Below are 72,089 nucleotides of genomic sequence, written 5' to 3'. Positions count from 1 at the left end.
TGTTTTATTTCCTGTTAATAAAAGAAGTAAAAAATATATGAATGACTTACTGTATACATCAAGATCCTGCTGGGTCCATGTAAGGCTGGATTCACACTTCAGTTATTTGGACAGTCATTTCAATCAGTTATGCCTCGTCAGTGTTTCACGCAAGTGTACGTGTACGTGTTCTCCGCGGACAGCACACATCCCCATTCATTTGAATGTATGTATTCACACTTCAGTGCACGGTCTGTGGGTCTGGGTTTTCAGCACGGATGCATGTCCTATCTTGGTCTGTGTTCCCGGATCCCTCACACCCATTATAGTCAATGGGTCCGTGGAAACCACGGATGCAACACTGATGCCATCCGTATTGCATCCATGTTTCACGGATCATTAAGTAAAGATGCTTTGAAAATTATTTTTCAGCTGCTCAATGTCAGTGGAACACGGATGGCACACGGACAGCAAAAAATTGATCCATGGACTGAACACAGATCTGTCACGGGAGGAAACACGGATTGAACACTGTCCGTGTTACCACTGATCCAAAACTGACACGGACGTCTGCATGAGGCTTAATTGTGAGCCAAACCCAGGTGCGGGTCAAAAACACAGAATAGGTTCAAATCAAATAATTACACCTAATCTCTCAGTAGGCTTCACTACTGGTTTTGGCTCACAATAACTGATGGAAATAACTGACCAAATAACTGAAGTGTGAGCTCAGCCTAAGCCTATAAGGAATGTCATAATTTGTTGGGAAAATTACACATTTCAATTTTTTTTCTCTTCACAGAGAATCACAATAAGAATTCTGAGGAAGATTTGATGTTATCACTAAATCATAAAGTAAAAGAAGATATCATCCAACGCTCTTCAGGGGAAAACCTTAATATACATTTGGGACTTCACAGTACAGAGCTGTCATATAATGCACTTAATTATGAGGAAACTTTTCCTGACCAATCACAGATTGTTACCAGAAGTACAGGTCAGAAAGGGGGTGAAAGGTTTCAAAGTGGTAAAGAGTTCCCAAAAGAAACACAACTTTCTACACACAGAACAATTCAAACAGGAAAAAAGTCATACTCATGTTCAGAATGTGGAAAATGCTTTAAATATAAATCAACTCTTGTTACGCATGAGAGAATTCACATAGGAGAGAAGCCATATTCATGTTTGGAATGTGGGAAATGTTTTACACAGAAAGCAGATGTTTTTACACATCAGAGAATTCACACTGGAGAGAAACCATATTCATGTTCAGAATGTGGGAAGTGTTTTACACAGAAATCAAATCTTCTTACACATAAGAGAATTCACACAGGAGAAAAACCGTATTCATGTTCAGAATGTGGAAAATGTTATACACATAAATCAACTCTTGTTACACATGAGAGAAGTCACACAGGAGAAAAGCCATATCATTGTTCAGAATGTGGGAAATGTTTTTCAGTTAAGTCAGCACTTGTTAAACATGAAAGATTTCACACAGGAGAGAAACCATATTCATGTTTGAAATGTGGGAAATATTTTACCAAAAAATCATATCTTGTTACACATGAGAGAATTCACACAGGAGAGAAGCCATATTCATGTTCAGAATGTGGGAAATGTTTTACACACAAATCAAGTCTTGTTACTCATGAGAAAATTCACACAGGAGAGAAACCATATTCATGTTCACATTGTGGGAGATGTTTTACAGATAAAACCCATCTTCTTAGACATGAGAAAAGTCACACAGGAGAGAAGTCATTTTGATGTTTTATATGTGGAATTTTTTTTCTAAGGAAACCAAATTCTAAAACTCCAACAGATCGCACAATGGTCGGAGGTACTATCTAAGGGTCCAGTGCTATCATTGTGTGAGACACACAGAATATGAGTTACATCTGCTGCATAGTGTGTACAGGACACCAGTGTTCCTTCATAGGTTGGGTATACGAAACACATTTAATTGCCCTAATTGTGATATACCAGAAGCACATATACTCCATATGTTTTGGGAATGTTCTGCCTTGGGCCCTTTCTGGCGAGCAATATTAAATATTATTTTTGAGGTCTATAAAATTAGACTTCTAGCTGAACCGTTAACATGTGTATTGGGCTTATTACAAGATGATTCCACAGAGGCTATTAGTATTGGTATAGGTAGATCATTATATCAGGCTAGGAAGCTGATAGCAAAATATTGGATAAGTACTAATGTCCCAACCAAAGAGGAATTCATTGCTAGTATGAACGAGATAATTGGTTTAGAGAGGGGATTCTATTATAAAAGAGGTACTATTAAAAAGTTTGAGTCTATCTGGGGACCATGGCTGGGGATGCCAGGATTGTCCTCTAGACGCCTGCTAACCATGCAAATGGGATGATATTGCCAGGTAATATAAAAACGGAAATGATATAGGTCTGTTAGGATGTGAGATACATCAGGAATGAGGATTATAACATCACAAACCGAAAAGGAAGAGAGAAATAAAGTTAATTCAGCATGGCACGGTTCAGGGTAGGGAGGGGGGATGGGGTTATACAATTGTATATGTTTAGTCTTTGACTACTGTTATACCCAAATTGGGTTTATTTATGTTTATACATGTGTTTATGCTACTTTCATATATGTACAAAAATGAGCAAATTAATAAAAATTGATTTGATAAAAAAAAAAAAACTCCAACAGATTAGAACAAACGCATTTTTTGGGGATATGGGAAATGCTATAAGAGCAAAAAAGAATTTTAAAATCAGTTATTCGCAGACATTAAGGTTGGGGCTAAATGGTAACTTGTTGCGTAGCAGCAAGTCTCAGGATTGGCGTGCATCTTCTCTACAATTTGCTGTCGTGCAGCAATTTTATAGATGAACTATGGCTGCAGAAAAGTCACAGTCAAGTTGTGATCATGCAAAAAAAAGTATTGTGCATAAAAGGAAGAGAAGAAGAACCTTGTTTACTCCCAGAGCAGTGAAGATGAATTGTCCCCATGAACCGTTCTTCTTATCACTGTATTCACACCTCCAGTCCAGAGTGACATGGGGAAAATTATTATTGAAGAAGTTATTCTGATTGCCTGATTGGAGTCGGGAAGGATTTTTTTTTCCCCTTAAGTGGGGAAAATTGGCTTCTACCTCACAGTTGTGTTTTTTTTTTTTTTTTTTTGCCTTCTTCTGGATCAACTTGCAGGATAACAGGCTGGACTGGGTGGACAAATGTCTTTTTTCGGCCTTATATACTATGTTACTATGTAAGATGGGTCAGCACTGCGGTTTGCACGTGGTGCAGGCGACCCACTAGTGCAGGGATGGCCAACCTGAGGCTCTCCAGCTGTTGCAAAACTACAACTCCCAGCATGCCCAGACTGCCTACAGGTATCACCCTACAGCAAAGCATGGTGGGAGTTGTAGTTTTACAACAGCTGGAGAGCCACAGGTTGGCCAGCCCTGCACTAGTGTATAGCGAAGAAGGACTGCAGTTTGAAAAAGGCTCAGGCTTGAGCCGAAACTAGTCACTGATGATGCTATTATACCTTGAATAAATGTCTCTTCATATCATCAAGAAAGTGAGTGCCGATCCTTCTTCGCTATATAGGGAAAATAGTGACGCTCCATGTAATAGTTTTATAACGTAGGTGGACATATTAATGTTTCATCTTCAATTAAACTGGATTTAGAGATAAAATAAACTCTTCTATTTGCTCCACGACAGCGTCACCATTGTCACTGACAGACATTGTCCTTTTGGCTCTTATTATACTTTCTACTAGCGCTGTGACAGTCATTGCTCCTAAGGCAATCATTTACTCGCTAGCAGAGGAGACCGTTGCCATTCCATGCAGTGATTTCCTCCGCAGTATAGGGAGGAGTGATCGCTGTGCCATCGCTCGTCCCCATGTTGTATGTGTCGGCAGCAGATCATGGTGTCTGCCGCCTGCAAAAGACTTGGACTGCTCAATGAACAAGCATTTGCTTGTTCAACAGGCAATCAGTAGTATTATTATACTTCAAGATGATTGCCAATGAGAGTTCATACAAATGCTGGTTAGTGATCATCTGCTGAAAAATCGGCCAGTGTAATACAGGCTTTAGGGCAAACTGCCATAAAATTGCCAAAAAATCAGTTTTTACTTACTGTATGAAAGGGGGGGGGGTGTGCTTACATAACAGATGGGGGCGTTTCCATGAAAAGAGGGGTGTAGATAGTTCTAGGGGATAAATGACACAAGGACTGGGCAATAGGGTTGGAACCTGGAGAGACCGAGGAGGATACTGGGAAGGAGGGTTCTGGATCGATCAAAAGGGACCAGAGGAAAGGAATGATAGATAGACGTAAGTGTGTACAGTGTGTACATGTTAGGTAACTATGTATCATTCTTAGGGGTCATGCACACGAACGTATTTTCTTTCTGTGTCCGTTCCATTTTTTTTGCGGACAATATGCGGAACCATTCATTTCAATTAGTCCGCAAAAAAATAGAACATGTCCTATAATTGTCCGCATTACGAACAAGGATAGTACTGTTCTATTAGGGGCCAGCTGTTCCATTCCACAAAATTAGGAATACACATGGACGTCATCCGTATTATTTGCGGATCTGTTTTTTGCGGACCGCAAAATACATACGGTCGTGTGCATGAGGCCTTACTGTAATGTTTAATGAATTGTGTGAGTTAATTTATAGCGGAATCTTTGTTGTTCATTTACAAAGTTGTCTCTCTGTAAGTAAATGTGTTTCTTTCTGGTTCCACATTTCATATTTATATATTACATACACTAACCTTCTAATCAGACCCAATAAAAGAGTGGATTATATATATTATATTTAGATAAAATAGTTTCTTAAGTAGCATGACGACTGTATTACTGATTTCTATGACAGTTCGATCTTTCTTTGGTGGGTGAACTGAATGATAATTTGAACCAAATTGGCTCCAATTTCCCTGGAAACTATTAAATAATCCCCTCTAGACTCCTAGGACTCAGAATTTGTAGAAAAACATGTTCTCTCTTTTTGTTCATTTTAATGAACTTTTGCTGACCACCCTTCCCCTAATCTATTGAATGCAATGACAGCAATAGTAAATCATGTCTAAGTGACACTGACATACATAGCTATGGGTAAACTCATGTGCAGTGTATACACGTGTGTGCAGTGACATGTAATGGAGGAGCACCAGCCTCTTATATCACAAGGTAAGAGCCGTCATGTGCAGTGTATACACGTGTGTGCAGTGACATGTAATGGAGGAGCACCAGCCTCTTATATCACAGGGTAAGAGCCGTCATGTGCAGTGTATACACGTGTGTGCAGTGACATGTAATGGAGGAGCACCAGCCTCTTATATCACAGGGTAAGAGCCGTCATGTGCAGTGTATACACGTGTGTGCAGTGACATGTAATGGAGGAGCTCCAGCCTCTTATATTACAAGGTAAGAGCCGTCATGTGCAGTGTATACACGTGTGTGCAGTGACATGTAATGGAGGAGCACCAGCCTCTTATATCACAAGGTAAGAGCCGTCATGTGCAGTGTATACACGTGTGTGCAGTGACATGTAATGGAGGAGCACCAGCCTCTTATATCACAAGGTAAGAGTCGTCATGTGCAGTGTATACACGTGTGTGCAGTGACATGTAATGGAGGAGCACCAGCCTTTCATATCACAAGGTAGGACACATCATGTGCAGTGTGTACACGTGTGTGCAGTGACCTGTAATGGAGGAGCACCAGCCTCTTATATCACAAGGTAAGAGTCGTCATGTGCAGTGTATACACGTGTGTGCAGTGACATGTAATGGAGGAGCACCAGCCTTTCATATCACAAGGTAGGACACATCATGTGCAGTGTGTACACGTGTGTGCAGTGACATGTAATGGAGGTGGAGTGCTGTCCACATGTTTTGGGGCCGCCTAGAAGTGAATGGGTCCAGAACTAAGCCGCAAAATTGTAGATCAGATGCAGAAAGCAATATACGGCCATCTGAATGAGCCTTAATGGAGAGGAGACTGGGAGTAGTTGTTTTATCCGATCTATAGGAGGCCATGTATTCAGTCACTGTGTGCTTGTGTCTCCACAGATGGATCCAGGAGGAGAAGTCCACCTGAGAGATGTCCCCGTTCTCTGCATTCCCGGGACTGTCCAGAGGGGAAGGTCCCAGAGAATCCTCAGGTAGATGGAGCTGAGCGCTATACACATCTATATAGGGGGTCCTGCAGTCATAGAGGGGTCATAGATTGTGGGTCTCTCTTATGTGGATCTGTTAGATTTCCCACCTGTCTGCTGTATTGTACTGACTTGTTACAGATGACAAATAAGGGGGAAGAAATAAATATCGCTTTTCTATAACTGTCCTAGTAAGACAATGGCTAAATTCTCTCCTCTATCACTTTGGGCTGCGACTCTTCTTTCACCTTTTTATGACAAAACCCCAAAGATCAATCCCCCATATGCATACATCAACAGAAAAATAAAAAAAAGTTATGGGTCTTTGAATGCAAAAGCACAAGATGACTGGTTTTCTCAAATATATATTTTTTAGCTGGCGGAGCCTGGCTGCTGGCGTGGATGGCTGTGTGAGAGAACTGCTCCTCCACGTCCTAACATCTACAGCTCATTAAGTAGCGGTGACCGGACCAAAAATGGTCAAGTATGGCAGAGATAAGGGACTAGACCCCCCTGACACGCCTCGATCTCACAAAGGACAACAAGACATGCAGAAATTCTTGAAAAAGAGAAGTGCTCACTCGCCGGGACCTGGTGCCAAGATGGCGTCGGCGCGCATGAAGGAGGCGGAAGTAGAAGACTCCGGAGAAGAGAGTGAACGTGGCGGCACAGCAGAGGAACAAGACCCGACACCTGTGTCCAAATCTTGCCTCGCCAAAGTGCTCAGCCAAGCGCTGGATAAAGCGTTAAGGCCGGTCCTAACGGAACTGGCCGATATTAAAACTGAAATTTCCCAAGTTGGATACAGGGTAGAGGCTCTGGAGCAAGCGACACAGGAGATCAGATCGCACGCTAATGGAGTGGCAGAGTGCCTGAATGGTCACGCCGAGGAACTCAACAGAGCCTTCTTGCTGCTTGAAGACCAAGAAAACAGAAGCAGACGGCGAAATATTCGCATAAAAGGTCTTCCCGAAACGTGGGCGACTGAATCTTTGCGCACAGTGGCTATGGAGATATTCGCGAGCATCCTAGATTCCGACTCTGCTGCATCAGTAGTCATTGAGCGCATCCACAGGGCGCTGAGACCTCAACCGAGACCCAACGAAAGACCAAGGGATGTGGTCTGTGGCCTGCTGTCCTTTGTGGACACGGCGCGCATCATGGAAGCAGCTCGCGCTAAAGGACAGATCACATATGGGGACTCAGACATCGCTCTATATCAAGATATTGCGCCCTCGACACTTGCAAAAAGGCGCATACTTAAACCATTACTGGATTCGCTCCGAAAGAAAAAGATCCCATATAGCTGGATGTACCCGTTTGGACTTTGCATAAACAAGAATGGTAAACGCATCGTAGTCCACACACCCGAAGACTTGGACACAGTATGGGAACAGATTGGAATACAGCCCATGGACATACCAACATGGCTGCCGGTGAACTATCCGACGTCATTGCAGAAGCTGCCGCAACTGGAGTTTGGGAGGAAAGTCCACCGTCCCAAGCTAGGGAAACTGGCCAAGCATCTATCGGGATCCGCTGACCCCCTAACCTGAGGACTCCCGTGCTGATCGCGGGTTCAGTATGTTTTTTTTCTCTTTTCGGGACACAAGATGACTCTTGATTATCCCGAGCGTGTTCAGCTCTGTTCTGATGCGCATTTACCATAGTTGCATAATATGTTTAGTTGAAAACTCCTCTTCTCTGCGGAAAGGAGATAGGAGATTTAGCTGCATTACTTATCATGGACTCATGATAACCATTCTTTTATTTCAATGTTCCGGTACCCTCGTACCATGTTTAACTATAACTTTCAGTTTAGAGTATTGATGCGAATGCCTGTTCATTCTATCCATACTGTGTGTTGTCCTTAAAAGTCGCGGATATGTAGCCAGGGACGCGTTTGCGAATTGATAACCCTTTTGCTGACCGCAGGAGAACTGGGTCGGGTTGTGTGGCGTGCCTGGGCTTCATGTCTCCGACTCACTTTTAGTAATTGCAGACTTCATTATATTAGCTTGTTTCAGGAGGTCTGTATAAAGGAAATAGGGCGCAAAATCAACTTGCAGGATAGGTCGTTAATAGATCTTCATGCCAATTTTCTGCCCTCACTTGCGAAAAAAAAAAAAAAAAAAAAAAAAAAGATCTAGGTTGTTGGCAATGCGCGTCTATCTAGTACCTTTCCGATGGGAATATAGTGCGGCCCTGAGCATTGAAGATAGCAGCGTGCACGTAAGATACTTAGTATGCGTTCTACTGTTATTGACGAGACTAGCTGTTGTTTAACACTCTTACTCAGAATAGGAACTAGTCCCCCCCCCCCTTCCCCCCCCCCCCCTCCACTGTACGCGATTGCTCAGTTTAAATGCCCGCATATGCGAATATACTTACCTCCTGAGCAGTAGTTCCTATATATGGCTGATCCCCCCCCCTCCCTTCTCCCCTCCCTTCTCCCCGATCGTTATCACTCTGCTTACCTGATCTAGTAGTTAGGTAAAAGATATATGTCACCAATTGTAGAGTTATCTTCTCTGGTTGTGATGTTTAGGTAACTCATCCAGGCTAGAAATATATTTGTGTTCTACCACCCCCTGCTGTTCATATATACAACTGTTACTGTTAGTGTGATATCCTACTTACTGGATTTAATTCAGTGACTGCTTAACTCACTGATTGTTGTTTTTTTTTTTCTCTTCTCTTACATTTCTTTTTTGTTCTCTGTTTCTCATTCTTTTTCCTTTTACTCTCTTTTCTCTTCCTCTTTTTCTTTGTGCTCTCCTCCCCCTCCTCTCTCTTCTCCCCCCCGCCCTCCTGATACCCCCCTAGATTTATTGGAGCTTGACCAGTCAAGAACCTAGGCCCTAATCCTTCCTGAGCGGTAAACTACCCAATTGAGATGGCTGACATGAAGGTTTCGACATTCAATGTAAAGGGGTTAAATACTCCACAGAAGCGAGGACAGGTTATGATAGCACTTAGGAAACTGGGATCCCAGATAGTGTTCCTGCAGGAAACCCATCTACGTCAGAGGAAAATGCCGAGGCTACCGAAGCGTCCTTTTGCCCACTGGTTTCATAGTGTGCAGCCTACATCAGCTTCCAAGGGTGTAGCCATAGCAGTTCATCAATCCATCCCATTCACTCTGCTGCAGCAGCACTCAGATGCGGAGGGTCGCCTCTTGCTAGTTAAAGGTTTAATAGCAACTCACAAATTCACTTTAGCAAATTTGTATGTACCGAATAAATCTCCTGTACACTGGCTTTTGAAAGCTTTAGACACACTAAAAGTCTTTGCTGAAGGGCAGATAATCTTAGGGGCTGATTTGAACCTGGTAATGGACCCTGTCGCTGATTCATCTTCGGCCAAATCCCGTGTATCACAAAAACTTCTTAGCAAGTTACACAAAAAACTGCACGAGTTGCATTTGGTAGATGTCTGGCGTAGCCTTCACCCCACGACCAAAGACTTCTCTTTTTATTCAATCCCGCACGGATCGTACCAGCGACTTGATCATATATTGACATCTGCATCTCTCCTTCCCTCTTTTAGGTCTGCGGAGATGGGAACAATTACTTTATCTGACCACGCTCCTTGCTCGGCGACTTTCACCCTAGCCTCCCTGCCAAAAAGGAACTGGAGTTGGAAGCTGAATGAATCCCTCTTGAATAATCAACTACATCTGAATCAGGTCAGGACTCAGTTGACGGAGTACTTCGCGCTCAATTCACCCACACACAGCTCTCAACCTATTGTATGGGAAGCCCACAAGGCCTTTATTAGGGGCTGTTTCATTTCCCTAGGCACTAGAGTCAAAAGAGAGCAGCAGCGAGCAGTAGATACACTGTTAGCTGACATAGCGACAATTGAGAGAAAACATAAGGCCACACAGCGTAATGAGCATCAAATAGCATTGACAGAGCTTAGACTCAAACTACGGGACTTACTTAACCATAGAGTAGCGAAGCAATTGATGAATTTTCAGCATAAGGTCTATGCACATGGAGATAAGGGGGGAAAACTGATGTCATCCTTGCTTAAGAAAACTAAAAACATTACTCATATCTCCGCTATAAAACAGCTAAATGGCACTGTGACCAGCGACACTCCAGAAATAGCTAGGGCCTTTAAGGAGTTCTACTCGGAACTATATAACCTGCGCCAGATGGGTTCGCCAGAGAAAGAGCTACAAAGAGAGAGCCATATCAGGGACTTCCTGAAATCACTACATCTCCCAATGCTGACACCAGAAAACTCAAATAGCCTTATTAGGGCGATATCGCCTGAGGAAGCGCTTAACATCCTCAACACATTCCCGCCTGGGAAAAGCCCAGGCCCCGATGGCTTGCCTTTATTATATTATAAAAAACTGCAAGACATCCTAGTCCCTAGGTTTACAGAAGTCTGTAATGCGCTTATGCAAGGAGGCTCTATGCCCAAACAGACCCTCGAATCCCACGTCACCCTGATCCCTAAAGAAGGGAAGGACCCCTTGAGCTGTGGAAGCTACCGTCCGATTTCCCTCTTGAACTTGGACCTAAAGTGGTGGGCTAAAATTTTGGCATGCAGATTGGGCAAGCTCCTGCCAGGCTTGATAGGGCATGAACAGTCGGGATTTGTCCAAGGTCGAGAGGGAAAAGACAATTCCCACAGAATATTTCACGCAATGAACATAGCTCATAGGAAAAAGATACCCCTGGCTCTGTTAAGTATAGACGCTGAAAAAGCGTTTGACAGAGTCAACTGGTTATTCATGAAGTTGACTCTGCAACGCTTTGCCTTCCCAGACGTGTTCACAGAAGCAATATTTACCCTTTATCAGAATCCGCACGCTAGATTAAAAATTAATGGTACACTGTCGCCAGCCTTCGCTATTACGAACGGAACCAGGCAGGGATGCCCTTTGTCCCCCTCACTCTTTATCTTAGTGATAGAGACGCTACTTCAGTTAGTTAGGCAATCCCCTGATATATCTGGAGTTCAGTATGAAGGAAAGGAATTAAAGTGTACTGCATTTGCAGACGATTTGCTGTTTCTGGTAGCTGACCCGGAGAGTGGACTAGACCCACTAGTGAAAAGCATTGACCGCTATAGTTCTCTGTCGGACTTTAAAGTCAACCATGCCAAATCTGAGATACTGAACATCTCTATCCCAAAACCCAAAATTGCCCCCTTACAAGCACGATTCCCTTTCAATTGGGCCAAGGGACACATTAAATATCTGGGAATACTGATTCCTAGCGACACCAAAGATTTGTACCAATATAACTACACTCCCCTTTTAGGAGAATTGCAACGCATATTACAAATTTATAATCTCCCCTACCTGTCTTGGATGGGACGTAAAAATATTCTGAAGGCATATGTGATGCCAAAGGTTCTATACGTGATGCAACTAGTCCCGATATGGCTCCCTAAATCGTTTTTCAGAAGTGTGCAGAGCATGTTCTCTAAATACTTATGGAACGGTAGGAAACCTCGGATATCCCAGGTAACACTGATAAGACACAAAGAGAAGGGAGGTCTGGGCTTTCCAGATGTAGTTAGATACTATAAGGCTATCCAGCTTAACAGGTGGTTGGAAATGGTGAACCCAATCAGGCGCCCGGACGTACAGGCCATTTGTCGCCACAGCTTGGGAACACACTTCCAGAAGTGCCTATGGCTACCTGGCAGACAAAATCAGAAAGGAGTAGCTGTAGACCCACTGGTACGCGGTATAGAAGAGGTCTGGAGGGAAGCAAGAAAAACATTAGCACCTGATCCATCCCCCCTAATGCCGGTTGGCCTGCTGCCGGATCTCCTGGACTGTGATGCCAGTGCCAATCAACACATATGGAATCCTCTAAACAAAGTAAAATTGGGAGAAACCACCCCTAATGTGGAGTCCTATATCTTAGAGACACTTTCATCCTCAATTACGGAAGCACCAGGGTTCTTTCTTATAAAGCCACATATTAGAGCTGTGTGTGGGGAGATGAAGAAGCGGTACCCTATCCAGAGGTCCTTAACTGAGTTTGAGAAACTAATACAATCACCACATATCGCTGCTAAGAAAGTTTCAAAACTCTACCAGGTGATGGGAGGCGAGGGTGAACTTCGGAGGCCAACCTATCTCAGAGAATGGGAGAAAGAGTTAGATAGGCCTATAACTGACACCGAATCGAGACAAATATTGAGAAACTCTCATGGTTTTTCTCGCTGCATTCGCCTGCAGGAGAATCATTATAAGCTTTTGACAAGGTGGTACAAAACCCCAGACTTCCTTTACAAGAGAGGTCTGACACCCATAAGGGAATGCTGGAGATGCGGAACTGATGTAGGTTCTTTATCGCACATCTGGTGGCACTGCCCTAAGATCAAGCCCTATTGGAAAGAGATTGAAGCGTTAATCCAACAATTGACAACTACGAACTTCAAGCTCACTCTAGAGATTGTGGTTCTGGCACTGCCAACACCCCAGTATTCACCTTCAAAAAAGAATCTCATCTCTCATATCATAGCTTCGGCCAAAGCATTAATCCCCCTGCACTGGCTGGATGTCCACCCTCCAACTGTGCAGGAGATGAAAGCAAAAATGACTCAAATTTGCAGGTTTGAAGAGATGACCAGCTGGATAGATAGAACACATGACAAATTTATCAAGGTCTGGAGCCCTTGGAGAGATCTGACGTAGATGGATCCTAGCAGGAGTGTGTTGATGTCGTTTATACTCAGTGTGTGGCTGCCTGGTGGCACCCTCTCCCCCCCCCCTCCCCCCTTCTCCTCTACCTTTCTCTTTTCCTCTATCCTCTTCTTTTATTTATTTTCTTTACCTCTCTTTCTCTTTCTTCTCCTATTAAGTATTATAGTGATACTGTAAAGCACTTGAGACAGTTTAGAGGCGGCAAGAGGTGACTCTATTTTGTACTCATTTAATGATGACTAGTACTGTTGTACTAGAATGCTGGTATCTAGATGTATTGTTACCTCTCGTTCTCGTACTTGTATCATCCTAGTGCTTCTTTACGATGTGATTATACAATGAAAATTGATAAATAAAGAATATTTAAAAAAAAAAAAAAAAAAAAAAAAAAAAAAAATATATATATTTTTTAGATGTGGAAAAGTACTAAAGCATGAAAAATATTCTACATATCTGGTATCACCGCACTCGTACCACCCCATTTTACCTTGGATGGTAACAGGCGCTACAAATCACAGAGGATCATATAAGCTGTTTATGGTGGACAGGATTCCTCTGCGTGTAAAGGGCTTATCTTTTTTGCTGATTTGGAAGGTAAATGTATCCGCCTTTAAATCCCAGAGCAAACCGAAGCTCTGCTGCATGGGAAGGGAGTCAGTGCTGAGATCCAAGTCCTTTAGATCACTTGAATGGTCTTAGGGTGAGAAGGCTTCCATTAACTCACGGCTGTTGGAGGCGATTTTGTGCAACCTCAAGTTAGATAGAGCGAGCATCTCTTGAGCCCTTTTTACAAGACTGATTGTGGTCTCGTTCGTGGATGTGGATTTCAAGCAGTCATCCACGTAGAAATCTTTTTCCACAAAGTATCTGACATCTGATCCATACTTTACTTCACCCTCTTGGGCTGAATGTCTGAGACCGTAGATAGCAACTGCAGGGGAAGGACTGTTTCAGAAGATGTGCACTCTCATTCGGTACTTCACAATGTCTTCATTCGGGTCGTTGTTGCGGTAGCAGAAGAACCTCAAGTAGTTTCTGTGTTTTTCCTTGACGAGGAAGCAGTGGAACATCTGTTGTATGTCGGCCATAAATGCTACGGAATCTCTGCGGAAGCGGAGAAGTACCTCCAGAAGTCTGTTATTGAGGTCTGGACCAGACAGTAAGACATAATTTAGTGAGATGCCTTCGCACCTGGCGCTTGAGTCAAATACTACTCTTATCTGCCCTGATTTTTTAGGATCATGCACGCCGACTATGGGTAAGTACCAACACTCTTCAGAGTCTTGGAGCGTGGGTGCCATTTCTGCATGGTTGTTCTGGAATATTCTTTCCATGAAGGTAAAGAAATGCTCTTTCGTCTTTGGTGTCCTCCAAAGTTTGTATTTGAGGGAGACAAATCGATTGTAGACAAGTTCTTTGTTGTTAGGTAAGCATTGTCTCTGGGGTTTAAACGGTGAAGGTGCGACCCAGCTTTTTGACTTGTCTTTTACTATTCCTTGATCCATGCTATCCAAGCCTGTCTTCTATGGACATTGTGACCCTGTTGTCTTCTCTTGTCCTGTGAAACTGTGCACCCTAGGTGATCTTGCTCACCATCGCAGGCCTGGTCTTCAAAGGAGGGATCCATGAAAGGACAAAGCACAGGAGTTCTGTGTGGCAATTCTTTTATTAGGAAACTGCTCTGACTTGGCTGGAATAGGGAAGGATGTCCATTTTCAAGTGTGCTGGTGAGCATACTGTTGACTGAGGTCTGCTTGTGTTCTCCTCCTAGACAGACGTCTCCTATGATGACCCATTCTAGGTCAAGTCTCTGGGCGTATGGAGCGTTTTGGGGACCGTTAATCTGTTCTCTAGCCTTGTGAACTCGTAGTATGTCTCTTCCTAGAAGTAAGACTATCGGGGCTTCTGGGTCCAGTTCCGGTATCAGGTGAGCTATACGCTTCAGGTGGGAGTGGTATGCTGCTATCTCTGGTGTAGGTATCTCAGACCGGTTGTCAGGAATGTGATTGCACTCCAGTATGGTTGGCAATGACAAGCAGGTCTGACCATCCATAGACTCTACCTTGTATCCAGTTGCCTTCCTCCCCGCCGTCTCAACGGTACCTACACATGTCCTTAAGGAGTAGGGAGAACCAGGCCCTACAATGTTGAAGGTGTTGAAGGTGGATTTAGCTAAAGGCCGGTTGCTTTGATCATCTAAGATTGCATATATCTTGATCACCTTATCTTGGTGACCGACCGGATGAACTCTGACAAGGCAGATTTTTGAGCAGGACTTCCCTCCTGCAAGTCCTTTACAGATCTCCGTACAGTGGGAAGTGACTACTGCGGTGTCTATGTCGGTGTCTATCTGCTTCCTGTCATGCTCCTCTGCTTGGGGTGATACCTGAGAGGGTGGTCCAGGGTGTAAAACAGTGTTGTGTTCTGTGCTACTGCATTCTGTGCATGTCACACTGACCTTACAGTTCCTGGCGAAATGTGATGTTGTAGTGCAGCACCTGAAGCAGATGTTGATTTCTTTGAGGAATGCTTTGTGGTCCTCTAAAGACTTCTCCCTGAAGGCTCTGCATTTTAGTAGAGAATGTGGGTTTTTTTTTTGTGCAGGGGGCATTCTTTGGTAAGATCTTTGAGTTTGTTCTCTTCTTGAGAAGACTTAAACGGCCTGTAAGAAGAACCTGTGGAGGCAACGTTAGTTTTTGTGGACTGCTACTGGTGTTTTATGAGGTTTGACACCAGGGGTAATGGGACATGACAGAGTAAATTCAAAACTGGGATAATTTATGATCCTTGCCTGTTCAGCGACAAAGTTTACAAACACCACAAAGGGGGGGGGGTGGTACATGATGAACCTGTTTATAATGAGAACCATGCGTAATCCACTTCTCTTGTAGGGTATAAGGGAGTTTCTGGACAATCGGATTGACACCTCTGGCGGTGTCCAGGAATGCTATCCCTGGCAGGTCTTCTTCTGCCTGAGCAACCTGTACAAGTCACTGAGTTCCCTGAGCTTCTGGTAACCCCTACCTACTATTCTGGGAAAGTTATCAATTGTCTTATAAAAGCATTTTCTATAGCTGCTATTGACCCATAACACTCATCAAGTCTTTCCCACAACATCTTTAGGCCTTTGCCCGGATAGTTTATGTTAATATCTATGATTCTTTTGGCATGTTCAGCAGATTTGCTTCCAAGCCACTTTACCAAGAAATTTTTTGGAAGTAGGCTCTCCATGCCCTGTAGTTTTCGGGTTGATAGGTGAAATTTATAAGTCCTTTGATAACAAGCTCCCGTTTAGCAAAGAACATTGCGACGTCCATTGCGGCCTGGTTAGCGCCAATACTACCCAGTGTGTTGCTGTCATGCTGCATGTGTGGTGCATCACCATACCTTATAGGGGTTTCTGGCTTAGAGAAGTCTGTATAATACCGTTCTGACGTGAATGTTGTCCCTTTAAGGCGAAGTGAAGGTTGTAGCTTTCGTTCTGCAGGCGGTAGTTGTTGTCAGTATCATTTTGTCACATGCCGTCCTGATTGAGGTACTGTGGTTCAAGCTAGGATCTTTGGCACTCTGTATAAGCTGGTTGATATACTGGCTCGTAGTTGTCCTCTGTCTTGGAATGCTGATGGACGTATTCTGAGACGCGCTGTGCTGGATCTTGTTGATCTAGGTCTGGCCCAAGTACTTGGCTGGGTTTTCGGAATCGGGGAACTCCAAGGCTTCTAGGCGAGTTATTCCAATGACACTTGCAGAAGTACTCTCTCTCCCTTTCCATGGATGCTTGACGGCGTGCTCTCTCTTCTTCCAGTGATGCTCTCTCTCTTTCATTTGACGCGTGCAATGTGCTGTCTCTTCTTCCAGAGACGTTTGCAGGTGTACTCTCTCCTTCTCCATTGATGCTTGCACGCATGCTCTTTCTGATTCTTGATCTGCTTGCCTTAGCTTTAGTTGCATCCCTTGTGCGGCAAAGGAAGACCTCACTTACTTACTTACTAGCAGCCTCAGCTTCCGCACGGGCAAGAGCAGCCTTTTCTCTTATTGGGGACTTACTAGAGCAGCTTGCTCATGACATGGTCTTGTATGATAATGCCTAGCTAGCGTACATTGTGTGCCTTTGCTGATTGCCTAATGTCTCTGTGCGGGCTCGGTCTATGTAGAAACGGACTTCAGTGTGGTCTGGATCATGCTGTGCTTGCTGGGGGCTGCACTCTCACTTCTTGTGACTGTATGGCAGAGGCTGCTATCGTGTACGCAGGACCGCGTGTATGATGGCAGCTCCGTATAGTCAGATCCACTATCTTCATACACGTTCACACAGTGTGCAGTCTGACATTCAGCATAAACCATTCCTGTCTTCCAAATAAGAGGACTGTTCTTTGTAATATAACTTTTTTATTGGTTAACAGGTTGTTTGATTGATTGAACAGGGGTATTTGATTGATGGGATCTATTGATTGGATCGATTGGTAAAACTAAAAGAATACAAATAGCTTGTATAAGTAAAACATAGCATGTATCAGCAGGAAGCATAGAACAGCACATATTATAACATTACATTAACAAGCACATTTTAAAATGGCTGCCTGTACATAGGATTGCATGTCTAGCATCTAACAGTACAACCTCTTCCCTGAGTAACACTTATACCTAGCTAAACAGCACTGCATAACATAATATGCCTCAGAGAGAGGAAGATGACTTACCAGATATGCGGGTAAAAAGATGGTGCGGTTTAAGAAGGAGAAATGCAGGAGACAGCACTGCTTATGTCCTGTAACATGGAGACTGGAGACTGGCCTTCTCTTTCCCAGAATGCACCACACTCCCACAATGCTTTGCACCTCCCACAAATACAATAATCTTTATTAACAAGAAACACAAGGTGCAATACATTTTTAACACTGCTAGATGGTGCGGTTACCTAACTAATCACAAAAATAGCAAAACTACTAGCAGACGTGATTTGTAATGATTCTGAAACTCTTCTAGGGGCAGAACACCGACTAAAGCGCTCTCCCGAAGGAGGAATAGTACCCCCCAAAAGATGTTTGGTTGTATTTTTTTCCTTCCTTTCGGAGCACTCCAGTCTTCAGCTCCATGATTATCAGTAAGCTCCTTTGTCATATGTGAATATTGTACAGACACCGACATCTCCGTGATAATTACCTACACTCACAGGACACTTCATTAGCTCCACCTTCTTAATTCTTGATCGGACCCTCGTTCCCCTTAGAACATCCTGAATTCTTAGTGTAATGGACCCAACAAGGTGATGGAAACCTTTAGTACAGGTTCTGATTGACGACATAACTCTGTCTATTCCACTGCATCCTGAAGATGTCTATAAACCTGAGATATGGTGACTGTGCGGCCATTAGGCTATACAGACCACACTGTCATATCCGTAAATTCAGCCTGAGATGTGTGCTTTACCTCGTTGCAGATTATCTTGTTAAATATAGATGCTGGCCATGATCAGATTGTCCAAACAAATATTAAAGAGGATTGCTCATTAGATTTCACAATACGAACTGCATGTAGTATGAGATCGATCTTTTAGACCTGATGAGGCCGGTGTACTTATTTTAAAAATCCATGTCAGAGGGAATGTTCAGGAATCCTGTATTCACTAGCTAAACTCAGTCTCCTTCCACCTATAGCTGTCTCGCACATGCTCAGTACAAGCTGTAGTAAAACAAAGCAGCAGATGGAATTAGTAGTTGTAATTACACACTGAAACTGCCGCTGGAAGATGGAGGGTCTCTCACTACAGAGCCAAGCAAACAGTATCTTGTACTGAACATGCCTGAGATTTAAGCAGCAGGGGAGGAGGTAGACTAAAATGAGCTTGCCAATTAAGCTGGATGTGAGCATTATAGCATGGATCTTGAATGCAGTTTGCGTTGAAGAATGCGCGGACGGATCCTAAGTACATTTGTTGTATTAATATGATGTCTACTTGGCATTAAAGGACAAAATGTGTTGGTAGAAGGCAGGCTTGATTTCCAGAAGTAGTTTTTCAAATTTTTAAGGTACAGTATATTTGTGTACTAAAAGCAGTGACTGGGTGCACACCAGAACCCTGGACCTTGTCAGGGTGCGCTATAGAAAACGTAATAATTATGGTATCATACATGTAGCCTTCGGTGCAGAAGTGCATTTAAAATGAATGACTTACTCTATATATCAAGATCCTGCTGGATAAGCCTATTAGAAATGTTATAATTTAGTGCGAAAATAACAAATTTCAATTTTTCTCTTTAGAGAGAATCACAATAAGAATTCAGGGGAAACCTTGATGTTATCACTATATCATAAAATAAAAGAAGATATCATGCAATACTCTTCAGGAAAAAACCTTAATGTACATTTGGGATTTCACAGTACAGATCTGTCATATAATGCTAATTATGAGGAAACTTTTCCTGACCAATCACAGATTGTTACCACATGTACAGGTCAGAAAGGGGGTAAAAGGTTTCATGGTGGTAAAGAGTTCCCAAAACCAACAAAACTTTATATACACAGAACAATTCGAACAGGAGAGAAGTCATACTCCTGTTCAGAATGTGGAAAATGCTTTTAATATAAATCAAGTCTTGTTACACATGAGAGAATTCACATAGGAGAGAAACCGTATTCTTGTTCAGAATGTGGGACATTTTTTACACAGAAAGTAGACCTTTTTACACATGAGAGAATTCACACAGCAGAGAAGCCATATTCATGTTCAGAATGTGGAAAATGTTATAGAAATAAATCAACTGTTACACATGAGAGAAGTCACATAGGTTTCAAGCCATATTCATGTTCAGAATGTGGGAATGTTTTGCAGATAAACAGATCTTGTTAAACATGAAAGAATTCACACAGGAGAGAATCCATATTCATATTCAGAATGTGGCAAATGTTATGCAGATAAATCTGATCTGGTTACACATGAGAGAACTCACACAGGAGAGAAACCATATTCATGGTCAGAATGTGGGAAATGTTTTGTAGTTAAATCAGATCTTGTTGAACATAAGAGATCCATATTCATGTTCAGAATGTGGGAAATGTTTTACACAGAAATCTAATCTTGTTAAACATGAGAAAATTCATATATATTATATATTCATATATATATTTTTACATGGTCGGTGTAATGGGGTTATTTGTATACTTGCATTCATCTATATTCCTCCCCTCTTCTCCTCTTATGTTATTGCACGCTTCACTGACTTTACCAATCAAAGAGCTAAATGCCCAGTTTTAGCCATGGGAGACTTCAACAACGTAATATGTCCGGAGAATGAAAGGTGTCCTCAGCGCCGGTTCCAAGAACTGGAAAATGTGACCAGTCAATCCTGTGTAAAATCTGCCAGGAACTTGCCTTAATCGATATATGGCGTTATTTGTATGGCGAAAAAGTTTTTTCTTGTTATAGCCGATCGTATATGGCTATGTCCAGAATAGACCTGGTGCTGACGACTCCTGACTAGAGTTGAGCGAACACCTGGATGTTCGGGTTCGAGAAGTTCGGCCGAACTTCCCGGAAATGTTCTGGTTCGGGATCCGAACCCGATCCGAACTTTGTCCCGAACCCGAACCCCATTGAAGTCAATGGGGACCCGAACTTTTCGGCACTAAAAAGGCTGTAAAACAGCCCAGGAAAGGGCTAGAGGGCTGCAAAAGGCAGCAAAATGTAGTTAAATCCCCTGCAAACAAATGTGGATAGGGAAATGAATAAAAATAGAAATAAAATAAATAAAAATTAACCAATATCAATTGGAGAGAGGTCCCGTAACAGAGAATCTGGCTTCATGTCAGCAGAGAATTAGTCTGCATGTCATAACAGAGAATCAGGCTTCACGTCAGCCACCACTGCAACAGTCCATTGTCAGATATTTAGGCCCAGCACCCAGGCAGAGGAGAGAGGTCCCGTAACAGAGAATCTGGCTTCATGTCAGCAGAGAATTAGTCTGCATGTCATAGAAGAGAATCAGGCTTCACGTCAGCCAACATTGGAACAGTCCATTGGCATATATTTAGGCCCAGCACACAGGCAGAGGAGAGAGGTCCCGTAACAGACAATCTGGCTTCATGTCAGCAGAGAATTAGTCTGCATGTCATAGAAGAGAATCAGGCTTCACGTCAGCCAACATTGGAACAGTCCATTGGCATATATTTAGGCCCCGGCACCCAGACAGAGGAGAGGTTCATTCAACTTTGGGTAGCCTCGCAATATAATGGTAAAATGAAAATAAAAATAGGATTGAATGAGGAAGTGCCCTGGAGTCCAATAATATATGGTTAAGGGGAGGTAGTTAATGTTTAATCTGGACAAGGGACGGACAGGTCCTGTGGGATCCATGCCTGGTTCATTTTTATGAACGTCAGCTTGTCCACATTGGCTGTAGACAGGCGGCTGCGTTTGTCTGTAATGACACCCCCTGCCGTGCTGAATACACGTTCAGACAAAACGCTGGCCGCCGGGCAGGCCAGCACCTCCAAGGCATAAAAGGCTAGCTCTGGCCACGTGGACAATTTAGTGACCCAGTAGTTGAATGGGGCCGAACCATCAGTCAGTACGTGGAGGGGTGTGCACACGTACTGTTCCACCATGTTAGTGAAATGTTGCCTCCTGCTAACACGTTGCGTATCAGGTGGTGGTGCAGTTAGCTGTGGCGTGTTGACAAAAGTTTTCCACATCTCTGCCATGCTAACCCTGCCCTCAGAGGAGCTGGCCGTGACACAGCTGCCTTGGCGACCTCTTGCTCCTCCTCTGCCTTGGCCTTGGGCTTCCACTTGTTCCTCTGTGACATTTGGGAATGCTCTCAGTAGCGCGTCTACCAACGTGCGCTTGTACTTGCGCATCTTCCTATCACGCTCCAGTGCAGGAAGTAAGGTGGGCACATTGTCTTTGTACCGTGGATCCAGCAGGGTGGCAACCCAGTAGTCCGCACAGGTTAAAATGTGGGCAACTCTGCTGTCGTTGCGCAGGCACTGCAGCATGTAGTCGCTCATGTGTGCCAGGCTGCCCAGGGGTAAGGACAAGCTGTCCTCTGTGGGAGGCGTATCGTCATTGTCCTGCCTTTCCCCCCAGCCACGCACCAGTGATGGACCCGAGCTGCGTTGGGTGCCACCCCGCTGTGACCATGCTTCATCCTCATCCTCCTCCACCTCCTCCTCATCCTCGTCCTCCAGTAGTGGGCCCTGTCTGGCCACATTTGTACCTGGCCTCTGCTGTTGCCAAAAACCTCCCTCTGAGTCACTTCGAAGAGACTGGCCTGAAAGTGCTAAAAATTACCCCTCTTCCTCCTCCTCCTCCTCCTGGGCCACCTCCTCTTCCATCATCGCCCTAAGTGTTTTCTCAAGGAGACATAGAAGTGGTATTGTAACGCTGATAACGGCGTCATCGCCACTGACCATGTTGGTGGAGTACTCGAAACAGCGCAACAGGGCACACAGGTCTCGCATGGAGGCCCAGTCATTGGTGGTGAAGTGGTGCTGTTCTGTAGTGCGACTGACCCGTGCGTGCTGCAGCTGAAACTCCACTATGGCCTGCTGCTGCTCGCACAGTCTGTCCAGCATGTGCAAGGTGGAGTTCCACCTGGTGGGCACGTCGCATATGAGGCGGTGAGCGGGAAGGCCGAAGTTACGCTGTAGCGCAGACAGGCGAGCAGCAGCAGGATGTGAACGCTGGAAGCGCGAACAGACGGCCCGCACTTTATGCAGCAGCTCTGACATGTCGGGGTAGTTGTGAATGAACTTCTGCACCACCAAATTCAGCACATGCGCCAAGCAAGGGATGTGCGTCAAATTGGCTAGTCCCAGAGCTGCAACGAGATTTCGCCCATTATCACACACCACCAGGCCGGGCTTGAGGCTCACCGGCAGCAACCACTCGTCGGTCTGTTGTTCTATACCCCGCCACAACTCCTGTGCGGTGTGGGGCCTGTCCCCCAAACATATGAGTTTCAGAATGGCCTGCTGACGTTTACCCCGGGATGTGCTGAAGTTGGTGGTGAAGGTGTGTGGCTGACTGGATGAGCAGGTGGAAGAAGAGGAGGAGGAAGCCGAGAAGGAGGAGGAGGCAACAGGAGGCAAAGAATGTTGCCCTGCGATCCTTGGCGGCGGAAGGACGTGCGCTAAACAGCTCTCCGCCTGGGGCCCAGCTGCCACTACATTTACCCAGTGTGCAGTTAGGGAGATATAGCGTCCCTGGCTGTGCTTACTGGTCCACGTATCTGTGGTTAGGTGGACCTTGCTACAGATGGCGTTGCGCAGTGCACACTTGATTTTATCGGATACTTGGTTGTGCAGGGAAGGCACGGCTCTCTTGGAGAAGTAGTGGCGGCTGGGAACAACATACTGTGGGACAGCAAGCGACATGAGCTGTTTGAAGCTGTCTGTGTCCACCAGCCTAAATGACAGCATTTCATAGGCCAGTAGTTTAGAAATGCTGGCATTCAGGGCCAGGGATCGAGGGTGGCTAGGTGGGAATTTACGCTTTCTCTCAAATGTTTGTGAGATGGAGAGCTGAACGCTGCCGTGTGACATGGTTGAGACGCTTGGTGACGGAGGTGGTGGTGGTGTTGGTGGTACATCCCCTGTTTGCTGGGCGGCAGGTGCCAACGTTCCTCCAGAGGAAGAGGCCGAGGCGGCAGCAGCAGAAGAGGTAGCAGGGGGAGCCTGAGTGACTTCCTTGTTGTTAAGGTGTTTACTCCACTGCAGTTCATGCTTTGCATGCAGGTGCCTGGTCATGCAGGTTGTGCTCAGGTTCAGAACGTTAATGCCTCGCTTCAGGCTCTGATGGCACAGCGTGCAAACCACTCGGGTCTTGTCGTCAGCACATTGTTTGAAGAAGTGCCATGCCAGGGAACTCCTTGAAGCTGCCTTTGGGGTGCTCGGTCCCAGATGGCGGCGGTCAGTAGCAGGCGGAGTCTCTTGGCGGCGAGTGTCCTGCTTTTGCCCACTGCTCCCTCTTTTGCTACGCTGTTGGCTCGGTCTCACCACTGCCTCTTCCTCCGAACTGTGAAAGTCAGTGGCACGACCTTCATTCCATGTGGGGTCTAGGACCTCATCGTCCCCTGCATCGTCTTCCACCCAGTCTTGATCCCTGACCTCCTGTTCAGTCTGCACACTGCAGAAAGACGCAGCAGTTGGCACCTGTGTTTCGTCATCATCAGAGACATGCTGAGGTGGTATTCCCATGTCCTCATCATCAGGAAACATAAGTGGTTGTGCGTCAGTGCATTCTATGTCTTCCACCGCTGGGGAAGGGCTAGGTGGATGCCCTTGGGAAACCCTGCCAGCGGAGTCTTCAAACAGCATAAGAGACTGCTGCATAACTTGAGGCTGAGACAGTTTCCCTGGTATGCATGGGGGTGATGTGACAGACTGATGGGGTTGGTTTTCAGGCGCCATCTGTGCGCTTTCTGCAGAAGACTGGGTGGGAGATAATGTGAACGTGCTGGATCCACTGTCGGCCACCCAATTGACTAATGCCTGTACCTGCTCAGGCCTTACCATCCTTAGAACGGCATTGGGCCCCACCATATATCGCTGTAAATTCTGGCGGCTACTGGGACCTGAGGTAGTTGGTACACTAGGACGTGTGGCTGTGGCAGAACGGCCACGTCCTCTCCCAGCACCAGAGGGTCCACTAACACCACCACGACCATGTCCACGTCCGCGTCCCTTACTAGATGTTTTTCTCATTGTTATGGTTCACCACAACAACAAATATATTATTTGGCCCAATGTATTGTATTCAAATTCAGCGGGATATAAATTTGAGGCCTAGTATTTAGGCGCTGGGTGACCGGTATAGATTTACTGACAGAATTAGACTTGGAAATGCACAGAAGCGTGTGTGTGTGAAGTTATTCTGAATGACCCTATGTGCACCTTGAATATTATATACCCTTTTAGGGATAGATTTCAAATAGCTCTGATATAGCAGAAACCACTAAATTATGAAATTGCTAAATTGGGAATTGTATTTCAACCCTGAACAAAAAATGTGCTTTGACGGACACTAAATAACTTTCCCAGCCACAACAGTACAGCGGTAACGACAGATTTAGCGGGATATAAATTTGAGGCCTAGTATTTAGGCGCTGGGTGACCGGTATGGATTTAGTGACAGAATTAGACTGGGATATGGCCAAAAAATAACCACACTATTGCTGGTTAAATGCACTTGGTGTGACAGCTTGACCAACCACACTACTGAGGGTTAAATGCACTTGGTGACGGGCGCAGCTTGCCCCTGATGTAGTATATGGCCAAAAAATGAACAGACTATTGCTGGTTAAATGCACTTGGTGTGACAGCTTGACCAACCACACTACTGAGGGTTAAATACACTTGGTGACGGGCGCAGCTTGCCCCTGATGTAGTATATGGCCAAAAAATGAACAGACTTTTGCTGGTTAAATGCACTTGGTGTGACAGCTTGACCAACCACACCACTGAGGGTTAAATGCACTTGGTGACAGGCGCAGCTTGCCCCTGATTTAGTATATGGCCAAAAAATAAACAGACTATTGCTGGTTAAATGCACTTGGTGTGACAGCTTCACCCTGATGTAGGCTTTAGCCAAAAAACAACCACACCATTGAGGGTTAAATGCACTTGGTCGCAGCTTGGATGCACTTGGTCGCAGCACCGCACAAGACACAAAATGGCCGCCGATCACCCCAGAAAAAAAGTGACTGACAAACGGTCTGGGCAGCCTAAAAACAGTGAGCAATTGAGTATCAGCAGCTCAATGACCCACAGCTGCAGATCGATCAATAATCAAGTCCTTTGGAGGAGTTAATCTGCCTAATCTCGCCCTACTGTTGCAGCCGCAACCTCTCCCTACGCTAATCAGAGCAGAGTGACAGGCGGCGCTATGTGACTCCAGCTTAAATAGAGGCTGGGTCACATGGTGCTCTGGCCAATCACAGCCATGCCAATAGTAGGCATGGCTGTGATGGCCTCTTGGGGCAAGTAGTATGACGCTTGTTGATTGGCTGCTTTGCAGCCTTTCAAAAAGCGCCAAGAAAGCGTCACAAAAGCGCCAAGAAAGCGACGAACACCGAACCCGAACCCAGACTTTTACGAAAATGTTCGGGTCCGTGTCACGGACACCCCAAAATTCGGTACGAACCCGAACTATACAGTTCGAGTTCGCTCATCCCTAGTGATGAGCAAATCATTTATTCTATTTTAAGAGTTCGTGGGAACAAATAAAAGGTCTTTTTAAGAAGACTTATCTCACCATCAGTTAATACCCTGTGAGATAAATTGATAACTTGCAATTCATCAACCGTAGACGCACATATGGGGGGCTTAGGGAGACGCATTGTTATTGGTCCCTTCGCTCCCGCAGTTGATATGAACTCTTATTAAAGGAAACGCGTCGAGCCATGACGCGCTGCTGTAGTCAGTAGATTTAGAGCTTTGTAGCAGTTGGTAGCCCTATTGGTATAGCGGAGCAGTCCCCTCATCTGTTATACAAAGCAGTTATTATACAGATGAATGAGGGTCTCCTCCACAATCTCTACACTTGGGCTCTGCACGAATCCTTTAGCAGATACCCTTGCGATCTATACTAATAGGTCTGTGTCTCTCTTAGCATTGAGACCATAAGTGGATTGGTGTATTTATACACCGTTGCGTGCCTCTCCTCCCCCCATATCCAAGGGGCTGTGAGCAGCTTGGGTCTCAGCTAAGTGCGGCAATTGGCTATCTAATCTTCACTGTACCGGCATATAGAGTGTTTTAATCACGATACACTTCAGGTTCAGTGATTTGAAAAGTCAATAGCCTACATATTCCCCCTTTGGCATTAACAGGTGGGTGGTGATATAATAGGCACATATAGTTCACCTTATACACTCATGAGCTATGTATTAAAGTCCTCTGAGTGTGGTTTCTGTGTGCTCACCACACATGGGAATTTTAATAGGATTCATAAATCCCTGTCTCATCTTTTTTAGTGCCTATCAATAAACGTTGCAGTTTTAGCGCCTCTATTTATTCACCCGGGATTAGTCTTCTAAGAAATTTGCGCCACGATTTGTTGTACCATATGAAATTCTCTACATTATTAATCCTGTATCGTTTAGGTTGAAGCTGCCAGACTCGTTTTGCATTCACAACGTATTTCATAAATCTTTGCTTAAGAAATATATTCCGCCCATAGTTTCGGCACAGGCAGCCCCTTCCCCGATACTGGTGGACGGTCAAGATGAGTTTATCATATCTAAAATCATTGATGTAAGAAGAATTCAAAACTCATTTCAATACCTTGTTCATTGGAGGGGTTATTGACCCGAGGAGAGATCCTGGGTGCCGGCAAATAGGATTCATGCTACTAAGTTGATTAAAAAATTTCATCTCGCTCATCCCGAGAGACCTTCTCCAGCCACTTTAGGTCCAGTGGCCCCTCGTAGAAGCTGGGGGGGTACTGTTACAGGACCCCGGGGTTGCGCCGCTTCTCCTCTGTGCCTCCGGCGTCCTGCAGGGAGAGTGGAGTGAGGACGCTTGTGGCCAGCGTCCTCGCTCCCATGGTAATGGAAATAAGTCTGAGCGCCGAGCTAGGCACTTGACGCTCAGCTGTATGCAGGAGAGTGAGTCATGTGGCACTGGCCATGTCACATGACTCCTCCTCCACTATTTAAACAAGCAACCTGCTGGCCACAGGTTGCCTGTGATTAAGGTCCATTACTTGGTGTATCTATCCTGAGAAATTCCTGGTATTGGTATTTGACTCCCGGCCCATTTCTCGTTTTCATCTTCGTCTGTTCCCTGGTCGTGTTTTCATCTCCTGGTATTGACCCCTAGTTCGTATTTTGTATGGTTTGGTTTCCGCAACCTTCCTGGTACCACGGTTATCTCCTGATATAGTCATTACTAGTTTGACTTCTTTGTGTTTGTTTGTCTTGTGTGTTCTCCTCGCACTTACTCAGGTCAGGGACCGCCGCCCAGTTGCGCTCCGTTACCTAGGACAGGTAAGTGCAAGTAGGCAGGGACAGAGGTGTGGGTGGAGTTAGTCGTGCACCCTTCCCCACCCCTTTGTGTGACACTTCCGTTTTGCATTTCGTCATAGAATTCCGTTATATTGGGATTCCTCCACTGCCTGAACGCCAGACCTGTAAAGATGGGGTTCGCTCATCTTTAGTTCTCATGTCTCTCCTGCCTGATATGTTCTACTGTACATGTAGAAATTAAATCTGATGGTTTTACTGTCTACAGTAAAAAACTAACAGTTTTATCTAATTTTTTTCTTTTTTAATGTGACTCAGCTGATTCCATAAGTTTTCAATGGTATTCGGGTCTGGAGAAAGTACAGGCCATTCTGTTTGAGGTCCGCCAGTCTCCAGCAGTCGTTCCCTAATGATGCGACCTCGATATGCTGGTGCATTGTCCTCCATGAGGATGAAATTAGGCCTGTATTGTTCCCGCAGAGGCACAATGACTGGATTAATGATGTTCTTCAAGTAGAATGGGCTTGTCACTATACCATTCACAAAGTGTAGGGCAGTTCTGTATTGACTAGAGACACCTGCCCACACTGTAACACCACCACCACCAAAGGCTGATGCAGTGCTCTCCTTAACGCCTCCAATATCGTTGGCGGACATCATTTCTGCTCAGTGTGAATCGACTTTCATCAGTGAACAGCACTGAGGTCCACTGGTCTCTTGTCCAGCGTAGATGCTCCCTGGCCCATGCAAGATGATGACACCTGTGCCTGGTGGTGTGGTCAGATTTCCTTGCAGGTCGTCTAGCATGCAGACCATGCTGATGTAAACCATTTTGAATGGTCTGACATGACAATTCGGTGCCTCTCACCTCCCTGGAGTTGTGTGGCATTCATCATCCGTTTCCACAGCATAGTGCTCACAAAAAAGCGGTCATCAGTGTGGGGTGTGGCCAAAGAACATCCACTTCTCTGCCTTTCTGACTCTTCCAGTCTCTGTCTCTCTGATACAACCTGCTGATGACACTCTGTGACACTCTAAGCTCAGTTGCCACTTCAGTCTGAAAACATCCTGCTTGAAGCCTCGCAATGGCGAGGTACTGATAATCATCGTCTTGGTCTCATGATGGTAAAATGTGAACAGCATGATGAGGAGGGCTGTTTGAATACCAATTCTAATTGAATCAGGAAATGTATTGGGTGATTCATGGATCAAACACCTGTTATGAATTTTGCCGCTAAACTCCTTGTTAGAGAACAGCAAGTTGTGCAAAACATACTGAAACACTGAACACATTTTCTAAGGCAATTCAATCCCTTGCACCACGCTCTGTACAGTCACCATTTATGTGTGTATTAGTGATGACCGAATCACCAAAGTCGCTTTGCTAAAAAATTCATTCTAATACTGTGTGGAGATTCATCTCTGTACAGTATTAGAATGTATGGGCCGAAGTTATTTCTTCCCAAAGTCCCGAAGGCTTTGTATAATAACTTGGGTAATTAATTAATTCAGTAAAAAAAACAACTTGTAACTGTACTCTGGTTCGGTTCCACTCGGTGTAAGTTGGCTAAATCCCGTCCATCAAAAGTACCTTAGCAGTATGAATCCTTCCTCTACATAATGTAAGGAAAAGGTCCTTGTGAGGTATAGGAAATTTCAATATTTTTTTAAATTAAATAATGTTAAAGGGCTGAAATACCAATGCCCGGGCCCCTTGTATGGATTATACTTACATGCTTGGGGAACCCGCGTCGCTCTGGATCCCTGCATGGCCGCCGCTGCATCTCCCCGTCACTCAGTTCAAAATATCCGTCGATGGGGAGAGCAGGTAATAGCAGTTCACAACTAGGACGAGCCCCCTTGGGTCTGGTCACCGTTGTGGCCTGCTATTGGCTGCTCCCAGATGTTTTGATCCGAGTGACGGGGAGATGCAGCGGCGGCCATGCAGGGATCCGGAGCCATGTGGGAACCGAGGAGCAGGTAAATATTATTCATACAAGGGGCCCAGGCATTGGCAGGGATATTTTCGATATCGGAAAAACTCTTTAACTTCTCGGAAAGTAGAGAGATCACATGACCATATGTTTCTGCGGAGCGCTTTACCATGAATATCACAGGACCTATTAGTTAGTCCTGCTCCAGATGCTCACACACTGTAGTTAGTAGCAGACATTTTATTAGGTGAACATCTTAGCTGCCATTACACATCAGGCTGCTCCAAGAACTGCAACCAACGAGGTGCAATAATATAGTTGTACCAATATCTAAGTAGTGAGACCTCTAGAGGCCAGACACAGCATATAACATATTTCTACAGGACCAGACATTTCTGAAGATACAAGTGCTCAGAAGTCACATGATAGTTTTTTTTATTGTTTATTGTAAAGATTTTTTAGAAATAAAAATAAACATAGAGGCTTATTCTACAATAGTCACCTACTGTATATAATGTTATTGTATACTGTAACACTGTATCCATGTAGAAGATGTGTTACTGGACATAGTTCATGACCAGGTCCTAATAGACAAGGGGATTTAGCCAAGTCATTGAGGAGCAACTAAATCCTTATACAGTTCAATAACCAGATCAACGAGGCAGAAGAGGTCCCTACAAATGATGGGAAATAGACAGCTCTTCTACAGTCGGCTATCTCCTATCGCTGGTGAGGTCCTTACGGAGTATAGGATTTAGCTAACTCAATGTGAACCGGCTAAATACTATTTCAGTTCAGGTCCTGACCACTAGGGGGCAAAAAGGTCCTTCCCAGTGACAGCTCACACTGAGTCGGCTATTTACTATCACTGGACCAGGTCCTCACGGAGTAAAGGATTTAGGTAGATGCTATTTGCTGTGCGTGTGTATGTATGTATGTGTGTATGTGTCCCTGTATGTATTTATTCTTGCATGTATGTGTGTGTTTCTGTGTGAAATTCAAATTCAAATCGTTATTATTGATGTCCTCAAGGAATTGATCTAACTTTCCCTTTCCTGTTTGCCAAATGAAAAAGATATCATCGATATATCTTTGCCAGAGCACCAGGTCCGACCCCAGTCTGGGAGTAATATTTTTCTGTTCCCAGTCCGCCAAAAATAAATGAGCATAACTGCATTCTTTAGACTTTGCTGTGGTTTTCTTTTCAAACACGTTTCCTAGGCCTGTGTAGCGGGACGCCGCGCACGCGCCATGTGACTGAACTATTTGTTTATCAGGAAGAGAGACTACCTATCGCATATTGTTCCGTATAGGACACATTTTTTATTGAGTGGTATTTCTTAAAGAAAACCACAGAAATACGTTAATAATGCACTTAGTAAAGCAGATGCAAGCACTATATATGGACCAAGTCCTCACTCTGATATGATAATGTCTGAGACACTTAGCCAATATATTTTGATCAAAACACATCTGTGCCCGCCTACCGAACGCCAAGGTGGTCTCAGGTCAGGCGGGTCCTACGCTAAACCTACCTAAGCCAGGGACATCCGCACATTTGTATATTATACCGTGCAGGATGCTTTTATCTTAGTTTTTTCTGTGATTTTTTTGTCTATGTAGTGTTTGCTTGAGGGAGTGGCACCTTCAAGTGTGAATGCGCTCCTATTTTATCTTGGGAGTAGCATTCCTCTGCCCTTTTGCCCTTCCTATCCAATGAGCGCCTTAATTAGGTGGTACATATGGCTGTGCTTGCTCCTCCTCCCATTGGTTGCTTGATGCACATGGAGGTGACTCGGAGCAGCACACCATGTGTGCGGGGTCTGCGCTCCTGAACATAGAAGCCCAACGGCTTAGGTAGGTTTAGCGTAGGACCCGCCTGACCTGAGACCACCTTGGTGTTCGGTAGGTGGGCTCAGATGTGTTTGATCAAAATATATTGACTAAGTGTCTCAGATATTATCATATCAGAGTGAAGACTTTGTCCATATATAGTGCTTGCATCTGCTTTACTAAGTGCATTATTATCTTATTTCTGTGATTTTCTTCAATAATATGGCCAGGGACATCCGCAAATTTCTATATTATACCGTGCAAGATGTTTTTATCTTAGTTTTTTCTGTGATTTTTTTTGTCTAAGTGGTATTTCTTAATCGCATGGTTTCAATTTTATTACATGTCATCGATTTTAATATACGTTATCCATTATATGTTATTTTATGCCATTTAATCCAGTTTCCGCCATTGTTGCATGTTTGATTGTTAATAGATTTGTGTGGTTCCATGCATTAGTGAGTGCCCAGCAATTGTTATCGGATTTCTCATTCAGGTGAATGGAACCGATTTTCCAACAAAATCCGCAGAATGGGAAAGCTGTGTCCACGTCCTGCCCTACAGTCATAGTGTGAAGTGTGGGATCTGCATGAGGCTTCAGGAGAAGAAGCTGACAGCGACCGTCTACTGTATACAGGTCGAGAGAAGGAACCGAAAACGGGAAGATGTGGAAAAATCCGACCTCTGTGAAAGGTGGAAGAAATAAAGTATACTAATAATGATAGTGACAATAGGAAACCCCGTTTAGCAATAGCACGCCCACTACCAGACATGGCGCCAGCTGCCAGACTAGGCAAGGGGCAGCAATCCTATTCTGCAACGTCCCTAGTGGACTAAGGTCTGGAACCTCTGCCCACTTGGATTTAGCATCGTATACATTTCAGCGGGGTAAATGCTAGTGGTCAGAGGGACCTGTCCTTTAGCCCACTAGGATTTAGCATCCTGATATACAGCCGGCTCAACCCTAGTGGGCAGAGGGACCTGGTCCATTTTGTCAAAACAGGCTGTATTCTAGTAGGTAGAAGGACCTGGTCCTTTAGCCCACTAGGATTTAGTCACAACCTATACAAAAGAACTGAGCAGTGGAAAGATTGAGAGGTGGTGAAGGACCTGGGGTGACGTCACTGTGATCAGTGCAGGAGGCGGAGTTTATCACAATAAAGCATACTAGGTGACGAAGGACCTGTGACGCTGTAGATATCATGTGGTCCATGTTACGGCTGGCCCCGCCCCCTGTACTGATCACATGACAGTGACCTCACCCAGGTCCTTCACCTTCATCTCTCTACACTGCTGAGTTCCGCCCCCTGTCCTGATCACATGACAGTGACATCACCCCAGGTCCTTCACCACCCGCTCTCTTCACTGCTGAGCTCCGCCCCCTGCACTGATCACATGACGGTGACGTCACTACAGGTCCTTCAGCTCTGGCAGTGCAGCAGATACTGGGCAGGTCCTGGTCGGTAGTCAGGGCTCTTGTTCTCTCTGGTATCAGCCATTCCTCCAGCCTGCAGGTAAGATGAGCTGTGAGGAGACAGTGTGGTGGAGAGCTCAGACATGTCACCTCTGGAGATTCTCCTCCATTACACACAAGGAATCCTTCTCCACTCCTCAGCTTAGTATGATGGGGGGAGGAGTAGTGCAGATAGTGGGGGTTGTCATCATTCACTGGTCCCTGACTGTCCTGGTGAGGGGCCCCTGCATCCAGGAGGAGAATGAATGGAGCGGGGCCCGGCCTGAGCTCAGCTCTCTCCAGTCTCTTCTCTAGGAGTTCTGGTCACAGCTGAGCAAGAGGTGGGACCTGCATCTATCAGACATTTATCTCCTGTGGAGCCACCAGAAATCTACATGTTGAGGCCCCTGGAATCCATGTGGTGGGGGCTCTGAGAAGTGGGGCCCCTCCAGGCTCAGGAAGTGCGGTTCTGGAGGTGACATCTGGTCTTGTCCCCTGGATGATTTCCTCTCCTCTTCTCATAAAGGCGCCTGCAGTACTAGAAGCCTCCAGCTCCTCCAGTTCTCTCCTCTTCTCCTGAATGACCACCAAGGATGGACAGGAAGGAGATCAGCAGAAGAATATTAGACCTCACCTTGGAGATCATCTCCCTGCTGAGCGGAGAGGTAAACTTTTCTAGATTTCTCTCCTCTTTATTGTATTCTGTAACAAGTCAGACATCGAGAAGGAGAATCCATCATAGGAAGTGATAGGAAGAGTCCAGGATCCTGGAGAACGGCCTCCAGACCTTCCAAGTGACGGAGAACCTGAGGATCAGCCCCCAGTATGGTGAGTGATGTGTCATGTGACCAGTGACCAATAGTCATGTTGTAGGAGCCATGAGAAGGTAAGTAGGCACGTTGTACCAGGAGGAGAGGGCCGGAGGAGAGGACATGGCCCCTGAAGGGTTTATTCCCTAAGTGTCTCTCTCCATTCACAGGAGTACACAATAGTGAAGAAGACATCGGGGGACTGTGTGACTCCCATCATCCATCTCCAGGAGTCAGGAAGGCGGAGCAGGACCCCTCACCCCATCACAGAGCCTCCCCCTCACCTCCTGATACATGAGCAGAAGATCCTAGAACTCACCCACAAGATGATGGAGCTGCTGACTGGAGAGGTGACACTGCTGGGAATGCTGGGAAATTCTCCAGTAACCGCACTGGAGGGGTCTGGGTGATGACAGTGTCATTGTGTTGTCAGGTTCCTATAAGGTGTCAGGATGTCACTGTCTATTTCTCCATGGAGGAGTGGGAGTATATAGAGGGACACAAGGATCTGTACAAGGAGGCCATGATGGAGGAGCACCAGCCTCTTATATCACAGGGTAAGACCCGTCATGTGCAGTGTATACACGTGTGTGCAGTGACATGTAATGGAGGAGCACCAGCCTCTTATATCACAAGGTAAGAGCCGTCATGTGCAGTGTATACACGTGTGTGCAGTGACATGTAATGGAGGAGCACCAGCCTCTTATATCACAAGGTAAGAGCCGTCATGTGCAGTGTGTACACGTGTGTGCAGTGACATGTAATGGAGGAGCACCAGCCTCTTATATCACAAGGTAAGACCTGTCATGTGCAGTGTATACACGTGTGTGCAGTGACATATAATGGAGGAGCACCAGCCTCTTATATCACAGGGTAAGAGCCGTCATGTGCAGTGTATACACGTGTGTGCAGTGGCATGTAATGGAGGAGCACCAGCCTCTTATATCACAAGGTAAGAGCCGTCATGTGCAGTGTATACACGTGTGTGCAGTGACATGTAATGGAGGAGCACCAGCCTCTTATGTCACAGGGTAAGAGCCGTCATGTGCAGTGTATACACGTGTGTGCAGTGACATGTAATGGAGGAGCACCAGCCTCTTATATCACAAGGTAAGAGCCGTCATGTGCAGTGTATACACGTGTGTGCAGTGACATGTAATGGAGGAGCACCAGCCTCTTATATCACAGGGTAAGAGCCGTCATGTGCAGTGTGTACACGTGTGTGCAGTGACATGTAATGGAGGAGCACCAGCCTCTTATATCACAAGGTAAGACCAGTCATGTGCAGTGTATACACGTGTGTGCAGTGACATGTAATGGAGGAGCACCAGCCTCTTATATCACAAGGTAAGAGCCGTCATGTGCAGTGTGTACACGTGTGTGCAGTGACATGTAATGGAGGAGCACCAGCCTCTTATATCACAAGGTAAGACCAGTCATGTGCAGTGTATACACGTGTGTGCAGTGACATGTAATGGAGGAGCACCAGCCTCTTATATCACAAGGTAAGACCCGTCATGTGCAGTGTATACACGTGTGTGCAGTGACATGTAATGGAGGAGCACCAGCCTCTTATATCACAGGGTAAGAGCCGTCATGTGCAGTGTATACACGTGTGTGCAGTGACATGTAATGGAGGATCTCCACAGTTTCTTCTCACATTACATTAGAGGCTCCGCGTTCTTTATATGTCGGTTATATCCTTAGAACTCCAGTCACATGATGGGAGCGTGTCCTTCTGGCCTCCATCGGGCCGGTATAGTAGACTACACTGATCTATCGGAGAAATAGCAATGAAGTATTAATAATCCATAAAGATCCACAGTCACCGGCCAATCAGGGGAGAAGGATTCCAACAGCATCCGAATCCAGGATCCAGACTGAACCTCTCTAGAAAATCAAGTAGGAGAATGGCAGGAGATGGTCTCGTGCGAGGTCTGCTCCTGCAGGGCTGACGGGTTGTCCATGCAGATGGTGGTGGTGGAGTAAGCAAAGTAAATTAATAGCAAAGTTTAGGGAAATCTTCAGACGTCTGGAGAATTGTGGCATGACCCTCTTTTTGTGCAGTTAGACTGAAGGAAAATACTGATAAGTTATGTGATAAATGATGTGATAGTCCCTCAGAACCTCCTGCAGGGGCGAAGACAGAGCCATCCAGAAATAATTGAACCTGGCTCCCTGTAATTTAATCCTGCATAAGGAAGGTGATTTTCTTTACTTTATTTTACACTGAAGTCAGTGACATAAAGACCTGCAATATTTTGGGGTTGAGAGGTTCTTCCCTGAGGTACCACAGCCCTGGAGCTCTGCCCATTTCCATTGGTGTATGGGGGTAAATCAAGCCTGAAGTATATCAGTCAGTTGGTTCAGGGAAAACGTGAACCGCTATGTTATAGTGACTGCCTGATCTGCTGGTGGCCCGTGTCTGCTTCTGCCCTGCTGCCTGGGTGGGCACGGCCATCTCTCTACTCACCGTATCTGTTTGTCCTATGTGTATTACGGCTAGTACACAAGAAACTTTAATCTGTAGTACTGCAGGGGTTCCCCTTCCCCTTTGCTCCGGGTCCAGCTGCTGGCTATGCTGTTATCAGCCCTCCCCTATATGCCAGGCTATTTGCTCCTCCCATTAACAGAGCAGTTTAATCTCTATAGATCCTGCCAGCTCCTCTTTGGTGCTGCTAGCTTACTAGTCCTTGCTGAAGAGCTATAATCCATTTGTCTTCTGTGTACCAACTTCTGCTGAATCCTGGACTCTGCCGTCTGACCCGACCCATGCCTGTTCACTGTGCTGACCCAAAGCCGCCTGACCTGACCTCTGGACTGATTTACGGATTTGCAGAAACTCTGGCCGCCCTGATCTCTGCCTGTTTTCTGAAATATTGCCTGATTTCTTGGTTCTTCTGATCCCTGTAGGTCAGCAGCCAACCATTTCGGTTGGCACAGAGGGTGCCGACCCTCAGCCAAAACTGTTTGTTGGCCATGGATAGCGCTGACCCACCTCAGATGAGTTTACTTGGGCTATGCCAGGAGCTGGCCCAACAGCTTAACCGCCTTGATTCACTAAATAATTTTGTGCCTGGCATGTCCACCTGCCTGAGTACTCTGACCACTACCATAGCCACAGCTTCCCCTCTGCCTCAAGACTTGCCTGCCAAAGGTTCCAGGTTACACCTCGCCTGCTACCACCCCTACCCTGTGATGGAGATTTCAAGATGTGAGAGGATAGGTCAATTCTCCTCTGATTGTGCTATGGTGAGCTTTATGATTTTACACCTGTCACATGAAGCCCTGACAGGAGTGAAAATTAGACATATCTCTTCTGCTGCTCCCAGAGCGATCTTTCTGTCAGGCAATATCCCATATCATTTTGTACACTGTCCTCTGAGATGACCTGGAACATCGGGGCTTTTGTTACAGCATTCTTGGAGGCCTGTCAACTTGTATCAAGGGTGATCTAGCGGGTCGGGATGTCCCAGCTACTCTAGAGAATCTGATCACTTTTGCTAGCCATATCCATGTCCAGTTCCAGGAACATGCCAAAGAAGTACTCCGTACGAGAGGAACTTCTCAGTGGCACTGAAATTCTCAATATTTCTGACACCTCCTCTATTTTTTTTTTTCTCCAGTCCAAGAGCCCATGCGGGTGGACCATGTTAGACTCGGGCTTGGCAGGTTGCTTCCTGCATTTTGTACAATATAGCCGTCTGGCACCTGAACAAGCACATGGTGGTGACCTGCGTCAGTGGAATAGCTCTTTCTGAAACCATCCAGTATGTCACTGAGCCCCTGGAACTTCAAGTGGGCGCATCTCATTTGGAGAAAATTTCATAAAGAGGAAGTCTGAAGAACTACATCAACCTCATCCTGATGATGATCCGGATACCACTGCTCCCCAGGGTCAAGTCTGCCTAAAGCCAAACTCTCCTGTTTAAAGCCAAAGTCTGAACGTGTCTCAGGAAACCTTGAGAGAGGTGTTATGCTAAAATATGTCCTGTTAAGTGTCCAGTGCATAGTGCCTCTCTCTTCTTAAGTGGCAGTGTCTCCGCAATTTTTTGTTTGTTTCTCTGTGACTAACTCGCCCACCTAGTGTGAGGGCTTGTACAGTATGAAGAGAATCTTTGACATGAAGAAAGAAGGTGTGTATCCTCAGGAGAGTTCCTGGGAGTCTTTGGAGGAACTTGATACACCTTACAAAATGACTGCAAGACTTCAGACCAAAGAAGAGATTGGGAGGGGAGGGGTACTGTTACACTGATGGCCCTTGTCCACTGCTGTCCTGTCGCTCCACTCCTCTGTGTCTGTTGTCCTGTGTGTATTAGAGCTGGAACTCATGGAGCATCACTCTGTAGAACTGCAAGGGTTATCCTTCCGATTTGCTATGTGTCCAGCTTCTTTATCATCCCTCCTATATACCAGTCTATTTGTTATACCCCTTGCCTGAGCAATTTAATCTCCTGTCAGGTCCTTACCAAAATGCTATGATCTGTTTGTCTGCTGTGTACCGACTTCCACCTGATTCCTGGATTCTCACCGTCTGCCGCCTGACCTGACCCATGCCAGTTCCCTATGCTGACCCACAGTCGCCTGCCCTGATCTCTGGAATGATTTATGGATTCGTACAAACTCTGTCTCCGCTGCCTATTTCCTGACCACAAGTGTTGCCTGATCTCTTGGTGCTTCACACTGGTGCCTTTGATCCCCATGGGTCTGCAGACATCTACTCCAGTTTGGTTAGCATAGTGGGTCGACACTCGCAACAGTAAAACCGCCCCCATTAACTTTATACTCCAGGAGTTTTCTCATTTTGTGCAAAGCCTGAGTTTGGGCATCCAAAGTGTTTTGGATTTGGACTGCTAGGAAACAATTATGTTCAGGGTCGTACTCTAGTTGATCAATACAGTTACGTGATAGCTTTCAGATCCTCCCTAACCACAATAACTTCATATCGGCAGATATTTCTGACATCTGATATAAAGGAATAGTTATCCCTTTTAGTTGGAAAAGATTTCATTGTTGTGCCCAAGATGTATGATCCAGTCCCCAAGGATCCCTTCGCATTGGAGGGTGGAGATGACCAAGGACTCTGTGGGCTATAAAAAATATTGGCCATAGCAAGGTCTCCCGATGAATAAGGCAGGGGGTTTCACTGATCTCAAAAGTTTCTGTCCAGCAGGGCGGCAGTCTCTCTCATGGAGCTGTCATAGGCTCACAGAAAATATCCAGTAAATGTCATTAAATATTTTTCCTTTTTTTCCCCCATTCAGCATAACAGCACCTGTAGGAGAAAGGAATTGTCTTCCCAGGGAAAGGAGACTTGGAGGGGATATAGATGTAGAGCTTTCTCCGACATATCATATGAAGAGGAGACTGGGAGTAGTCGTTTTACTTCCTCCATATACATTGTCTGACTGATGAAGGTGTTTACTGTGGACTCTTTCTCTTATCTCATAAGCAGAGGTGTCATTGTGCCAGCACTTTGCTCCGACACCTTTCTGCTTGGCGGGATGCTGGACTGTGCCCCTGACACTTGTAACCGTATCCTCATACTTCAAACATGACCAAAAGTAATGTTCAATCTCGTAGAACAGAGGTTACTAAACCTAGAAGTGAAGGAGCTGAGACAAGTGTCTGACCTATAGACAGATCTACAGGAGGCCGTGTATTCAGTCACCGTGTGCTTGTGTCTCCACAGATGGATCCAGGAGGAGAAATCAACCAGAGAGATGTCCCCGTCCTCTGTATTCCCAGGACTGTCCAGAGGAGAAGGTCCCAGAGAACCCTCAGGTAGATGGAGCTGAGCCCTATACACATCTATATAGGGGGGTCCTGCGGTCATAGAGGGGTCATAGATTGTGGGGGTCTCTTATGTGGATCTGCTAGATTTCCCACCTGTCCGCTGTATTGTACTGAATTGTTACAGATGACAAATCCGGGAGAAGATCTGATTATTATAAAAGTGGAGGATGAAGAAGAGTGGACGATGGGTGATCCCCCGTGTAAGAGTGAGGTGGAGGAGGACATTCCAGGAGATGTCACCACAGGTATGGAATCATGAATGGAAAAAGTGACCTTAGACTCTGTCCTTGGTGTCTTCAGGGCAGGAGGAGAATCTGATCACCGGCTGCTGCTCTTTGATTGGAGATGTCCCCATCACATCATGAAGTGTTCCCCTTATCCAGCTGACAGTGATCTCTGATCAGATTCTTCTCTGATCCCGGCTGTTCCTGCAGGACATGACGGTCAGTCACATCCACACACCCACTGGGGATTATGCGGGCACAGATTTTGTGTCTGGGTTATCATGATGGAAACATGTACGTTATTGTGCAGGAAAGGGTTAAGCATCATCTTGGGATAATATGGAGGTGGCCCTGGAGCTGCTATAAGTGACATAAATAAAACTATGTCCAAATACTGTGTTTTTTCCTTTATAAGACGCACTTACCCCAAAAAAGTGGGGGGGGGGAAATGACAGTGCATCTTATAAAGCGAATGGTGCAATTTTTACATGGCTGACAGTGATACATCGCTGGCCGCTCTGCTGCACAGCGCGGCCTGCGATGTATCCGTTAGAGTAAACCTCTATCACGCGGGGTGGGAGGAGGGGCTGGAGGCCGGCAACTGCTGTTGCACTAGCGGCAGGGCGAGTAGTGACTGTACTACATTACACCGGGACCCGCTCACAGCAGTCTTTACATGTAAAGTCTATTAATTTAGTGCTCAAGCAGTGACATCTGTAATAGTACTCACTATCAAAGCAGCGGTCAGGACAGAAGCGTAACATCACTCTCTGTCACGCTCCTGCTTTGCTAGCTTCATTAATGATGTGGAGGACCATGACTGAGTGACGTTACGCTGCCGGCCTGACCGCTGCTTTGATAGTGAGTACTACTACAGACGATTACGGTAGTTTAACAAAGCAGAGCCACTGCTTGAGCATTAAATTACATGTAAAGACTGCTGTGAGCAGGGCCTGGTGTAATGGCGTCACTATTCACACGGCGACATGAGGGGACACATTAATAACATAATACTGTAACACATAGGTCCATGTGGGGACCAGCATAAAAAGGTTTCATCCAAAGCCAATTCGCTTAGCCCTAGTTACAATATAATAAATGAACCCAGGTGATCAAGATAGGTTTTAATCCTAATTTTTATAAAAATTTCCCATAGGAAGTACTCGCCTGGCATAAAGCCACATCGATCAGGGTGTCCCAATGAATGTATTACCTTTGCCACTCTGTTAGCAATAATTTAAATAAATGAAATGGGCCTGTATGACTTTTTCTAAAGGATTTTTTTCTGGCTTTAGAATTGTTCCATAATTCCAACAATTCAGGGTTTAGCTCTTTATTATACTGACCATAAACCTCTATCGGAATTCAGTCCAATCCAGGGGATTTTCCCCTAGTAATTCTTTTACTAATGCCTTCCAATTTTCCAAGAGTAATTAGGACACCCAAACACTCTGTTCTTGCACAATATTTTGGAGCTGGATAGTCTTTAACATTTTTGTGGTCTCTTGAGGCCTCTTATCTGTCTTTAGACTTATACATGCTAGAAAGGTATTACACAAATTCCTCCAATGTCGAGGGTTGATTTCTCAGCCCGTCAGCTGAGCTGCCTGACCGAACAGAGTGAAAATTCAGATCCTGCTACTAGATAAACTCAGCCCTATACAGAGAAAAGGGCTCAAAATTTTAAATAAAGAACAATTGAAAAAATTATTTTAGCTCAAAATGAATACAGTGCATTAATAAAAGAAATTGCCCCCAAAGGTGTTCATAGCCTTTAAGTATTCCCATTCTCCACTATCAACCCTCTCAGTGGCTCTTTTCTGTAAGCAGTCCCTAAACCATCTTCAAAATAATTTTCTATTCAGAATTTCCTCCTGGTTCTTAATTAAGTGGAGCCATGAATTAATCTAAACCTATTCCTTATAATATTAGGTTGTTCCTGAATCTTAACTGAAAGTGGAGAATGGTCCCCTTTTCATATTTACTATGATCATTTTTTTAAGTGTTCTTCTTTTTTCTAGTGTAGTATCATTGAGTGACAAGCAATTGAAAGTCTTACAACAGCACGAGTATACTTTATTTTGTGGATTTTTACTGCACCATGCGATAACCCATCCTAGTTTGCCTATTAATTGGTACACTCCAATTACTCCTTGTGATCTAAGGGCCAACACAGAACGTAGTCAAATCTAAATGTGTGTTCAATACCCCTTTAGCTTTACATGCACAATGAATAGCTTATACTTCTCCTTCCCATTGGATCCACTTCCAGCCTAATAGAAATGTTATGTTTGTCTAGCCTGTAGTTTGGATAAACAGCTAATTTAAATTCTTTATCTTAACAGAAAATACCAATACAAATTCTGAGGGAATATCACTAGAGCATCAAGATATGCTGCGCCCTTCTGGAGGAAACCTACATTCAGGAGTTCACAGTAAAGATCTATCTTATAATCCCCCTAATCATGAGGAACCATCTCCTGATCAATCACAGATTGTTACCACATATACAGGGGGTAAAAAGATACACCGTGGTAAAGAGTTCACAAAAAGAGGAATTCACACAGGAGAGAAGCCCTACTCCTGTTCACAATGTGGGAAGTGCTTTTCGCATAAATCAAATCTTTTTAGACATGAAAGAAGTCACACAGGAGAGAAGCCGTTTTCATGTTCAGGATGTGGGAAATGCTTTACAAGTAAATCACATCTTATTACACACGAGAGAAGTCACACAGGAGAGAAACCGTATTCATGTTCAGAATGTGGGAAATGTTTTACACAAAAATCTCATCTTGTTACACATGAGAGAAGTCACACTGGAGAGAAGCCATATTCATGTTCAGAATGTGGGAAATGTTTTGCAGATAAATCACATCTTGTAACACATGAGAGAATTCACACAGGAGAGAAGCTGTATTCCTGTTCAGATTGTGGTAAAGGTTTTACAGATAAATCAAGTCTTGTTAGACATAAGAGAATTCACACAGGAGAGAAGCCGTATTCATGTTTAGAATGTGGGAGGTGCTTTTCAGATAAATCAAGTCTTGTTAAACATGAAAGAAGTCACACAGGAGAGAAACCATATCCATGTTTAGAATGTGGGAAATGTTTTACACAAAAATCACATCTTGTTATACATGAGAGAAGTCACACAGGAGAGAAGCCATATTCATGTTCTCAATGTGGGAAGCGCTTTTCAGATAAAACAAATCGTATGCTACATGAAAAACGTCACATGGAAGAGAAAAATGTTCCCGTATTTTAACATATGAAGTTATTCATGGATGTTACATAGCTAATTAAAAGGTTTCCTTTTTTTGGTGGAATTATCCTAGATCTTCCAAATGACCAAATTACATTTCTCTGAAGTCACCTGTGACTGAGATCCATGGAGGAAAAGTCATCATTGTCACTACTAGATGTTTGCTTTTTCATAAACTTTCTCCTAGCGCTGTGACCTTCATTGCTCTTACAGACTAACCCTCCTGTGTGGAGACAGTGATATTGGTGGCATGATGACTATATCACTGATTTATCTGACCGGGTGATCTGTGATAATTAACTCTATATGTACAATCCTGCAGTTTAATGGTAAGCCTATCTAGATACTGGAGCTGAGTGATATATCTGTAGTGGGAATCGTTGTGATGTCACATCTGTTAATTAACCCCTGAATAATGCCAACATGAATTCAGTGCCCAAGTGATGCTCATATATGTTGTGGGAGTTAGCTTTACAAATGGTAGGCTGTTTGCAGGATTGGATGCAACATAAGGGTTTTATTAGAGAAACAACAACAAAAATTGTTCGAACAGGATGGCGTGGCCTCAGCCCATCAAAGTTCAGTCACATAAAGCACTTATCTTCAGCCCTCATGTGTCATATAACAGTTCATTTTTAAACAGGCAGAAATACAGGAGTCACCTTTGTGCAGAGTCTTGCCTCTTTCCTTCTCTGGAACACTGTGGAGAGGAATGCTCCCAAGTCCTCTCCAGACCAACACACACAGACAGTGTGTCTTTTAAATTAGCTTCCAGCTGGGTGATGTGGTAACACACGAAATGGAGTATGGGAGTGACCTTCCCACCCAAACTCTTCAGGCACTCCTAAATCCCGGACCCAAATTCCAGCTTCCACAAACTCAGCAATCTAACATCACTGGTTGCTACTTACCTCCGGGATTTACATCACTGAGAGCAGCAGCCTCAGTGACACATACTTGCCATCAATAACCTCGCCCCTTGGATGCTTACAATGTGTTTATTTTTTCCAGTTTTGTTGTTTGTATTTTTAATTGTTAACAAAGGGGGAAGGGATACACTGGTAACAGAAGAGGTCCATTTTGTATGAACCAAAAATAGAATCCAGTACAACTTAACAATATTCTGAGTAATAAACACAGTGTCTCTCCCATCCATTTTATGTGTAGTCTATCAGAGTGAATGTCCCATGCAGACCTAATGTTCAAAAACCTGCCAGTAGAACCATGCAGAAGAGCTGTGGAGTATTCTGCGCAGGCGCAGTGAGGAAGCCAGCAAGCAGCGTCCTTCACTCGCTGCACCTGCGCCGAATACTAAACGGGACGGCGCAGGCGCAGGATTTGCGGGGCTGGAGGAGACCAAGGATGTCAATCAAGTTTACCAGGGTGTGTCAAGTGGTGAGAGAACGGAGCCTCTAGGAGCAACGCCCCCCCCCCCCCCCCTGCTCCTAGAGGTTCATTTACATATTATAAAAGTAATTATTTAGCAATAACGGTGTAAGTAATACAGTTATGTTCAGCTGACATTAGCACATCACTAATGTCAGCCAGCTTGATACCGAGTTTTTTGATGACAGAAGTTTAAGAATGCAACGTGAGCTATATTCCGACATTACATGACACAGGTTATTCTTCATAAAACTAGCTACTAAACGGTCTTTTTTTTAAATCATCTAATATATAAAGCTGAGTGTATGTCCGCTAAAGGAATATGCATTGTCGCATTTACAATCACGAAATTTGGCACACAGGTAGATCAGGTCTCCAGGAAGGTTTTAGACGGGGTCACAGCTCTCTAGTACGTACCGTTCCTGAGATATTTCCAAAAAATGCATAAGCCAATAGAATCCTGGTCACATGACCCTTATGAGCCAATAGAAGCTTGCAGGCCCTTAGTGTCCACATACACACAGTTTTACACCATTTTTCTTCACTGCTGTAGGTCAGCTTTAAAGGAAATCTGTCACCAGGATAATCGCTATTGAAGTAAAGCCATGGCCTAATAGCACTTAGTACCTTATTTCCAGATGTGCCTTTGTTGTAGCAATAGAGGTTTTTTATCCTCTGGAAATCCAGTTTATTGGGTATGCAAATGAGCCAGTAAGGTGCCCAGAGGGGCATCACTCTTGTAGGAAGGAGCCCAGGCACGCCTCCTGCCACAGTGTGTCCACCCACCCCTCCTACATCACATTCAAACCATAACTCTGCCCCCCTTTTTCCTGCTCCCAGCTTGAGAGCATTCCTAGGCTCCTTCCTGCAAGAGTGACACCCCTCTGGGCACCTTACTGGCTCATTTGCATACCAAAGAAACTGGATTGCTTAAACAAAGGCACATCTAAAAAATAAAGTACTAAGTGCTATTAGGCTATGGTTTTACTTCAATAGCAATTATACTGGTGACCGGTTTCCTTTAAAGGTGCAGAGTGCTGTGGATGACACTGTTAAGGGAGCGGAGTGCTGTGGAGGTCACAGTTCAGGGGGCAGGTAGGGTGGTCATTCGGTCCACCCTCAAAAGACGGACTTAAAAACCCCGCCCCCAGGTCTGCTAAGCCACGCCCATTACCCGGTTAGGTCACGCCCCCTCTCACTCCGCAGCCAACGGGAATTGAAAAAATGAAGGTAAACATCAACTTCTGTCAGCTGCAGGGGTGGGAGGGAGGGTGACTTTCTTCCTGCAGCTCATGCTCAGACAGCACAGTGCTGCTGTCTGAGAGGGAGCTGTTCAAAAAGACATCCCTGTTGTCGGTCCATGGCCCTACGCCAGACGGAGGACAGGGAGTCTGAAAGCCGGACTGTCCAGCCTAAAACCAGACCTTTGGCCACCCTAGTGTCAGGCTGCTGTGGAGGTTACAATTAAAGTATAACTGTCATATTTTCACTCAAAATTCTATTTTCATATATGTTGTTGCTGCTGTGGTGATAATCCATAGTCACTAATTATTGTGTTCACATACCACTTGTTTAATAAGATTCCGTCCATAGCAACCACTCCTCACAAGACTTCTTTCTGACTATCTTCTCAAGATGGCCGCCGATGCCCTTACCCGGAGGCTAAGAGCTCCCTCCCTAACTACCTAGAATTAATTTCCTGTATTTTTCCGTATACGCTGCGGACAGTGACACTACCTGCGCTACATCTACTGTATAATGTTTCCACATACCAAATATCTGTGACATTGACTGTAATTTTTTCTTAGCTGCTGTTGACAGCAGCGCCATTACCTGTGGTACCTCTCCTGTATAACGTTTCCGCATCCCAAATATCAGTAACAATGTAATTTTTTCTTAGCTGCTGTTTACAGCAGCACCATTACCTGTGGTACCTCTCCTGTATAACGTTTCCGCATCCCAAATATCTGTGACACTGACTGTAATTTATTTGCGCATACACTTTAAAAAACGGTGCTACTGTACGTGTGACATACTTGCAAGCATATATACCAATTAATATGATGAAGGCGAGCAGTAAGGGACGGGGAAGTGGTCATGCTGCTGATTGAGCACGCAGAGGCCGTGGCCCTGTGAAACTGTGCCTGCTGGCAGAGCACAAGAAACACACTCATCCATGATAACTAGTTTCATGTCCCAGTTAGCAGGGTGGCGCAGGACACCACTCTCAAAGTCAGACCAGTGCGACCAGGTGGTCGGTTGGATTGCAGCAGATAATGCTTCCAGTCGGTTAAGCACCACCCTGTCTTCCACAAAGTCCAGTCTCAGTAGCCAAGAGTCTGTTCAACATAATCCTCGCCCTGATCCTTCTTCCTCCCACCATGGAGAGTCGTTGCAAACAAGTGATCCCACACTCGGATATTCCAAGGAGCTCTTATTAGCGCTATTCCTTAATTTGGGCCTCTCACCAAGCCCACTTGAAGAGGGACATGAGGAGATCTTGTGCCCTGATTCCCAAACTCTTGAGCATCCACAGTCAGAAGAAGCTGGCGGTGGGGAACGGAAAGTAGATGAGAGACAGTTACCAATAAGTCAAAGGCAATTAGTGTCTCAAGAGGTTGATGATGAGGATGAGACACAGTTGTCAATAAGTGAGGTTGTTGTTAGGTCAACAAGTCAGGAGGATGACCAGAGTGAGGAAGTGGAAGAGGAGGTGGTAGACAAAATCACTGACCCAACCTGGGCAGGGGGCAAGCCGAGCGAGGACAGCAGTACAGAGGGGGAGGGATCTGCAGCACCGCAACAGGCTGGAAGAGGTAGTGGGGTGGCTAACAGGCTCGCAACTGTTGCCCCTAGCATTCCGTTGCGTAAATCTCCTTTGCCAAGGGGTAGGTGTTCCGCAGTCTGGCGCTTTTATGATAAAAGTGCGGACGATAAAAGAATTGTCATTTGCAACCTGTGCCGTACCAAAATGAGCATGGGCATGAACACTAGCAACCTCAACACCACCAGCATGATCCGCCACATGGCATTAGAGCACCCTAATAGGTGGGCCGAACGCCTGGGTCCACAATCAGTGTCTGCGGTTCACACCACTGCCTCCTCTTCCCCTGTGTTACGTGCTGGCCAATCCCCTGTCCAAGACGCAGACCCGGATGCATCCCGCCCTGCACCTGGACTTTATCAAGCACCATCAGCTAGCACATTCACTTCTGTGTTCCAGCGCAGTGTACAGATGTCCATACCCCAGGCCTTTGAACGAAAGAGTAAATACCCAGCCACCCACCCACAGGCCATAGCACTAAATGTGCACCTTTCCAAATTGCTGGCCCTGGAAAGGTTGCCATTTAGGCTTGTGGACACAGGCTTTGCGCAGCCTGATGGCGGCGCCGTCCTTTGTTACTCAGTCCCCAGCCGCCACTTTTTTGCCTGGGGTGCCATCCCTGCCTTACACCAGCATGTGTCACGTAACATCACCCGTGCCCTGACCAATGCAGTTATTGGGAAGGTCCACTTAACGACTGACAAATGGACAAGTGCTTGTGGCTAGGGAGGCTACATTTCCCTGACGGCACACTGGGTGAACATTGTGGAGGTCAGGAACGAGTCATACCCTACGATGGCACAGGTGCTACCGATGCCAAGGATTGCGGGCCCTACTTCCATCAGGATTTCCGCCACCACCTACATTAGTGGCTGCAACCCCCCTTCTCCTCCACTCCCACCTCTGAATTGTCATCTCGCAGCACCAGTCAGAAGCTGGAAGCAGTGTAGCACTGCAGTGGGGAAGGGGCAACAGGCCGTGCTGAAACTTATTTGCTTAGGTGACAAACAGCACACCGCCGCAGAGCTGTGGCAGGGTATAAGGGACCAGACTGAGCTGTGGCGCTCGCCACTCAACCTATAACCAGGCATGGTTGTGTCTGCTAATGGCCGTAACTTGGTGGCAGCTTTGGAGCTCGGCAAGCTCACACACATACCATGCCTAGCCCACATGTTAAATGTAGTGGTTCAGCGCTTTCTCAAAACCTACCCTAATTTGCTTGAGCTACTGGTGAAGGTGCGCCGCTTGTGTGCCCATTTCCGAAAGTCATCTACAGCTGCCGCCAGTCTGACAGTGTTGCAGCAGCGCTTGCAATTGCCAGCTCACTAACTGTTGGCCAGGCTTTGTGAGCAACAGAGGGCAGTAGTGGAATACCAGCTGCAACATGGTCATCGCCTTTCCAGTCAGCTTCCGCTCTTGACAAGCGACAAATGGGCATGGATGTCTGACCTCTGTCAGGTTTTACGCAACTTTGAGGAATCAACACAGTTGGTGAGCGGCGATGCCGCTATTATCAGCGTAACCATCTCACTTCTGTGTCTACTGAAACGCTCGCTGCTCACAATGAAGGCGGACGTTTTGCATGTGGAAGAGGTGGAAATGGGGTAGGACAGTACACAGGGTGATAGCCAGACTACCCTCAGTTTGTCTTCTCAGCGCAAATTGGATGAGGAGGAGGAGCAGGAGACGGGTGCCTCTGTACAGAGGGTAGTACCCATAGCAGGTTTATTCCATCTGGTAAGCCTGGATGGGTCGAAGAGGATGAGGAGATTGAGAGTCATCCTGTTGATGAGGACAGCGAAGTCTTGTCTGTTGGGACTCTGGCACACATGGCTGACTTTATGTTATGCTGCCTTTCCCGTGACCATCACGTTATACGCATTGTGGCCAACACCGATTACTGGTTGCTCACCCTTCTTGAACCCAGCTACAAAGAGAACTTCTCATCTCTCATTCCTGTGGTGGAGAGGACTAATAAAATGGTGCAATACCAGAAGGTCCTTGTGGAAAAATTGCTCCATAAATTTCCAGCTGACAACGCTGGCAGCAGAGTACGTAGTTTCTTAAGCAACCGAGGAGGGGAGATGAGGGGAACACACAGCAGTTCCAACATAGGCAGGGCAACACTCTCCAAGGCCTGGGACAGTTTAATGACACCCCACCAGCACCCTAACTCTGATGCGCGGCCTACTGTCACAAGGAAAGAAAAATTATGGAAGATGGTGAAGGAGTACGTAGCAGACCCTGTCTGCGTCCTCAATGATCCCTCTGTGCCTTACAACTGTTGGGTGTCCAAGCTGGACACGTGGCACGAACTGGCGCTCTACGCCTTGGAGGTGCTGGCTTGCCCTGCCACCAGCATTTGTCAGAGCGCGTATTTAGTGCTGCTGGGGGCACAATAACTGATAAGCGCATCCGCCTGTCAACTGAAAATGTTGACCGGTTGACTCTTATCAAAATAAACAAGGCCTGGATTGCCCCTGACTTCTCTACTCCACCAGAGGAAAGCGGCTGAACATAAAGGCACTTTAAATGTGGCTTTTATAGTGTATTGAATACACTGTATTCCCATGCACCCCTTCCACCACAAAAAAGGGTAAATGGTTTAATCTTCCTTTTCTCGTCCTCCTCCATCATTTCAACATGCTTATTAGGCTGCCCTCGCTCCTAATGTTTTAGAGGGTCAGCTCAGCAGCAGGCCCTCGAACATAATTTTTTCGATGGTCAGCTCAGCAGCAGGCACTCACCCCTAATGTTTTAGATGGTCAGCTCAGCAGCAGACCCTCACCCCTAATGTTTTAGATGGTCAGCTCAGCAGCAGGCCCTCGCCCATAATTTTTTCCATGGTCAGATCGGCAGCAGACCCTCGCCCATAATGTTTTAGATGGTCAGCTCAGCAGTAGGCCCTCGCCCCTAATGTTTTAGAGCGTCACCAGCAGGCCCTTGCTCATAATGTTTCTGAGGGTCACTAGCAGGCCATCAATCCTAATTTTTCAAGGGTGTGTACGATACCCTCCTTTTTGTGTAATAAAGGGTGTATTGGAGTGCCGATTCCTTGTAATTTTTGGCAACCCTTTCACTTAGTGCATAGGCTTTATGAGTGTAGGAGTCCCACTGTCACGGTGGGGAGTGGGGAAAACCCCCCACCGTACAATGTCAGATATAAAGGGGAAGCAGCTAGGCCAGGACGCCGGATTCAGGGAGCAGGTAACCTTCTAAAGCGTCCCTAATTCTCACCCTAACTCCTCACCGTATGAGCAGACCTGGATGGTAGGACGGCTCATACCAGGATACCTTTGGCCCTGAGTCGCCCTGAAAATCCCTCACATAGGAGCAGGGGAGAGATGACCTGTTCTTCCCAGACACGGAGGAACAGGAGTCTCAAATGGCCTGACTGCAAGGAAAAGTGGCAGGTCAGAACACCAGAAACACTTACCTGCTGCAGCCACCACGACTGGAACCCGTGCATAAGTACAGGTGCCCCCACACCAAATAGGACACCGTACAAACACCACACACCGGAATCCAGCACACCTGATACTGCACTGCATCCAGACTTATGGTTCACCCCTCCGGGAAACCAGCCCCCTTCCGAAGGTACAACACACACAGGGTAACGTCTTGCACACATGTAGGGACAAACACCAACAACATCCCAGACATGTAACAACAAACACAATGTACAACAAACCCTGAACATAAACCCACACCAAACATACAAGTGAGGTTAGGTACATAGAGGATAAGGGAGACAAAGGAATGACATCGCAGATGACATCGATGTCCTACAAGGTGGCCCTCAAGGACTGGGCAGATAGAACACCCTGGACTGGAGCAGAGCTCCAGCACCGACGACAGCTGAAGTACAACTGACTCCAGCCAGGAAGCCACAGGAGATAAAAGCCAAGTGACCACACCCAGTCAGGGAGTTAACCCTTACAGCACCAGACAGAGGGAGGCTACAACTTAAAGGGGAAGTGCACACACAAGCATAAAAAACAACCCGTTGCCACAGGCAACAGCATACGTGACAACCATGTCACGGCACACACAACAAAGGCCTTGACACCCACTACCTGAACAATTGTACCACAATGTGAATAAAGCCCTCCTTTATGTGATATACAAGTTGTATCGGAGTGCCTCTTCCTTGTAATTTTTGGCAGCTCTTGCACTTTATATACAAGTAAATATACAGGAAAGAATGTTTCCTAACAATTTTTCCTCTAAAATCGATTTTATCTTAGGTTTTGTGCGTATTATTGTCAGTCTGTAAAATTGGCATACTACTCGGACAACATCGTTCCCAGTAGCGAACTGGGAGTCCAAGATGCATCCAGACATCCTCCCCATGCTGTTCCCGAACCATTTTAGTGGTGCCCTCTTCAGAGCAATGCTCTGGTTCTCCCATTGACTTCAATTGTGCTCGGGAGCACTTTGGTGCTCGATCAACACTAATCACTGCGTTTATCTGGCTCACCTCCTGCTGCGCCATTCATACTTAATCTGTTAAATTACTGATTTAGTTACTGTACACTATGGCCAACAGACAGTTGCCTGGGCCCTCTAAAGATACAGGCAGTGGCAAAAATTTAGCTGTAGCCGACACAAGTAGCAGAAGGAGGGTTGGTGGTAGCAGCAGCCACAGCAACAGGCCAGAGCTGCTACTATAATGCAGCGGTCGTGTTTTGACCAACAATCCAGCTGTACTGGAATAGTTGACTCGCTCTTCAACATCATCTCACATGACAACAGCTTTACGCAGCCAGGAATCATTGGGTTCCTCTGACACCACAATAAGTTGGCATGGCCCAAGAACAACGTCTGTGCCCTCACCTGTCCTGAACCTGTCTCTTGCTTTTGGTGCTCCTTTTGCTCGGGAAGTATTGTATGCCACCAGCTCTGCTCTGCATTTCAGTGAAGATGAGCTTTTTGAGGACAGTCAGCAGTTACAGGCCAGCACAGACTTGGTGGAGAGGTCTGCTGCAGACTCCTCTGGGCGTGCAGCTACAAAGGATGACAGTCGGGTGGGAGCAGATATTGCGAGAAGCTATGGACGTGCGCAAGAGACAGGTGAGGGTGAAACAAAAGATGACCAAACTGATGTTGATGATGATGTAGGCGATGTCATGTGGGAGACGGGTGAGGAGGGGACAACATCATCATCAGGGGGCGAGGGTGGCAGCGTGCCCGTCAGACAGAAGTGTTTAAGCAGGGGGAGATCTGCAGCCAAAGGCAGGAGGGGTACTAGGTCTGCTACGAGAGAGACTATCTCTGAGGAACCCACTAGCAGTGCACAGATTCATAAAAGCAGCGGCAAGCAAGCATCACGCAGTGATGGAGGGAAAATGCCATGCCCTGTAGTGTGGAAATGGCGTACGTCAACACATCCAGCGTCACCATAAAGTGGCGTGGGAAATCCGTGCCACTCATTTAGTGTTATAGCATGATGCAACAACCACTGCATCTCCGGCTGTCCCTCAGCCCCTCTCCAGCAGTCACGGCTCGCCAATGTCGGCAGAAGGAAGATGTCATTCCTTCCCATTAACTTCAATGTCGTCTATAGCTTCTGATGCTCCTCCTCCTCCTAGTCACTTGTTTTGACAGCAATCGATCACTGAGGCGATTGCTAAAAGACAATAGTATGCGTGCACTGATACAATGGTGCAGAAGCTGAATGTGCTCCTGGCCAAGTTGCTGGTACTACAGTCCCTCCCTTTCCATGGAGTTGACTCTGCACATTTCAGAGAACTGATGGCTTGTGTCCAGCCAAGGTGGAAAGTCCCAATCTGACGTTACTTTTCCAAAAAAGCTGTATCAGCCCTGCACAAGTATATTGAACAGGTGTCTTATACCAGCGTGCAAGCAACTTATAATGCGTCTTCTGCAACCTTGTAGAGGCCATTTTTGGAATAGACATTTGGACTATAGTGAAATGTCATTAAAGGTTTTATTTAGTTCTATCGCCGATTTCTCTACATAAGGAGGAGAAGAAGATTGATTGTTAAGTTCTGAATATAGTCTGGATACCCCATGATGTAATGTTTTTTTTATTTAGAACAATGTCAGGTAAGTCATTGTAAATCCGATATGTTGTGGTAGGTATATCTAGTGTGTTCAGATACATCTGTAGAATATTATATTCTTCCTCAGTAAGTTTAGGTGCCTTAGCTTCCGCTTTAAAATTATTATATAAGTTATTTTCAACATGAATATCTCTAAGTGGAGTCAAGCGTGAAGATAAATCTCCATATATTTTTTCCCTGATCTTCTTATGTTTATCAGGGATAATTATATATAGAGGGAGTGCCCTAATATCAGGGGTCTAAATTTTTTTTGACTTAAATGTTTTGAACCATAGTATTAGTGTAAGTTTGGTGTAGGGATTTTGAATAACTTGAAATGAGTATTTATTAATTGTAGTCTTCCATAAAGCGTAACTAAAAGGAGTCATGTTGCAGGTCTCTTCCATGTCTATCCAATTTTTTCGTCTAGGGAATACATTCCACTCCATTATTCTAGTGAAGTGAGATGCAATTCTATAAGTTTCAAAATTAGGAAGTCCTAGTCCTCATTTTCTTTTTGGTCTGGTTAGGGTGTCATAAGCAATCCTATTTTGTCCCTTATTCCATACATATGTGAGGATAATTTTCTTAAGCGTCGAGAAGAAACTTTTAGGAATGTCAATCCTTGTAGAAGATATAGAATCTTTGGGAGAACCACCATTTTAATAATATTGATTCTCCCGAACCATGAAATGTATAAATCATTCCATTCTGCCAGCATAGATTTAATTTTATTTAGGGGGAAAATTAAGCTTGTAGAGATTTGAATATTGAGTGTCTATTCTAATCCCTAGGTATTTAAATTCGGTAGTACATGATTTAAGTTTGCTGAGGGATTTAATTTTGGTCCAAGTTGCATGGCCTAAATTAACATTGTAAATAATTGGTTACTATAGGGTCGGAGTTTTTTTTTTTTTGGGGGGGTTTTTTCACGTCCCCCCCTCCCCTCTCCTTATGGGTGGGAGGGTATTAAGGAGGGAAGGGGGAGAGGGAGGGAGGAGGGTGGGGGAAAAAATAAGAAAAAAGATAAATTGTAATTACTAATTGTTAATATCTGACTTTTATCTATTGTTGGACTAACATGTTCTTCTTTGGATGTTTTCTTTTTTCTATGAAATTTAAATAAAGATTAATATTTATAAAAAAACAAACAAAAAAAACAAAAAACATTGTAAATAATTGACTTGGTTAGGTTAATTGAAAAATTAGAACATGTCCCAAATTCTGTGAGCTCCTTCAGTAACTCCGGGATGGAAGAGATGGGGTTAGTCAATATAAATAGTATGTCGTCTGCATATGCAGCGGTTTTGTGAGTTTTGTTTTGTGTTTGTAATCCAGAAATGTTTTGCAAGGAGTGATTTCAATGGAATAATAAAAAAAAAATTCTACCAATCGTTTTTGCAGGAAAAGTTGAAGTTTTTATTGGTACCATTTTTGGGTACATATGATTTTTTGATCATTAAATATTACACTTTATGGGGCAAGGTGACCAAAAGATTGGTTGTTTTGGCACAGTTTTTATTAATTTATTTTTTTACAGCGTTCACCTGTTGGGGTAGGTCATGTGATATTTTCATAGAGCAGGTTGTTACAGATGTGGCAATACCTAATATGTATACTTTTTCTTATTTATTTAAGTTTTACACAATAAAAGCATTTTTGAGAAAAAAAAAAGATGTTTTAGTGTCTCCATAGTCTGAGAGCCATAGTTTTTTATTTTTTGGCCGATTTTCTTAGGTAGGGTCTTATTTTTGCAGGATGAGGTGACTGTTTGATTTTGTACTATTTTGGGAGGCATACGCCTTTTTAATCGCTTGGTGTTGCACTTTTTGTGATGTAAGGTGACACAAATGGCTGTTTTTGGAAGTTTTCATTTTATTTTTTACGGTGTTCACTTGGGGGATTAGGTCATGTGATATTTTTATAGAGCCGGTCGTTACGGATGTGGCGACTTTTTCATGTAAGTTTTGCACAATAAAAGCATTTTTAAAACAAAAAAATTATGTTTTAGTTTCTTCATATTCTGAGAGCCATAGTTTTTTTTATTTTTTGGGTGATTGTCTTATATGGGGGCTAAGTTTTTGTGGGATGAGGTGACAGTTTGATTGGTACCATTTTAAGGGGGCATATGATTTTTTGATCGCTTGGTGTTGCACTTTTTGTGATGTAAGGTACAGTTTTTATTTATTTTTTTCCACTGTGTAATACACTAACAGTTGCCTAGGAGACTGGGCCTGGGACTGGATCTCCTAGGCTTCCGTAGAAGGCATGTCCCGATGCCTCTGCAAGGTATTGGACTACCTTCACCCATTGGGTCCCCGTCACCGCAGAGCGGGGACCCAATTGGATCTCTCACCAGCCGCAGACACCATCTATGCCACGGTCAACGCTGATCGCGGCATAGAAAGGGGTTAATCTGCCGGCATCGGCTTTTACAGTGATGTTGTTGTCAGCTTCTTTAGTTTATGGAAACAAACACTTTTAATGACAATGAGATCAGAGGATGATGGATTAAAGGTTAAAGCACATTAGATATTCATGTTCATACGTGCTATAAAACTCTTTGCCAATTAACTATTATGAAGTATATTGAGGTGTAAAGGTGGATTTGCACAGCCCGATTTTCAGGCAGATTATCGGGAACAAACATTTCTGCAAACTCTTGGTCCCGGCACTTTGCCCGTCTAAATGGGCCACTGATTACCCAATACCAAGCAAAACGCTTGTTCATCAGGTGATCCTGTCACGTTAATCATCGTTTCTGAGCAGCAGATCATGCAGTCTAAAGAGCAATTTGTTGCCCAGAAACAATGCAGCTGTATGAGGACGAGTGATCACAATACCAACTAAAAAAGCTACAATTTCTGGGGAAATTGTGTGAAGTGTTCTTGCCTCCACCAGTCGTCTACAACTGGAGTGGGCGGAGTATCTGGGTTGAGTGGCTTGAGTAACTGTTGTGTGGTTGGAGTGGCTGGAGGAACTGTGGAAAGGCTGGACTGGGTAGAGTAACTTTATGGAGTGGGCAGAGTAACTGTGTGGAGTGAGTAAAGATAGTAAACATTACACTAACCAGTTGATTGATCAAATTTAAAAAGTGCACATAGCAATCTTGATAGAGTGAGAAATGAATTACAACTTTTATTTATATAGCACATTTAATTGCATTGTTGTTGTGGGGCGAGTTGGAGAAAATAGGTGGCGGAACGCCGTTCCGGGGCGTTCTGCCAGAAAAAAAAGTCCTGGTTCTCATACTGAGAAGGAGCTCACTACAGGTAAATGTGTCTTCTTCACTTAGTGAGCAGCCAACTGTTGGGATGGAACGCTTCCTTTCTGACAATCAGCTGCGACATCGGAGCATCTAAACCTGCCTTGCATATTCATGTTCGGATGTTTTCAGATAGCAAGAACGTTTAACTAATGAAGAACTGTGAAGTATATAGGAGGAGTGACTTTTCTTATATATAGTAATATTCTACACTGCAGCAAACTTAAGTTATGCTAATGATTTCTTCTTTCTTTAAGTTATAAAAGTTCCTGTTGGGAGAGATAGGGAGTTTACCATTGCAATTGTAAGCCCTGTCATCAACATCACTCTACCTCATTGCTATGTTCTGCCTGCCACCTATATTACTTCCTGTTACCTGCCTTGCTCCTCTGCCTCTAACAAACATGTAAGAACTTTCCCAAAAATAATTTGTCTCAAGAGTTTTGTATTGCTGCAGAAAATTTCCAACAGCTTGGTGCCCTGGCCTGGATCTCAACACTTCTGAGAAGAACCTACTAAGAACCTAATAAGACTTGATACCTGGGAAGAAGCACAAATGTAAGAAATGGAAACCCACCAGTCCAGAGGGAGAATTCCCGGCTGGTAAGGGAAATAGTCACCAAGCTGGAGGGAGAATTCCCGACTGGTGAGGGGAATATTCACCAAGCTGGAAGGAGAATTCCCGGCTGGTGGATGGAAGTAAAATCGGGCAAAGAAAACCATCTGGGAGAAATCTCTCATGTTGTGCCCCTAGCCCATCTCAGGGTAACTAAGTATTCTGCCTCTACATGAGAAAATCTACAAGAACTGGATGGTGTGGGTGGGGAACTCCACACCAAACACAGGAGGGAAGGGGAAAGGAACGAGGCCTGGAAACTAAAGGGTAAAGGAGAAGGTCACCTCCTAGAACAACCCTAATACTAGTCCTGACTAACTATCAGTATGAACTGACCTTGATGGTAGGAAAGTCCATACATAGTAACCTAGAGCCCTAACAAACCCTGTAGGGCCCTGGTATAGTGACAGGACTTAAGACAACCTATTCCTCCACCAGAAGGAGGAACAGGATTCTCCCTCAACCGAGAACCAACAACCAGCTAGCCCAGAGTCCAGAAACTGAAGCTATAAACCGCACCCCTAGAAGGGGTAAGTAGTAATAGATAGGGGAAGTAAAATGACCAAACCAACAACACCTGCCAGAGGTGTGGTCATATCCAAAACAACACAGACACAAATGATGCACAAGGAACCATTCAGATTAACCCACATTTTGCCAGTCTCTCTGATCTCCTGGCCCCTGTCACGGGAGTGTCCGTGACAGATAGAGAATTGAGTTAAGTTGGTTTGGCTGATAAGGGGGGACGATTGGCTGTCATCCAGCAGGCAAACACTGGAGACCAGCCACATTTTTGGGGTCTCAAGTGCACGTGGAATCCCATAATCAAGTGTGAGTATCTAACTCTTTCATTTTTGCAGTTGTACATTAATTGCCTTAGCATCAAAAGCAGAACAATCAGTTATTTTAGTATAATTAGTAATAATAATAAATTCTGGAAAAGATTAGGGGGCAAGTGCACAAATTCTCATTCATAGTATCTATCCAGGGAATGAATTTACACTTCATTTGATTAAATTGCTTGTCTTAGTTTACAGAGGAGAGTTTGGTTGTTCTCTGTGAATCATTGGCATGTTAGTAGGGAAATCTGAGGCAGGTTCGGCTGGGATAGCTTGCCTAGTATCTCGCACTTATAGTGTAGCACTTGTTATTTCCATGCAATTTTTGTACTATATATTGCAGTGCATTGTCACATTGCATGTCTGTCTTTCATGTTATTTCCTTGCCCCAGCAATGTGCTCCTGCGGTTGTTATGTGACTGAGCCCCTTTTTTGGTTTCCCTTGTAGTTTGTAATTGAGGTGTGGCTGCCTCCTCAGTCTCACATTTCTGACCACCCTGTCTGCCCCATTGGCTGATTTTAATTAGTGTCAGTGCATAGTCAGGCCTGCTCCACTTCATTCACTGAAGCCACAGCACCAGGACTCGCACTGCGGTCCTTGGTGGCTTTTAGGCGCCGGTGGTGTTGTGGAGTGGGCCTGCTGTGCAGCCTGCATTCCCTGAAGTGGATGGTAGCTGTCATGGCACCCAACAGGTAGGTTACAATGCAGGTACGTGGAACCTACACTCCCTGAAGTGTATGGTAGCCGTTATGGCACCTAACAGGTAGAATTTAGCGTAGGAACCCGTCTAACAGAGAACGCCTTGACGCTTGGCAGACGGGCTCAAATAATTTTGTACAAAATAATTTGCCAAGTATCTCGCACTTATAGTGTAGCACTTGTTATTTCCATGCAATTTTTGTACTATATATTGCAGTGCATTGTCACATTGCATGTCTGTCTTTTATGTTATTTCCTTGCCCCAGCAATGTGCTCCTGCGGTTGTTATGTGACTGAGCCCCTTTTTTGGTTTCCCCTGGGAGAAGATGAGTAGATACAATTTGTCTTTAAAAAGCTATAGATGACAGTATGCTAAAAAACAGTATAGCAGGAGGAAATTCAGAAATAATGCAAATGAAACAGCAGATAGAGGAAGATATTTCTTACTTAGAGCTCAAGCTTGAATGTGCTTCTACTTTTAGTAATTCTAATTGAACCTGCATTGTTATATTTTAAATCTGTCCCTAGTTATGTAGAGAGAGGTCTGAAAGTAGTCAGGTCCACCTCATATAGTTAATAATTTAATGACAAGGAAATTATGACTTTAGACAGAAGCAGTAGCTAAATATCAATCCCAGACCGCATTAGGGTACTTTCACACTTGCGTTTTTCTTTTCCGGCATAGAGTTCCGTCACAGGGGCTCTATACCGGAAAAGAACTGATCAGTTTTACCCCATGCATTCTGAATGGAGAGTAATCCGTTCAGTTTGCATCAGGATGTCTTCAGTTCAGTCGTTTTGACTGATCAGGCAAAAGAGAAAACCGCAGCATGCTACGGTTTTTTCTCCGGCGAAAAAAACTGAAGAGTTGTCTGAACGCCGGATCCGGCATTTTTTCCCACAGGGATGTATTAGTGCCGGAATACTGGAATGCCGGATCCGTCGTTCCGTTCTGCGCATGCGCAGACTAAAAAAAGGTGAAAAAAATCAATGCGTTTTGCCGGATGACACCGGAAAGACGGATCCGGCATTTCAATGCATTTTTTCGACTGATCAGGCATTTTTAAGACTGATCAGGATCCTGATCAGTCTTACTAATGCCATCAGTTAGCATACATTTTGCCTGATCCGGCGACGGAACTGCTTGCCGGATCTCTCTGCCGCAAGTGTGAAAGTAGCCTTAGCAGTATGACAACCTTCAGAGAATTAAAGGGTTTCTGTCATTAGAATTATCAATAGTAAAGTGGCTGACATTAGCGATGTGCTAATGTCAGCTGAACCTAACTAGGCTATTCTTGTTTTTAATTATGCCCCGCTACTTCATAATTCCTACTTTTATAGTATACAAATTAGCCTCTAAGAGCGGAGGGGGGGGGCATTGCTCCTGCTCCTAGAGGCTCTGTTCTCCCACCTCATTCCACGCCCTCCAAATATTGATTGACAGGGCCAGGCCAGCGTTGACGGGTAACGTTTGCGTACACACACACACGGGGGAGGGAAGTGACCACTTGCTCTACCCTCACCCCTGGCCCTGCCTACTTGCCTCGCAAGTCCTAATGACAGGGGACAACTGGACGGCAGTCCCTAACTTGGAATAAGTGCAGGGAGGACAGACCAGACATACAACAGAACGTGAACGGACTGAGTCAAATACCAGGAGAGCAACAAAGTACAAATGGAGCAAGCAGAGAATCGTCAGGAGAAGTTTGGGTCGGAAATACCAGGAGAGTTGCGAAGTACCAAAGGAATCAGCAGAGGATCGTCAGGAGGAAGCCGGGGTCAGAATACCAGGAGAACATCAAAAGTGCACAAGGAGCAGGCAGAGGATCGTCGGATATCAGCAGGAGGTAAGTACGCCAGGTCAGACACAATTGCAGGTGGAGCCTAAATAACAGGAAACCTATGGCCAGCAGGCTGCCTGTTAAGTACTGACTAGCAGGGGTCATGTGACGTGGCCAGCGTCACATGACTCACCCTGCTGCATACAGCTGAGCACAGAGTGCCCAGCTCGGTGCTCAGACTTACTCTGGTTGCTGGGGGAACCGAGGACGCCGGCCGCGCTGAGGAGACGTGCGTGACCGGGTCCGTCCCGCCCCCTATCACCTAGGAGATGAGGACGCTGCACACGTCCTTGCTGCTGCACAGAGGCGGGACGCCATTGGCACTGTGGAGAGTGAGCGCATCGTCGGCGCCCCATGACAGACGGGTAAATCTTGCGCCTGTCAAAATTTGGGTGCTGCTCCCACTTTCGGGATCTTCATTCATGTGGCTTGTCATCTGCGGTTTGCTGAAAGGGTTAAGCACATTAATCGTTCATTGGAGTAAAAATTTAATAAACTAAACCAGGAAAAATGCAAGGATTGAATTAAACATTTATTGGCTATATTGTGAGCCATTTCTGCAATATTATTTAAAAGTATAGGATTTTCTCCTTTCTGGGTTAATAACCGAGATAAATGCTTGTAATTTTTCTGAAGGACACCCTAGATAGTATAAGATTAAAGGGTTTTCTCAAATATAAAAGGAAATTTCGGATCTTCAATAGTATTAGGCCTCATGCATATGGCCGTATTCGTTTTTGCTGTCCGCAAATCACAGATCTGCAAAACATGGATACTGACCGTGTGCCTTCTGCATTTTGCGGACCCTCACGTCCTCCCCTTTGTTAGAAATGCCATGTTGTACTTTTTTTGTGGGGCCACAGAACAGACATACGGATGCGCACAGCACACGGTGTGCTGTCCCGATGTTTTGCAGCCCTATTGAAATGAATAGGTCTACATCTGATCAATGCGGATCGGATGTGGACCAAAACTACAGTCATGTGCATGAGGCCTAAGGCAAAGAGCTGAATAGACCCCAATAAGATGTTCTGTCAATGTAAATCTGTTACAGGGGATTGGGACGCAAATTGGGAGGACTCTGTTATTGTTGAAATTCTTAGTTATGTAGTGTTGGGAGTGCAAGGGGTTACAGAAAGTAGACAAATTAGTTAAATTCTTTCCATCTGATTAAAGTAAATTGCTAAAGAATGATTCCTATTAGAAGAACTGATACAGCATGATTTTTCTTTTGCAGCATCATATAGCTATGGACTCTCATGCTGTTGACTGGAACTTAGCGAGGGGGGGGGGGGATTCTGATGGCTGAAGAATAAAGCAAGATCAAAGATGAACAAATTTAGAAAATAAGGGCAATTTAAAGGCTATGTACACCTCTGGGGACAATTTTATCAATATTTCATTGTACTCATTGAGGTAAATATTATCTTTTCAATTGGTCTTTATTAAAAATATGGAGTCCTTTTCTCTGTACAGAGCTGAGATGCTCTACTAGCAGAATCTGAAATGTCTCTCTGCTCCTTCAGGAAGGGAGCTAACGGCTCCTTATCTCTGACCTTCTAAACACTCATTAAAGATCAATCCTTATCTAACTGATCAGAATGTGGCTTAAATAAGTGCTTATGAGCTCTTAGCAATCTAGAGATAAGGGTTATTAGATAACCAGCACAAGTGAAAGTGAAAGTAGGATGCACACAGCTAGACAGTTAACCCTTTGTGACAGAACCAATTGAAAAAAAAAATTATTAACCCAAAATGAGTATAATACAATCATTTAAAAAAATTGTCCCCGAAGGTGTACATAGCCTTTAAGTAGTGTCTTACAAAAAATGTTGTTGCTATTCACTCTTATTGTATCTTTGCTGTGTCAGTAACTATGCAGTGTAATGTTGTAGGTTTATGATAATTTATGGTGATAAAAAGGCCAAATTCATTCAGATAACAGGAACATTTTAGAGATATTTACAGTTTTATGAGTAATGTTTTTTATGGTATAGCAAGGTCCCTTCCCGATGTAACTTCTCAGCTTATTATATGATTATGTGTATTCTGGTTATTATCATTTCTTCACGGGCTCTTAAACATTTCCCTTTTGGAAAAATGAGAACATGAGATCACTTAGAGAGCGTACTGGTGGATTTCATAATGAGACCTATGGAGCAGAACCTCTGGATGAATTTATAGTTAAAATTTTGTAATTTTGGAAAAAAATAAAAAGTACAAAGAGAGTAAATTGTAGGATACTACCTGTGGGTCCACCATGTTGTCTCAGTCGGATATTCCTACCTCAAAGTGTAGCAAAAATGTTAAAGGGGTTATCAAACCCCTCTAATGCCCCCAAAATGCCCGGACACCTCAAACAAGTTATACCTACCCCGCTCCAGGGCACCCGTGTCGCTCCTGATGCCCGCACGGTTGCCACTGCATCTCCGCATTGCAGGGATCAAAACATCCAGCGATGGTGGGGACAGCTAATAGCAGGCTGCAAGGGGACGAGCCTTCCTAGCATAGCGGGTGACGCTAGGGAGGCTCGTTCCCGTATTTGTCCGTTCTTATATTTTATGGTAACAAAACACTTGAAGGGGTTTTGTCACTTCAGCAAGTGGCATTCTGATTGTTCATATTGCTTCCTTTGCTGGCTGGATTAATTTTTCCATCTAATTACACTACACTGCTCCTTTCCATGGTTATCCAGCAGCAGTGGTCATGCTTTCACACTAGAGGAAAAAGTGACGGCCTCTCTGGTGGTCGGGATCGTGGGAGCTCACCTAGGCTGGTGCTTTTTCCTATAGTGTGCAAGCACAACCACCACTAATGTATTGCAGGGTGGTCGTAACCATGGAAATGAGCCGTGTATAATGTGATGGCAAAAGGAATCCAGCAAAGGAAGCAATATGGATAATAACAATACATTAGTAAGTGCCTTGCATTAACTTCCTCTACAGGATAAATGCTATTTGCTGAAGTGACACGACTCCTTTAATGACTCAAGATCTGAGGTTACGTGTCGTATTAATCACCTTGGCAGGTGTGAGCGAAATCAGCTCTACTGATGTGATGATGGGGCCAAATTCAGGGTTAAGTGTTGAGCGGCTCAAGAAAGAAATAATCACAGAGACACAGGGAGGTGTGTGCTCCATAAAATGATCTTCAGTTTAATTTCAGCATGCGTGTACAGTCGTGGCCAAAAGTTTTGAGAATTACATAAATATTGGAAATTGGAAAAGTTGCTGCTTAACTTTTTATAATAGCAATTTGCATATACTCCAGAATGTTATGAAGAGGGATCAGATGAATTGCATAGTCCTTCTTTAGTCCTTCTTTGCCATGAAAATTAACTTAATCCCCCCAAAAACTTTCCACTGCATTTCATTGCTGTCATTAAAGGACCTGCTGAGATCATTTCAGTAATCGTCTTGTTAACTCAGGTGAGAATGTTGACGAGCACAAGGCTGGAGATCATTATGTCAGGCTGATTGGGTTAAAATGGCAGACTTGACCTGTTAAAAGGAGGGTGATGCTTGAAATCATTGTTCTTCCATTGTTAACCATGGTGACCTGCAAAGAAACGCGTGCAGCCATCATTGCGTTGCATAAAAATGGCTTCACAGGCAAGGATATTGTGGCTACTAAGATTGCACCTCAATCAACAATTATAGGATCATCAAGAACTTCAAGGAAAGAGGTTCAATTCTTGTTAATAAGGCTTCAGGGCGTCCAAGAAAGTCCAGCAAGCGTCAGGATCGTCTCCTAAAGAGGATTCAGCTGCGGGATCGGAGTGCCACCAGTGCAGAGCTTGCTCAGAAATGGCAGCAGGCAGGTGTGAGCGCATCTGCACGCACAGTGAGGCGAAGACTTTTGGAAGATGGCCTGGTGTCAAGAAGGGCAGCAAAGAAGCCACTTCTCTCCAAAAAAAACATCAGGGACAGATTAATCTTCTGCAGAAAATATGGTGAATGGACTGCTGAGGACTGGGGCAAAGTCATATTCTCCAATGAAGCCTCATTCCGATTGTTTGGGGCATCAGGAAAAAGGCTTGTCCGGAGAAGAAAAGGTGAGCACTACCATCAGTCCTGTGTCATGCCAACAGTAAAGCATCCTGAGACCATTCATGTGTGGGGTTGCTTCTCATCCAAGGGAGTGGGCTCACTCACAATTTTGCCCCAAAACACAGCCATGAATAAAGAATGGTACCAAAACACCCTCCAACAGCAACTTCTTCCAACAATCCAACAAGAGTTTGGTGAAGAACAATGCAATTTTCCAGCACGATGGAGCACCGTGCCATAAGGCAAAAGTGATAACTAAGTGGCTCGGGGAACAAAACGTTGACATTTTGGGTCCATGGCCTGGAAACTCCCCAGATCTTAATCCCATTGAGAACTTGTGGTAATCCTCAAGAGGCGGGTGGACAAACAAAAACCCACTAATTCTGACAAACTCCAAGAAGTGATTATGAAAGAATGAGTTGCTATCAGTCAGGAATTGGCCCAGAAGTTGATTGAGAGCATGCCCAGTCGAATTGCAGAGGTCCTGAAAAAGAAGGGCCAACACTGCAAATACTGACTCTTTGCATAAATGTCATGTAATTGTCGATAAAAGCCTTTGAAACGTATGAAGTGCGTGTAATTATATTCACTACATCACAGAAACAACTGAACAAAGATCTAAAAGCAGTTTAGCAGCAAACTTTGTGAAAACTAATATTTGTGTCATTCTCAAAACTTTTGGCCACGACTGTATATATACCAACAGCGTATCATAATGGCTTTTTGCCAAAAAGGAGTGAAATTATTGCAAAGTTTCTCACGGGAGTGAACACAAGACATTCGGCCTTGTATTTAGAAGATTCTAAATATTATGAAAAACAATGCGAGCATCAGCATGAAAATAATGGAGTATAAGAAAGAAGGAGGGGAATAGCCCACTGTGAGGAGAGAGGAACAAAATGGAGAAGATATGATTTCCTTTACAGATCCCCCTTTTCGTGGATGGTTTTGGACCCAACCAGGTACGTTACCCGGTGCTAGCCACCAGGTCAGGACTGAACTACGGACCTCACCTGTTTCCCCAGATGGGGCCAACAACCATTTCCACACACTGTTTGCTCATGACCCAAAAACCTACTTTTACCATTGCATATATATAATTAATACGATCATTACTACTTGTACTATACTTTGTAAAGTTCCCATAAACCACCTGCTAAAAACCTCAAAACCAGTTTACTGGATTCAAGAATGAGAAGGTGTCTCCCTACCATGAATCTTTGTTTTCCCTGTGCTCTTTTAACCACCTATCAGACATCTGCATGATCATTTGGATAAATGAACAAGGTGCTAAAGAGTACAAGCACCAGATGCTTCAGGTTTGTCCCACTTCTAGGCCACCTGGCGGCAAACATAATACCTGTCGCCCGGTAGTCTAGAAGTGTATGTTTTCCCATGCAACGATTTGGCAACCATCACGGTGACAGTTAAGCTACTATTATAGAGACACCATTTACATCTACGGTTAACTACTTGCCATTACACTGAGGGCAATGGAGGACTTTGGCCCAATGTTCTCCAATTGTCACAGTCATTATTTAACACATTATTTAGAGTCCATGGTGGCAGCAAAGTCAGTCCCAGCAGACACACTTTCAGTAGGTGCATCCTGTATGTCTTTAGGAATCAGAATCCTCTTGCAGTGGCTAGGTGTATCCAAATGTCCTTGCCCTGGAGCTTTACTGAAGTGACGGTGACCAGTTTGGACCTGAGCTGGTTCACTGTATCTCTGCTTCGGATATGTTTGTCACCACCCAATCTGCTTTCAAACTACGTGTTCCCTACATGCAATTGGGATCTGGGGTGGAAGAAAGAACATGTGTATAGGTTTTAGTTAGATGCTTATGTAGTACCTACTGAGATAGCTGCTGAGAAAAGTACAGTCCTGTCTTTCGAACACTGAAAAAAAGTATTCCATATGGAGAAAGTTTCTCCTATCCCCTAGGAATGACACAAACCAAGTACAAGGCAGTAGGTAGACACTCCACACAGGGCAACTGTGTTTCCTCCATACACTTCAATATTTTAAATTTCAGGGTGCCGTTTAAGCATTCAACCCTGCCACTAGGGTACTAGGGCACATGGAAGACCTATTCTATCCCTAAGGTTGCCATGATCTTTTTCCCCAGTGAAGTGTTTGCCCTTATCACTTTCTATGGTCTCTAGGATCCCATATCTACAGACCTCTTAACGTATAAACTTTTGACTGTGGTTTTAGTAGTTACAAATATCACTGCAAAAAATGTACCAAAATGATACGCAACTGACAATACTAGCTAATTCCTCAGGCCGATGTTAAAAGCTGAGAACTTTGCCAATATCTTCCAATCAGGAACATATCGGAGCCCCTCATGCACCACGTCACGGTGTCTCAGCATGCATGGGGTCCTACCACTCAACTGCCCGTGGTGTGTGAACAGGGTCTGAACAGTGCTAGAAACCAACTCACATGCCTCCATAGTGGTATCACCAATGCATTTTCACCCTTTTTTCTGTGAGTTTTTTGTTTTAGTAGTTGCCTTGACCACCAGCCCGGCTTCAGGCCATCCTGAGAACAAGTCTACACAGATCAGGACATACTGATAAGTACTCACCTTAGGTAGCTGTATGTAGTCCATCTGCAATCTCTAGAATGGGTAATCTGGTCTTGTGGTGCTTTTCCTGGGTACTCGGGTAGGCTTACTAGGGTTATGCAGTAGAAAATAAATCCAGCTCACCCTGCATGTCAAATCTCTTGTGAACGGACCGAACCAGGCAAGTTCTCCAATCAGCAACAAGAAAAATAGTCCAGCACTTCAGAGGGGGATATCAAAGCTCCGTCTTTATTGGTTGAAATCACAATGACATGTAGTGGACCCCCACAGCACACTTGCTCGTCCAAGTTGGCGCGTTTCGACCAACAACTGGTCTTAGTCGTAACTCATGTTCTGTGGGGTCCACTACATGTCATTGTGATTTCAACCAATAAAGACGGAGCTTTGATATCCCTCTCTGAAGTGCTGGACTATTTTTCTTATCGTTACCAGGGTTATGATTGCACATGTTAGGCATCCCTATACAAAATTTTCAGCCGCATTCTGAAACCCTGGGGCAAACTAGTTCTGTAAAACTATGGCCCTTGAAATTATGGACAACTGACTGGGTCAGGGCAGCCTTCATGGAAAACAAACAACAGGGCATGCAGAACTTACTGTGTACACGCCACATTCCTCCTTCTCCTTGCATGGCACCTCCCTCCATCCATACCTTTTTCTCATGAGGTGATGTCTGGTTCTGGAGGGTCAGTAGCAGTTCTACGTCTACTGCATGTAGGCATGGATGATGTGGCAGCCACCATCAAAGGGAGTAATACTGCCTTTCTGGCTGCCTGATCTGACAATGTATTCATCAGAGTTTCAGCGGGTCTGCTGACACCTTCGCCATGGCTGCTCTTTTTTGTAATGTCAGTGAGTCCAATAGCGGTCATACAGCCTCAGTATTCTTTATAAGCTTACCTGCAGAGCTCAATAAACTGCGGCTCCGCCAAATGGTTCCAAAGATAAAGACAAACCTAATGAAACATTTCCAAAACATTAACACACACAAATCTTGGAACTTATTAACAAATAAGGTTTTCTGGAGCTCTGTACACAAACACTCATCACCTCAATGTTAATATGCCTTGTTATTATCTCTTAGTATTGTAGACATTGCACTCGCTATCACACATTCCAATGCCGTGATGTCACTCCTCTCACAGCTACGGCCCCCACTGTCTCCCTCCATACAAGTACTCAGCTTTCCTGTAACGCAACAACACATTCACACACAGATATTCAGCGAGAGAGAGAGAGAGAGACATTATAAACCCAATTGCCCGTTTCTGGCTAATAAGCACATTCTTCTTATCTTCTCTCCTGCAAAACAGAAAGTTATAACAAATGCAATTATTCAAGATAGAACATTACAAATGCATATAACAGGATAAAGAAAATCCATACAATGCCACGTGGACTTAATCATTATATAGGGGATATCCCATATTATATACAGTCATTATTAAAATAATGTATTATTTAACATAAAAGTACAATGTTCTCTTTTTGCTGAAATAAATCATTAATCTCCACTCCGTTTCTTCTTGTCAATGCTCTGTATTAACCAAAATAAAAACAATTCATGACCAACATTTCAAGACTTAGTTTAATCACTAACCTTCATTGTTTCACAACCTTCCACTGCTGTTTTACCTCTCATGTACTCGACCAAGTTACATGCTGGGAAAAATATGGATACCCTAAGTCTGCCCGACTCTTTCACTACTGGAGTCTCACTTATTGAGACATACCTAAGTCTCCTCAGGCAGTCAGCACTCGCAAAGTTCAGGGCAACCTAATACTGGGTATACCGTTAACTGTGTCATCCATTTTCCTCAACATCCAAACTTCCATCTTTAGGCATTCTAGCTTTTCTCAACAACTTGCTACACCCTTTCACTGATTCTCCAACTTCTTTTTCCATCACAATCTGTCTGGCAGGTTTCTCTTTGAGGTTCCTTCCCAGTCCACCCAGCAGATTCCACATAATCTGCTCTTTGTGATAACCTGCTATGACAAACACTTCCACTTTTCTTAGCCTTCAAATGCTAGTCGTCACCTACATTCTCTCCTAAAGTTTTTCACCTTTCAGGATCCAGACATCCATCCTTTCAAAGCACCCTTTCCTGCTCTCCATCGCCATTTGTCTGGCAGTTTTCCTCTTTTTGATCCCCAACTTACTCTGTGAGGTCCCCATGGTCTGCCTCAGTCCAATCCCAGGACTTAGGTCTGGCTCAAAAGGCACTTTACTCCCCAAGTCCTAAGTACGTACACAACTGGCCGGCCGGGCTTTCCCTAGGTCCCCCTACCTCGGACAATAGTCCTTTTGGTACACCTAGTCAGGACTTTTCTGCAGATCCCCCTGACCACACGATAAGTCTATGGCAACCTCAATACAGGGTGACTCTTTCTCTTCCCAGATTTTGAAACACAGCCAGACAGATAGACTCACAACTATTACTAATTATTTCTACCTGGTCTGACACCATCTTAAACTTACTTTTATCCTTCTCTAGATCTTTTTCCACTTTCTTGGGGATGCTCTTCAGTCTACAGAGTTGAGTTTTATAGCTTTGTCCTCTTAATCTGGAATCCCTTTCTCTCCACAATAGACATTTAGGCCACAATTTTAATCCAATTACCTCAGGTCGTCCCTGAATTTGTTGTTTAAAAGTCACCGCTATGATGGGATTCCTTGGTTTTATTCACTCATGCGCGACATGATTAGTCTATGGCGTGCTATCAATTTCCAAAGAAATTCACCATGTCCCCAGCGTACTTTTTCGCCATGGAAATTTCCTGCTGGCTATGATTTTCAAACACACTTTCCCTTTCCTTCTGCCTCCTTAATGGAGAGAGACTCATCTTGCCATGTACAAGGCGTCACATCTACTGGAATCCCTCACAATTAGGGACTTTTGTCCCTCATAGATCACTCACACTCTTTCACCCATTCAGGGATTCTCATTAGTCAACATTCAATGTACAAATAATTGATACCTTTCTCTTGGTGGATTCACACTCAGAGGACAAATATAATCTCTATATGAATCAGTAATTATTTGGGCCAAATCTAAATTGAGCTCACAAACCTTGAATCTTTATCTATAAATATTACAGAGGACCTCTCTGACTGTACAAAGATACTGATATTCCTTATTAAGGGTCTAAATACATCTTTACGGGTACTTATTACATAGAACTGACCGCCTCTCACATCAAATGCTGCCTGTAGAACACACTGACATTGATCACAAGACAAGGAATTAGAAGGCACACATTTCTATAAACTCTACATCTGTTCGGATCTATGTAATACATTAGCATACCACACCTTATGAATTCTTTTGGCACTCCCACACTGCAACCCACCAAAAAGGTAAAAAATACATTACTGTGTATATTCCTAACAGGTATTTTACAAGACAATAATGTACTTTTAAAGTCCATCTGTTAGTTCTGGTCTGTTAGTATGAGGCTACAGCACTCGCTGCACTCCAGGAATGCCCAGAGCCGCTTACCAAAACATACCCGTGAGACACTTTAACCGGTCACTCAAAAGTGAACCCCGGCACCCACAGATTGTCTCAACTGCAGAATTAACACGGGTTAGTCAGTTTTAGGCTACTTTCACACTAGCGGCAGGACGGATCTGACAGGCTGTTCACACTGTCGGATTCGTCCTGCCGCTATTTCGCCGTGCCGCCCCCATTGACTATAATGGGAACAAGGGCGGAGCTCCGGCGAGAGGCCGCCGGACTAAAAGTACTGCATGTCCGACTTTTTAGTCTGGCGGCCTCTCACCGCACACTACCGTGCTGCGCCGGGGCTCCGCCCCGTCCCCATTATAGTCAATGGGGACGGAGCGGCGGTCCATCGGCACGGCGAAATAGCGGAAGGACGGATCCGACAGGGTGAACAGCCTGTCGGATCTGTCCTGCCGCTAGTGTGAAAGTAGCCTTAACCATCATCACATCTAAAACTTCATTCATTTACAAAATATTCTTGAACTGGACATTATAGAAACAGAACTCACCCAGTTTAGAAGACTCGGCACAGGGAGGGACGGAGGAAAAGATTTGTAATAGAAAGATTCTTACCATGCAGCTGCTTAGGAGAGCCTGTCCGTCCTGGTGTGTTTTCCAGTCCCTGATTCGGGCGCCAAGTTTACTGTGAGCAAAATTAGCTCTACCGATGTGATGATGGGTCCAAATTAAGGGTTAAGTTGAGCGGCTCAAGAAAGAAATAATCACAGAGACACAGGGAGGTGTGTGCTCCATAAAATGACCTTCAGTTTAATTTCAGCATGCGTGTATACAGGTCCTTCTGAAAAAATTTGCATATTGTGATAAAGTACATTATTTTCTGTAATGTACTGATAAACATTAGACTTTCATATATTTTAGATTCATTACACACAACTGAAGTAGTTCAAGCCTTTTATTGTTTTAATATTGATGATTTTGGCATACAGCTCATGAAAATCCAAATTTCCTATCTAAAAAAATTCGCATATTTCATCCGACCAATAAAAGAAAAGTGTTTTTAATACAAAAAAAGCCAACCTTCAAATAATGATGTTCAGTTCTGCCCTCAATACTTGGCCGGGAATCCTTTTGCAGAAATGACTGCTTCAATGCGGCGTGGCATGGAGGCAATCAGCCTGTGGCACTGCTGAGGTGTTATGGAGGCCCAGGATGCTTCGATAGCGGCCTTAAGCTCATCCAGAGTGTTGGGTCTTGCGTCTCTCAACTTTCTCTTCCCAATATCCCACAGATTCTCTATGGGGTTCAGGTCAGGAGAGTTGGCAGGCCAATTGAGCACAG

General features: G+C 44.7%; 2 protein-coding genes across 2 annotated transcripts in view; both read left to right on the top strand.

Moving 5' to 3' along the window:
- The window catches only part of LOC122930631 (gastrula zinc finger protein XlCGF17.1-like), a 2,768-nt gene extending 174 nt beyond the window's left edge, over positions 1 to 2,594 (top strand). The window contains exon 2 of the mRNA XM_044284144.1: positions 782 to 2,594. Within this exon, the coding sequence (XP_044140079.1) occupies positions 782 to 1,749 (968 nt within the window). The 3' untranslated portion in view covers positions 1,750 to 2,594. The remainder of the gene's footprint in view (positions 1 to 781) is intronic.
- Positions 2,595 to 39,552: 36,958 nt separating this feature from the next.
- On the top strand, positions 39,553 to 44,249 carry LOC122925135 (gastrula zinc finger protein XlCGF17.1-like). The gene is made up of 3 exons (XM_044276664.1): positions 39,553 to 39,604; positions 39,741 to 39,861; positions 42,186 to 44,249. The coding sequence occupies exons 2-3, from the start codon at positions 39,741 to 39,743 to the stop codon at positions 43,103 to 43,105; spliced, it is 1,041 nt and encodes a 346-aa protein (XP_044132599.1). The 5' UTR covers positions 39,553 to 39,604; the 3' UTR covers positions 43,106 to 44,249.
- The last annotated feature ends 27,840 nt before the right edge of the window (positions 44,250 to 72,089 follow it).

The sequence above is a fragment of the Bufo gargarizans genome, chromosome 1, assembly GCF_014858855.1.
Source record: "Bufo gargarizans isolate SCDJY-AF-19 chromosome 1, ASM1485885v1, whole genome shotgun sequence".
Classification (NCBI taxonomy): Eukaryota; Metazoa; Chordata; class Amphibia; order Anura; family Bufonidae; genus Bufo; species Bufo gargarizans.
The sequence above is the reverse complement of the archived record's forward strand: the minus strand, read 5'-3'. Positions and strand labels throughout refer to the sequence as shown.

Coding starts and splice junctions, on each gene's coding strand:
- LOC122925135 (XM_044276664.1), top strand. CDS start 39,741: ATGACAAATCCGGGAGAAGATCTGATTATTATAAAAGTGGAGGATGAA. Junction 39,862..42,185: donor TCCAGGAGATGTCACCACAG/GTATGGAATCAT, acceptor TTATCTTAACAG/AAAATACCAATACAAATTCT.